The sequence below is a fragment of the Physella acuta genome, unplaced genomic scaffold (genome assembly GCF_028476545.2).
Source record: "Physella acuta isolate Inbredline_101_S28 unplaced genomic scaffold, ASM2847654v3 ptg000171l, whole genome shotgun sequence".
NCBI lineage: Eukaryota > Metazoa > Mollusca > Gastropoda > Physidae > Physella > Physella acuta.
Window position 1 is genome coordinate 313,587 of NW_026731690.1, and position 72,089 is coordinate 385,675.

A 72,089-nucleotide genomic window follows, 5' to 3' on the forward strand; every position below is an offset into this window, starting at 1 on the left:
AATTCTAAATATGTACAAACACAAAATCGAACACAAGCATACACTTACACACTAAGAAACATACAGATGACCACAAATACACACATTGAGAAACATTCACAAGTACGCACAAACACACACGACAAAACAAAGACAGAACTACACCGTATTTCTAAATGAATAAAAAAAATAAAGGTATTGTTTCCAACACAGGAGGACATCTCTGGTACCATCACAGTAACCTTCAGGGCTGATGAAGTGCAGGTATTTACAAACTGGCCAACATTAAAGCGGCAGTTGATTTAGATTGTTGACAAACACGAAACGATATCTAAACTGGTGTTAAATGATGTATACATAACCTACCATTTTATAAATGCTTATCAGTAAACATATCAAGTATTTAAGACACATGTATTATTCTCTATACCCCCTCACGAAATATGTACACTACGCCCGTAGAGAAGTGAAGAGGAGATCTCAGGTACCATCACCATCACCATCAAGTCGCTAGAAGAATGGAGCACCAAATCCTTCCTTCCCGCGTCGTTCTCTGTAAGAAATTAACTCAGAAATATATATATATATATAAATATATATATATATATATATATATATATATATATATATATATATATATATATATATATATATATATCTATATATATATATATATATATATATATATATATATATATATATATATATATGTGTGTGTGTGTGTGTGTGTGTATTTTATTGCATATATAAATCGCATATATATTTATATTACAAGTTACCGTATACCGTATACCGTATACCGTATACATTTAAGCCTTCATACAGTTGCCGCTGGTCACCACATATATATTATATCAATATTTTTTTATTCCTCCCGCAGAAGAGAGATGGACAGGACATTAGTGGTAGCATCACCATCAACATCAGATCTCAAGAAGAGCAGGTAAAAAAACTATTTAAAATACTAGTGACATTTACAATGCGTTAAAAACATCTATTATGACCTTTTAGTATAAATCAGATAAAAAAAACAAATGGTAGCTGCAGTGAGGTTAATGTAATTAGTAATAAAACAGATAGTATTAGTTACCTCACAACTTAAAGACAGTTACAAGTACTATGGACGTTTCGACCCAAGGTCTTCGTCAGCACACAACAATGTGATTACAGATTAGACAAATAAAGACAAACAGTAACACATTTTTTGACTTAGCTCGACAGTGAAAACACGTCTTGTCTGCTAGCCACGATATCCAAAAGAAAAGACGCGTGAGAAGGACGCTTGGACACCGTATAGGGGTGGGGTTGGGGGGCGTGGTGTATGCGGGAGGGGGGGGGGTTGTTAGGTGAAAGATATATGTTCATTCAAGCCATCGGATGCCCGTGTACCAAATTTAAGTATTAGTCGCGTTTCAGTGCTAAGGCGATTTTTAAAATTGTGGCAAAACCGAACGGCGGTTACACAAAAGTCCTTTTTTAAGTCATGCCCACTCTTGTTGAAGTGTTTGGCCACAGGAAGACCGTCCTTAACACAACCAACGTTGGGACGACTGTATATTACAAACCAACCGATTCACATTCATATCTGCTTTACTCTTCGTCACACCCCCCGGCCTGCAAAAATTCTATACCATTCTCACAATTATTAAGACTGCGACGTATTTGTCAAGATGATGACGACTTTTGGATCAAGGCCCATGAGCTACTACAGTTCTTCCGACTCCGGTCATACCCGGAGCATATACTCCAGTCAGCACTACACCGCATAACAACTGTTGACCACCAAGCCTCCCTTCAACAATTTCCAAAACAAAAGTCAGATAGAACTAAACTCATCTTACCCTACCATCCTCATTCAGTTTTGGCTAAAAATATCATTATAAAAAATTATTCTATCCTCAAGTCAGACCCCCATTTAGGCCATTTATTTCAACAGAATCCTTTGGTTGTGTATAGAAGGGAACGCAACCTTAGAGACCTTTTAGTTCGCAGCCGCCTGCCACCCACTACCAACACCGGTTTTGGCACCACTCCTTGTCCCCGTAAATGCAATACCTGTCATTTCACCCTTCAGGTTGAATCACTGCAGCTGCCGAAGGGAACCCTCAAAATTAAAAATCACTTCAACTGTGAGTCCCGCAACGTAGTTTACGTCATCCAGTGCAGGCGTTGCAACATCTTTTATATCGGACAAACGGGGAAAAGATTGTCTGACAGGGTCAGCCAACACCTGCGATCAATCAACAATGAAGACGGTCTTCCTGTGGCCAAACACTTCAACAAGAGTGGGCATGACTTAAAAAAGGACTTTTGTGTAACCGCCGTTCGGTTTTGCCACAATTTTAAAAATCGCCTTAGCACTGAAACGCGACTAATACTTAAATTTGGTACACGGGCACCCGATGGCTTGAATGAACAGATATCTTTCACCTAACAACCCCCCCCCCCTCCCGAATACACCACGCCCCCCAACCCCACCCCTATACGGTGTCCAAGCGTCCTTCTCACGCGTCTTTTCTCTTGGATATCGTGGCTAGCAGACAAGACGTGTTTTCACTGTCGAGCTAAGTCAAAAAATGTGTTACTGTTTGTCTTTATTTGTCTAATCTGTAATCACATTGTTGTGTGCTGACGAAGACCTTGGGTCGAAACGTCCATAGTACTTGTAACTGTCTTTAACTTGTGAGGTAACTAATACTATCTGTTTTATTACTAGTATAAATCAGGGGTCTCCAAACTTTTCAGCCCGAGGGCCGCATTAACTATTAAATATCAGTTCGGGGGCCAGATTTTTTTCCAGGCGTCTGTTTGGGAAGGTGGAGCCCCCCCCCCCCCCCCAGAAAAAAGTCTCGCCCCCCATCCCAGAAGAACGTCTAGCGCCCCTCCCCCTCTACTAAATATAATTTATATAGAAATATATAAAAATTTCAAGTGTCCCCCATCGTCCCGTCTTGGAGAAAAAAGTCTGAAAGAAACACTGTCGGGGCCCGACAAAACACTCGAGGTCCAAGTTTGTTCTCAAAGTGTTCTTCACATATTCCATTCTTGAAAATGTTTGTTCACACCGGTATGTTGTTCCAAACTTTAAAAGGTACTTTGATGCTAGTTTAATATTAGGAAAGTCTTTCTTGAGCAAAAACTTATAAAAACCCACCCGCCCTTCTTTGAACTTGTCTCTAAGGAGGTCATTTGCTTGCAACTCTATGATCTCCAGCTATAGTTCAACTGGGCACATTTGCTTCAAATGTATTTTGATACATTCTCACTTCTTCTGCCTTTGAATCCAAGCCAGAAAACCTCTACTGAAACTGAAGCTGGAGGTCTGTGTTGATCTCGCATGGAAATAACGTGGTGAACTCAGCTGTTGCTTTAGCCATGAAGACCTTGTATTGCTGAAAGTGCGTCAAGTTGATGGCTTGTACTACTTCCAAAAACATGACAAGTTTTGGATCTAAGGGCTTTAAATCGGTGTAGGCCTATATATCAGAAACTAGATTTCGTTCTCCTGTAGTCTTTTAGACTAGTTATGTCTGCAGCATAGGCCAATTTCTATACCCACTCTTCATCAGACATTAATGCCTGTAACTTGCCTTTACTTTCCAGGACGTCGCCTATTTCCTTTCTTAACTAAAATACTCGGCTCCGAACTTTTCTCACAACTTAGCCATCTTACTATTGTGTAATATAGTAAATCTTGCGATTCCTTGTTTGTATCTTTCAACATGTCTCTGAACTATCTATGGTTGAGCCCATGTGACTTTATGGAATTCACCATCTTCACCAATTTCTGCATCACGGCGGGCAAAAGTATTTGCAGCCAAAGCTGCATTTTCAAATTGTTTTGAATTTCCTGGTAAAAGTTCCTCAGCCACCTCTAACAAACGTTAATTTTTCCGTGAACATAAAGATCCCCGCGGGCCGGAAGAGAGGACCTCGCGGGCCGTAGTTTGGAGACCCCTGATATAAATGATGCATTTTCGACAACAACGTATAACGTTTTAAATAGAATCAGGGTAGTACGGGGTACAGCAAAACAACACCCTCAACCACACTAACTGTAATCGATAAGTTTATACATATAAAATCTATTCCGATTCAAACACATTTCCTTGTTTCAAGCTTTATCTTAGTTCACAGTGTGCATTAGTGGATTTGGGTCAAATCGTGTAACTCCATTTGACCCACTTCCAATGCAGCGATTTCGTTTAAACTTTCCAGATATTACATGTTAAATCTGTCATAAAAATTAATCAATTTAGAAACTAAGGGGAGATAACGAGATTGAATGCTAGCGATCGTTTGATAGCTGGCAGTCAAGTGTAAACTGGTTTTGTTCGCTTTAAAATATTAACTAGACAAATTATATATCTTGGTTTAGCATGCATTATTCTAGACGAGTTTTTTTACATTTAAGTAAACGGTTACGATACAGATACATCGATATGATTTTTTTTTAAAATTGCTACAATATATAACATCAATTTTAATTAAATTTTTGAATAAATGTCAAACAGAAAAGAGATAACATGGAAGATATCTCTGGTACAGTCACCATCACCATCAAGTCAGAAGAAGCGTGGACCGACTACATTGGACCAGCGCTCCAAATCGCTCAGGCTGCTGCGTCTTTAATTGGCAAGAGAGAAATTTCTGAAGAAGCATGGCTTGAATTTATTGGATCAGCCCTTCAATTCGCAACTGCTAATGCTCCATTACTTGGGAAAAAAGATCTTACTGAAGAAGGATGGACCGATTTTATTGGCCAAGCTCTCCAAATTGCAACCAGTGTTGCGCCTTTTCTGCTTGGCAAGAAAGAACTAACGCAAGAAGCATGGACCGACTACATAGGACCAGCCCTTCAAGTTGCTCAAGTTATTGCACCTCTTCTTATTCAAAATCAAAAGCGCAGATACATAGACGACATCTTTATACCACCCCTTGTAACTGGTCGATATATTGGACCACTTCTCATTGGAAAGAAAGAGCTCTCACAAGAAGCCTGGACTGACTACATTACAACAGCCCTCGAAGTTGCTCAAATTGTGACCCCACTGATTGGTAAGAAAGAACTATCCCAAGAAGGATGGACTGATATCCTTGGAACGGTTCTTCAAGTTACAGGCATTGTTGGACCTCTTCTGACTGGCAATAAAAAAGAACTAACCCAAGAAGCATGGTCTAACTACATTGGAACTGCTCTCCAAATTGCTCAAATTGTAACCCCACTCATTGGCAAAAAAGACCTTACCCAGGATGCATGGTTTGATAACCTTCAAATTGCTACAATTATTTCTTAAAAGGAACTTAATATCTCAACACATAACTCTGCTCTCTACTCAAGATACTTACACGTTAAATCTTAACTTGTGTGTCATAAATAACTTTTTTCAAACTCTTATTTAGAAAAGGCAGAAGTTTTAGTTTTTAAAACGGTTTGAACCATGTCAAAAATGTGCATGATATGTACAAAATAATAATGGCTTTTAAAGTAATAAACTAAAAAGAAAAACACAATCTTTATTTTTATTAATCTGTCATTTGTTTTACTTTCTCTCTAAGAATATCTTAGGATTTATTGTAATGTATTGTGAAAAAGGGTAGAAAAAAAGTAAAAGCTCAAGCTAAAGTTTTTAATTCTAAACAAAGTTAATAAATTGAACGGCTAATAGCCTTTTCATACTGTTTTAACTGCATCCTAACTTGATTGCGTAACTGTAAAGTAAATAGATTTAAAAAACAGTGACCTGCAAAAACAGCTTTCCAACTTTATCCAAGATGGGGAGGGGGGGGAGCTTTTTTTGACGAATAATATCGGAAGGATTTACACTGGAACCGTGAGATAAATAGTTTAACACTTAGAATAGAAACCAATTGTATTAAACGTATTACGTAACAGTAAAAAAAAAGAAAAAAAAAGTTATGGTGGGGCGCATTTAGTTAGTAGATAAATCGTTTAACACTTAGAATAGAAACCGATCGCATTAACAAGTACGATTTCACTTGCAGGTTTTGTTAACAAATAACACAACTACTTCTTATTAGTTAAAAGTTTCAATTTTCCCAACTTCAACTTTTACTTCATTGCATTACATCTTACCTAGATCCACTGTATAAAAGATAACTAAACATCACGATTCTCCTATCGCTATCTGATCAGTAAAATAGCATATGGTCGGAGCGGGTGCGTGGGTGGAGGGCGATATTCATTGGCTAAGAAAAATAGAACACAGCTTTCTATATATATAAAATTAAATTAATATAAATGTTTACTAGAAAATAACAAGTATGTTGCACAGAATAGATCAGAATTGTATTGGTTGTTTCATAATAAGCCCAAATTCTGCAATTTTCATATTGTTAAGGTCGGAAGACATTCTAAGCGAGGTAAAACTGGTACAACACGACGACTGCTAAACTCTTTTGATTTTCTGCTCTTATTCGTTTTGGCTTCCTAAGGAGCTTAGGCGTAGGCAACATTTCGTCAGCTAACTTAATTTTTATGAAGATCAAACCCTAATAATCCAACCTCCACCAGTTCTATTTCAAACGATTTTCTTCACGACTTATTCGGTTTCCTTCTTTTCCTTTCTCTCCGTCGACTTTACACCAGCACCTGCTTAGGGATATTATTTACTGTCTTTCTGACTTTGTGCCCTAACCACCACTTTTTTTGTTGCTCTTATTTCATTCACTGTCTGTAACCAGCTAGCTCCGAGCCATACAGTAAAAGAGACTTCACCTTCAGCTATAGATCATGATTGACGATTTAAAAAAAAGAATTTGAATTGCAAGTTATTTTAGAAAGTTGAAAAGCATTTAATCGCTTTCTACTCTAATCTGAACGTCATTAAACCGGTTATTACAACTTTTTCAACCAGTACAATTTGTTCTGCATTTGTTGTTGACTGTGTGCGAGAAGGCAGCGCAAATCTTTAAAATAAAAGACTTCGAGCTGTTGTGTCAGTTGGTTTAAAGTTTGTTTCCTTGTTTTTAGCTTGTTTCATTATACAATCAACAGTCAACTAAAGAGGCCCATCCTATTGGACACTGGTAAAATTATATAATTTCTAAAATAAATATATAATTCGTTTGGGGGGAGGGGGCAGTAAACTTTATTTGGGGGCCCTCTGAAGAGATGGGTGAAAGAAAATTTGAAAGCGACCTTTGTCAAGGCTGAGATTAAAGGCGATGTTTAAGGGTACGATCTACGACCATATTTAATATAAATGTGCTGTAACTGCGTTTGTATCAAGTTCACCATATATAGACACAAAACAGAATGGCTAAATTGAACTAATTACTCTTTATTTTTTAGATGAAAAATATTAGATTAAAAATTTTAGATTAAAATATTTTATCTCTAATTTCTAGCCAAAAAATTGCCATTTTTTTCTTTTTCTCTTTGTCGTCTGATCCTTGAACTGAGTGACGTCTGGTGTGAACATTACCATACGAAACACTGAGATCGTGACACAAACATTTCCATCACGTCACGCAGCCAATGACAGAACATAAGTGGAACATACATAACTTTTTGACGCTTCTATGCACAAGTCAAGAAAGCTGACTAGCCAACATGACATTTAAATACGCGACGTTAAGACAAACGGTCAACATGGCATTAAGACAACTGGACATCTTGACTTTAAGACATAATTATGGATAACGTTTAATTAAGACAGATGGGCAATGTGACACTTAAAAATTAAATTGACAACATGACATTAACAGGTGGTCAACCTGACATCAGTAAGACAGATGGAAAACGTTTTATTAAAACAGATGGACGTATGTGGAACTTAAGACAGATAGACGTCAATACAATAATAGATTCAGAATGGCTAGACAGATCAGATATTACCAATCGATGAGTTAAAAATCTACATAGATCTCCACGACACACTTGAAGACAGGCACTCTTCACAAGAACTAAATGTATGTTTAAGAAACGTTTAGTAGTAGAATGATGTTACCGAATTGTAAAAGTTGCATAATGTTTTATACATTTGTTTCGAATATGTGGGTAAATATTTTAATGGATAATAAAAGGTCATTTATAAATGATACAAAGCCAGACCCCCCACTCTATGTTAGATTTATTTTTTGAGTTTTCTTTTTACTTTATGAGATAAATTTATTTTGAATAGAGAAGATTTAGTATGAATAGTATGACTTTTATTACAGCGTTAGTTAAAAATTAATTATTACTGTCTTTATTACGTGTTTCTATGACCACAGTGTTTTTTTTTTATTTGGTGGATGATGTGTTTGTAGGGTAATGTAAACCTTAATGTCCATCATTATGAGTGAGACGTAATACATTAATTTTTAATTATTGTATACGTAGCAAATCAATGCGCATAAAAAATGTAACATAATAAAAATATTTGTTTATTTTTTATTTATTCTTTAATACAAAAATTGCATGAAGAAACAACATTAAATTTAGTAAAATGTTTTTAAAATGAGGTAAATCGTCTTAGAAATGTTCGTCGGCAGGAAGTAGCCCCTGCAGGTTTAAGTGCTGATAGGTGCTCATATCTTACAGCTTGTTCTTTCTTCTGATCTTGTACTACTGGTCAGAAACTATGAATTGATGGTGCGACCCATGTTTAGCAATCGCCAACTATCTGCAAATCCGATTTTGAAATAAAAAGTACAGTATGGCTAGTACTGCAGTGCACACAAGTCTGTCACATCGAATCCTTACATAGCTTGAGGGAGTCTGTACCGCACCGTCTGTATATTTTTCATTTTTGTATCAAACCTAATCCTGAGTATACATCTAGGGTAAGTTTTGTAATTTTCATTTTTGTAAAGTCACGAGGGGTCGGCATGGTAGAGCTTACGATGGCTAGGCCAAAAGTCTCGGATTAGAATCATGGTTCGAGCCTTTTGAAGGTTCTTGAATCCAAGTTCCGAGTACATGATTCACGTTAGGGAAAACAAGGTGGCTAGGCATAGTGCTGACCACAGTATCCCTTCATATGCCGAGTTTGAATATATATTTTTGAAAATGGTTTATTCTTTAGCTCAGGCTTTCATCTAATATAACGTATTAGGCCTTCCTGATAATATTTAAAATTTAAAGATGTTTAATTTTTTTCTCAATTTTTTTTCTCGTTTCGTAAAAATCCTTTTAGATGTAGATATCATTTTGAAATTTAACTTTAAGTTATTATAACGGCACTGTATCATTTAATATGTAATAAAATTGTTCTGCTTAGGTACGTACTATTGCAGGTGTTATTTGAACTAATTGGTGCTCTATCAACAGATCAAGGCCAAAACTTATCTTACGTCTTTTGGCTGCCTCAGCGATAGTCATATCAGCGTTGATTGGCGTTGTTGCAATCGGGCGAAAGAAAGGTATTACATTTTAAAATTTGTTTATGTAATGTTGAGTTACACGTGATTTTAAAATATATTTTTAAAATTATATAAGTTGTTTTATTAAAAATAATGAAAGACTAACTCAATTTTTTGAATGCATTTAACAAGTTTTATTTATAATACAATAGGGTATTTGAAAATAAAATTTGTAAAAAAAAAAACATCTGCCGCACATTTACAGCAATGTACAAGGGGAACATAGTCTTGTCAATAGACAGGAGAGCGCTGGGATAGAGGTTGATCAAATGACTGCTGAGAGTCAATATGAGATAATCGGAAACACACAGCTGAACTACGTTGAGGCGAAAACCTGCAGAGCACAGCTTCAACCTGAATCATCAGGTATATTAATTTCCGTACCACGGTCTGAACAATCGGTTGGTGACGTACAAAACAACGATGCAAGCATCACCAACATGGATTACTTATATGAGCATACAACAAGCCATACCAATACCGAACCACAATATGAGCATATTATTATGTATGACGCACCAGAGATGAAATCAGATGTTCACTTGTACGGTCCTTTCAAATCTGTTTAATTCCAGTTATCCTATAACCTGTTCCAGAAAAACTGGTTTCAGAGAAACACTACGGCTTTCGCGCTAATTTAAGCGACCTAACAATAAAAAGTTAATTACATGATACGTGAATAAAAATATCCTTACAAAACTTAGCAGTAACAGTAAAAACTTTAATTTACCTTTCAGTTTAAATTATCGTTTAGACACTTCAGTTCTTAACAAATGTTTTGATCAGGGAAATGTGATATTGATGTATTCTTTTAATGTTTAACTTCTTAATTTCTATTATTTTTAATTAAGTACGTTTTATTGAGTATAGATTCATGCATTATTTTAGTTTATAGATATATATTGGATTTATTTCAAATGCATTATGGCTTCTTTGCTTTATATATTGTTACAATACGAAAAAGTCTTATTTTGAAAATGAAAAAAAAAACAACTCATGTACATAGCAGAATCTGTCCCAACAGCCGATCTGATCTGCCTATAAATTTATGTTTGCGAGCACGACTGTCATGAACGACAACTCGATGTTTACAAATGTACTTCGCAAAAAATGGACAGGAAATCGTGGGTTGCGGCCCTTCTAGCTGCTCCAGTTCTATAGGTTACAAAGGGGAGCTAACCATGATAAACAACTCGTTGAAACTGGTTATGAAAATAATGAACACGAGCCGACCCGCGGCGTATCATACGCCGCTATTTAGTTTTTTTATTTTCTACTTTTCAATAATTCATTATTTATGAATTCGACTGTACTAATGCTGCCACTGAAAGTATTTGCTTTAAAACACTATCAGTAAGTCGTTAAGGACGATACCCCCCCCCCCTCATTTGCCCCAACCCCTACCCTACCGTGAAAGCAGCCTCCACTTAGTTACCTCCCCTAAGTTTAAAATCGTTTCAAACTAAATTATCTGCTCCTAATAGCCGTCACTAAACCCGGCTCTACGATTGTAAACATGTGGGGGTGGGGGTGGAAGGGATATGCTTAGAGAGGAAGGGAGGGGGCTGCTAGGCGCGCTTACAGCTTGGTGTTTTCTAGGGTATCCAAGAAGAGAATTATATTTATAGCTGGGACAAAATGGCATCGAAAACTGGACCTGTCACATGTAATCAGTGGCGTCGCTAGGTCGGGAGTCACCCGGTGCGGCAGTTCTTGGTGTCACCCCCCAAAGGTTTCCGAACAAGGAAATATGGCGCAGGACAGGATTAAACGACATTGTCTCAGAAGTTAGAACGAGGAGATGGAGATGGCTGGGCCATGTCCTACGCATGAGCAAAAAAAGACTCCCCAACATGGCGCTGAAGTGGAACCCACCCGGAAAGAGAAGTAGAGGAAGACCACTGGGAACATGGAGGAGGGAGATGGAAGAAGAAGTACAGGCTACTGGCAAAACCTGGCATGAACTAAAGAGGCTCGCCCAGGACAGGGTGGAATGGCGGAGATTTGTTGTTGCCCTATACTCCACAGGGAGTGATGAGGATTAAGTAAGTAAGTAATATATATATATATATAAGAAAATACAGCAGTACTAAAACACACACATTCAAACAAAAAGAAAAAAAAAAAGTCGCCAACCCCTCACCTCCCCCCCAACAAACAAATATATATATATATATATATATATATATATATATATATATATATATATATATATATATGATTAAAATCAGAACAACCACAAAGAAAGAAAAGATGAAATCGGTTTATGAAAACCAAGTGCTACCATTAAATATTTTTTTTTTGTCTTCTTATTTGTTTGCCTTTAAAATTGTTTGAGATATGACTTTAATATGTAAAAAAAGTCAGAGGCTTACTGTGTAAATTGCGACCCACACATACATTTATTTTATAATGTTTTTTACATTTACAATTTGCAATAGGTCGGGACTTTTGAAAACATGGTTCATCATGTCACCCCACTACCATTTTCACATGCCGGTTCAACAAGGGATTAACACAGTTATAATAACAGCCACTCTGGTTATATCTTAGGGGAAATCAAAAGAATAAACGTACACGCAGTGAAGTGTTGACGAAACGGTTTAGTAAACAAGGCATTGATGCCCTGTCAACCGTTAACATGCGCGTCATACAATCACGTAACACACTAACAGGTCATGAATAATAAGTATCAACGTTACGGAAAAAACATGATCATAAAATTGTCAAAAACATTCTTGTTATTCTAAAGTACCACTATATTTAAAAAATAAATAAATAGATAAATAAATAAATAAATAAATAAATAAATAAATAAATAAATTAAATAAATAAATAAATAAATAAATAAATAAATAAATAAATAAATAAATAAATAAATAAATAAATAAATAAATAAATAAATAAATAAATAAATAAATAAATAAATAAATAAATAAATAAATAAATAAATAAATAAATAAATAAATAAATAAATAAATAAATAAATATATATGTATATATATATATATATATATATATATATATATATATATATATATATATATATATATATATACATACATATATGTATGAGTGTACATTTCTGTGCGTTTGTGACCCTATAATAATCATTAAATAAGTTATTTTGTATTTATTTATTCAACTACAATAAAAATAGAGGGAAAACATTGTTTTTTTATCATAAATATAAACACCTAAATGTAAGTTTTGAGAATGAATAAACAAAACACCTAGTATTTAATATGTAGATTAGTTCTATCCAATGTAAAAGCTATACATCTAACATGTTTATACTCAACCTTTTTACTTTCTCGTATATACGAAGTATAGAGAAAGTATTGTAATCGTGCAAAAAAAAGTCGAGATTTTTACAAATCTCGACGTTTTACACCTCACTGATACGGAAAAACATAATTTTGCAATCTTGTCCGTATGTCTGTGTGTCTGTGTGTGTGTCTGTCTGTCTGTCTGTCCGTGTGTAAACACGATTACTTGAGAACCGTTACAGCTAGGTTGATGAAATTTCATATATAAGTATTTTATCAAAATCGTAGATCCGTATCAACTTTTGAGCGATTTCCGATAACCGGAAGTGGCACTTTTCCTACTTTGAATGATTTTTCAAAAGCCTATAACTTGAGTACTATTTCAGATAGATAAATGAAATTTCACATGTAAGTAAAAGATCTAATTCTCTACCTTCTGTTAAATTTTGAGTAATTTCCGTTGTCCGGAAGTAGTAATTTACGCTACTTCCGATTTCTCAAAAAACTAATGTAAATTTTTAAAGTACTAATAATATTGCGCACTATTATGCGCTTTTTTATTTGGCGTTCACTTGGTGTGCAATTAATTTGTCTACGAGATTTTATTCTATTTTTAAAACTTTAAGAATTTAAAATGGATTAAAAATCACGTCTATAGCCCGAGTTCCCATCCCCTGTTATTTTATATAAGAATATTCGAGAAAGTTTAGGGGAGATCACTCCCGGTTTATTAAACAATGAAATTCAGTTTTAATTTGATACTCATTTTCTTTGACGATTTGACCTGCTCAGCTAAATATCGAAAAGAATAAAAAGTAAAACTCCTTTAAATTTTGTTACTTCTACTATTCTACCAATCTTGTTCTTAGTTTTTCCTTTAGATCATAGTCTAAGAAATTTCCTCTGGTAACAACAATGTTATCCTCCAAAACAACTCTCGACAGTTCGGCTGGCAGACGGTGAAGTAACTGATCTTCAACAAGAACGACAATCCTTTTAGGGTTGGCAGACGTCAAAGCAGATGTGGCTGCTCTACACATGAACAAGAACCAACGGTCACGTGATAAAAACGTTTCGTTGACAACCAGAAGAACGCGCCAACTTCTGTCTATAGCCTGCACAGTGGCTGAGGCCAGGTCAGTTGAAGGTGAGAGGTCACGGTCACGAATAAAAGTCGTTAACCTCAGTGTGTCCTCGATAAACTGTCTGAGGTCATGACAAGCGAACTGATAATCTCTATCAGCATAACCAATGAAGACACCAATCTCGTAGTTGGAAGGTTTCTTTAGAAAGGTTTCACTAAATAAATTAAGCAGTCCAGAAATGATGTACGTTTTATTTTTGGTAACAAATACACACAGCAAAAACCCAATGAACATTAAACATAACATTATAATAGAAAACCAAAGAAAAGACTCTCCCGTATATTTGCGCCAATATGCTCCAAGATCTGTTATGGATTCTGTATATCTAGAAGCCCCGTCAGTGTCATTACAAGAATAGTTTCTATCCAGATCCATATTTACAATTGTCAGCTTCATCCACAGGAGGAATTGGATGTCATGGCAGCCACAAGATAAAACGTTCCCTTCTAAATACAAATTAAACCCCTTGTTGTCTGTTGCCAGCTTGTCTAAACTGTATCTCACGTCAGCTGTAAGAGTAATCAGGTTATTGAACCTCAGATCTAAAACCCTCAAGCTTGGGGTGTATTGTAGGTTAAACGGGAATTGTCGAAATCTATTCCCTGCAAGAAACAATTCTCTTAGATTTCTATTATACAAAAACGTCTTTGAGCTCATTGACTTAAAAGAGTTGAACGACAGTTCAAGCTGGTGAAGGTTTGTTAGTTTTTGAAACAGCCTGTCTCCGAAGTTTGACATCAAGTCATTTGGTATCTGATTTCTAGACAAGTCCAACGTTTCTAGACCTGGCATCTTGTCAAAAAATGAATAGCTTAAAACGCTAATACCGTTACCAGCTAATATAAATATTTTTAAATTATCCAAACCTTTCACTGTGCTTGTATAGATCTCTCCAGAAGATTCGGAAATATCTAAAAAACGTACATTGTTAGCTCCCACAAAAGTTACTGGAAGTTCAAAAGAAAGCGACGAGAACAATCTTTTAAAATCTAAATAACGTAGCGAGCTTGACATGTAGACAATGATACCCTTCTCAACGAACTTAGTACCTCGTTGTGAGAGCATACTACTCCCAACACTGTAAGAGTTTTTACTCCTTGTGCTTTTACCACTTTTACATTGATCAATATTTTCAATTTCCATAAGTGATTTGGTTTTTGGTTCAAATGTATTGTAAAATTCGATCATGATGGTCTCTATAAGTTTCATGTTAAGGATAGGCACCACGGATAAAATTTTTTTTTTTATTTAACACATTTCTGGATGTTTAATAAGTTCATATAATTATAGTTGTTAAACTATAGACAAAAATAATATATAGCCGTCAATAGCAGTACTGGTTGCCATGGAAACAGCGAAAAGGTGTGAAAACTAACACCTTTTCAAATCGCTAAGGCTTTGTTCCCATAAGAGATTTTAAAAAACGGATGAAAGATTTAGATTTCTCAAACCAAACTATACATTTCTACGTTTACTCATTGCGATAGCTTGTACTCAATTTTTTATACAAATTTTTACGTAAATTTATGTACAAAAATTAGGGGGTGGTGTTACAAAAATATCAATATTTCCTTAAGTATTGTAGTAAACTTAATGTACAAACGTAGTTTTGTAGATGGTATAATGCTGAACGCACGTGGAATGTTTTATTCTTGTATGACAAAGGGTTCCAAAGCCTTAGCGATTTGAATGTCGAATTTTGAGTAAAAATGCAAAGTTGAGAAAACGTGAAAAGAAGAGCGGGAAAAGGCGCGGTGCGTTTTCTCTTATAGAAAACAGAAAAAAACGTCTTGTTATATGTGGAAGAACCATTTGTCTAATAAAATACGCTTTGATTTATGTTGTAAGCTTTAGATAGATTTTTTCTATGTAAGCAGAAAATATGTATACAACAGGTAATGAGTGTATGAATATTAAGTATTACACATCCTATCAATCTAGCGGTATTCTCAGAACAGCTATCATCAAACCAGATAAAGTTTTGTTTGTTAGCCGGTCTTCTCACTTCAAAACAATGTCTTTCTCTACTCAAATTGTAGCTTACACAAGTTTATTTCCTTATGATAATAGCCTACAACACAACACTGGGTACAACGCTTGAGGCTAGACACGCCCCTCCACCCCATCCCACCGCTGGATAGTGCGTGAGGAACCGATGAGCCATAGATTACCAATGTTCATTCAACCGTGAATAACACATCTGTGTAGATAGGGTCAAGTACAGGGCCTAAGTGAATGCTTCCCAGCTATCCTATCTACTACTATCTAGTATTTACATTCGTTGCTAGCACACCCTATACGGAGAGATGGGCATACACATTAACACATGTGTCGTATACAGTCCGGTGTAAAGCCTGATGAACGCGTTCAAGCCTATCACAGCATGCCGTAACAAGATTATAAACCGGCCGTTGGTTGAATGGCGAGAAGGGAATGAAGGGGGTAAAGGGGATGGACAGTACATTCTTCAAACTGATAGTCATGTCCATGACGCATTGTTTCAGCTTAGTATAATTTTAAAGCGTACGCAACAGTGTTTAATATTGTTCCAGTGATAATCAACAGTACATTTCTAGGCAAAGTTTCAATTATTAAACTTAATGTTGTTGTATAACTTTAAAACAACAAATAGAAGAGTATACGCAAATGAGGTAAACAAACGAGACAGGCGATTGTTTTGTTTATCTAGAAACAAGATGGCTGCCTAGCACACGTGGTTAGTTGCAGCCAATCGTGAATTATTTTGATTTTCTGTACTATAATATGATTGGTCAAGCGTATCAATGAACCTCTTCCCATTCATACATTTTACGCGCATGCCCTTATATGGAGTTTAATATAAAAATTTACTTTGTAGAAAACAACTTCTATCCTAATTATTTTTAGAACAAAAGAAAAGGTCACTACACCAGCGGGTACACGAGTGCTTGGCCCTTAGATTGCTGTAAAGTTTATGGTGCCTCGCGGGCAATAAATGATGTAATACCCGCTCGAAGATAGCCGCTGTCCGCGTAGTAGTGTGAAAACTTGCCGGGGGGTACCATGTTTCACATCGCAATAAACGGATAACCGTAAGCTGTAGAAGTCCGAAATGTTCGGGTTAGATAGATAAAAGGTATTAGTATCGAATTAAGAAATAAAAATTTTGGGTAGCAAAATTAACATTTTATCGAAAACATGGGTATCTTGTTCCCTTAAGTAATTGATATAGAATCGGTTTGGTACCATAGATTTGGTTTTCATTCAAATTAATACTTTTCAAGCATCGACCCCATACTGGGCTTGATAAGGCGCCTTCCATAATTACAAAAATTAAACATTTTTGTATAGAAACATGTGCCACGCATATTTTAGTTAAATATTTTGTAGACTTGCGTGTAAGGATGGCATCTCCCGTGAGTAGAGTGTTGTAAGAATCACCTCGAACCAAGCGGACAGATATCAGAGTAATCTTATCCATCGTTATATTAACCAAGTCTTTTAACATAAAAAGTACAATTTTTAGCTGCACGACAACATTTGTAAAACTAAGACTATTTAGATAGTTTAAACCAAAGAAAGGGGATTCATCGATCAGTAATTGGAAAGTTATGTCAATTATTTCCAAATTTTTAATCTGATTTATGTTTTTGAAACTTGAGTTAGTAATTCGGTTTAAATACCGACTTATAATTAAGGTTGAAAATGATGTCAAATTTTTCGACTCTTCACCAAAGTATAAATCACCACCAAAACAACTAATGCTCAATGTGTCTAATTTCAGCAAACTTGAGAATATATCATTTGGACAAAAAGGCAGGTTAAAATAACCATCTTGTTCCAATGACATCACGGAAAGGCTTTTTAGAGGGGCGAATGTTTCTTTAGAAAATGTGTGTATAATTAGTGGATTAAAATTTAAATTTAGATATTCTAATTTCCCCAGGCCGGAAAAAGTAAGACTTTTAATTTTGTTGTGAGACAAGTCGAGCCGACGTAGGTAACGTAGGTTCTCAAAGATCGAAGGTACAGAGGTCAAAACGTTGTTGCCTAATAATATGGTAGTCGTATTATTGGGAAACCAGGAAAGGTCAAGACTGCGAATATTACGACCTTGACAGTCTACCACCGCGCCAGATGGTTGGTTCTGGATCGAACATGGCGACTGACTTGTGTCACTTCCGGCTGACTGAGTCACGTGGCTTGAAGTGGTCGTGTTGTTTTGTGATAGACCCATGCATGTATAGGCAAGAAGCCAAATCAGAGACAATGTCTTTTGTAGCTGTAGGTAGGTCTGAGCCGGTGGCATTTGTGTTTGTAACATTCAGTGAACCAAGCCAGATCTGAGACGAGATCTTATGTAGCTTTGAGGTGTCTCAACTTGCAACCTTCGTGTGTAACATTCAGTGAACCTAGTCAATGTATTATGTAGCTGTAGATATATATCAGCTCTAGAGATACGTGTGTTCAACATTCAGTGATGCAGAACTGGCCTGAAAATTTAAAAAAAATGTATTGTGGCTCGGATTAATTTTCATTACGGATGTGTAATATTCAAAGCTCTAAACATTATAAAAATGGAGATAACAGCATATTATTATTTGAAATTGCATCCAATATTATACAGTTGTATGATAGTATGAATAAATTAAATAATAAAGAAGGACTAACTAATTTTTAAATACTTTGTGCTAGAATAACAATTTGCCAAAGTCATACGTTTTATTATATTTATAAAACTGTACACACATATTTTCAAGCTTTTTTATACACTGATTTTAGATATAAAACGATTATTTATGATAAATACAATAATAAACTGCTATTTACCTATCCCCCTAAGAACAAAACTTAGTATTTTTTCTCAAGAAATTGTCCCCATCTGATCATTTTGGCCAAGACTCATAGCAGTAAATAAAACATTCTGAAGTTAATATAAAACAACAATAAACTCAAATGCCTATGTAACATGTGAAACCTAAAAGTAAAATAGAATTCTTCAACTTTGAATATTTAATTCCAGGAATAGAAAAAGGTAATCAACACGACTTACCTTGTTTCTTGTACACTCAGCAACGATTCAATTCTTCTCTACGACTGGCGTTCTTTTATCTCGCAACGTTGCAGCTTTTATAGTGACTGAACATTTAGGTCATACATAATGCAGAGAGGGGGTAAGATGGGGGTTGGAGGATATGGGAATTCAGACTTGACACCAATTAATACAATCGTTCCAGGGTTTTTCCTGTTCTTATTTCGATAACCCTACCTTAAGCTCCCCCCTCCCCCTTCCATTAAAGGTTTCGACGGTAAAAAAAGTAAAGTTACTTCCTGAATATTATATATATATATATATATATATATATATATATATATATATATATATATATATATATATATATATATATATATATATATATATATATATATATACCTTCCTCAGTGGGGAAAACATGTTAAAGTCGCCCACTGTGCCTTTGTGCTCTAAGGGGCTGACCCTGACAGACAAAAGATATTTTTATTGCTTAAGAAGACCAAACGTTTGTGGACGCAGCCAAGCGTTGCCACACGTTTTGTTTACACTGTTTGTGATGAACAACGTCTATAGGGTAGACTACACATGTAACAATGACTAGCTTTACGATGGCTCGGTCTTAAAATCTAACAACAGTGAAGTCGACAAGGATAGTGTACAGGATGTCTGTCAGAATGCCATATTGAATAACAGAATAGTATGCCTTATCAAAATGCCGTATCGAAAGCAATACATCCTTAAAATAGGTTTAATAAAAATAGGTTACATACTTGTACATAAAATGCAATTTCTGCCGAAGTTTACCTATTCTTCCCGTCTTGTCATTTAGATAATGCAATATTCAATATTATAATTTCTATGATAAGAATATTATATTATGTTTTGTTTATTATTGTTTCGTACCTTTTATTACATACTAGAGTACCCGTCATCCGTTGGATAACTGTGGTTTTCGGGGGTCATCCATAAAAAAAAAACATCACGTCTGTCACTCAGAGGCATAGCGACCCTTCCCGGCGCCCGGGGACAAACTTTTCAATTTGAACCCACCCCCCCCCCCCCCCGCAAGATTTCGATTTGCAACCCCCCCCCCCAAACTTTGATGTGCACCCCCCTCAAGTTTTGATTTGAACCCCCCCCCCCCACCCAAACTTTCGATTTGCACCCCCCTCAACCTTTCAATTTATTTTTCCAACCCATTTTGGCGCCCCCTAAGGTCGGCGCCCGGGGACATATGCCCCCCCCCCCCTCCTCGTTACGCTACTGCAGTGTCACTTATCGTCACAAAAAACAGACCCACACATTCAAAAATATGTTTTTTATCTTTTAAAAACACCGAAAACACCGATTTCGGACTATCCCTTCATATACTGACGTCACAGGTGACCTACTCAACTCTACTTCACCTGCCCAGTGTCCTGCCAAGTCTCAGACAACATGTTTTTATCGTTTAAAAAACGATTCCAGCCGAGCATGTATCTGACCACACTATCCTTTCATATGCTTATGACAAAGAAACAGATGAACTCTACTTCACCTGCCCTGTATCTTGCAAAGTTCAGATAGGCAACTTTATCATTCACTTCTAAAAAAAAATTGAAAAAACAATATCATTGACATATTGGTCTAGAACCCGTGCCACCCGAATGAGAGCCGACTACACTGCCAACTTAGCTATTTACTCGTGACGTCACACGTGAATTTTTATACTATACTTTGAGTCTCCTTATGCAACTTCAGTTACGCGCATAGATTCTTGATCTAGATCTAAGTCTAGTAGTACTAACTTTCAAATTAAATTTTATCTTAAATTAGCCAAACAAAGATTTATATAAAATAATTAAGGCCTGAAATAGATTCTAGATGTAGAATTTACATTAAGTCTAGATCTAGAATTTACATTGAGTCTAGTGACCTACATCTATGCTAGATCTAGATCTAGATAACTATAGATCTAGATCTAGGCTAGATTCATAACTTTCCTTCGACAGCTGATCTTTAGATCTAGAGAAATTTATCGTAAAACTAAATGAAAAAGACAGTTGAAAATTGATATTAGTGTTGGAACGTAATAAATACATCAAACGGACGTATTGTTTAAGTTATAGCCGGCAGAAAATTAGCTTTGTAACGCGTTAAACTTTTGAATGGGCCACAAAGTCTATGATGGAGTCCGCCATTTTTATTGTACCAAAAAGTAAACACATCAAGGGACGTCACTATCCCCACAAAGTTTAGTTAATGTTTTAACATTTTAAAAAAATATGGTTAATTTACCTATGAATAAATTAATAAATTAATTAACGTCTTTAAATAAATTTGTGATTAACAGTCTGTCTGCATTAAAAAATTATTCTCTACCTACATACTATTTCACAGCTCTGCACGATGAGTGTAACCATGTACAATAGTCAATCAGCCAAACAAACAAACAAACAAAAAAACAAACAAATAAATATTCAAGCATGTAAACAACTTTGAGTTTTAGTAGTATATAGATAGGCCTATATATTTCGTAGTGATTGCCATTGAAAATGTAGTGTCTGTGTGGGTGTAGTTTATAAGCTGTGTTTTTACATCCCGACGTTACTATGAACGATACCTTGTGATCAGACCTGTCGTCAAAGACTTTACATACTTGAAATGTTTAAAAGTAAACCTGGTGGCGTCTTAATTAAACTTGGTGGCGTCTATTGTTGTGTTCTAAGTACAACGAGTTAAGTAATGTTACATCATGGCAGCTTGTAGTCTACATTACTGAGTGATAGCCGTCAAGGCTAAGAATTGTTTAAAATGTTATTGTAAAAAATCTATTGCTGATTGCTGAACTGGGAAGTGTTGAAAACCGCACCCACAATCTACTTCAGCAGACGGGGTTTAACCGCGTCTCAAGAAAGAAAATGGGGAGTATGTAAGAGAATTGTTTCTACATACTTTATGTCTTAAGGGGTTGACGATATACACTCCCATGAATTAGCCAGAAGATCAAAAAGTAAAAGATATGACAGGTTTTAGTAAACATTTCAGTTACGGATACAAGTTAAACATCAGAAGATTCATCATTAACAGAGGAATAAGGAAGCGGATGAGAAAATTAAAGACTATGTAACTACTTTGAGCAAACTGCCGAAACTTGCAATTTTTTGCGAATAAATATCAAACTCATTGTCGAGAGCTCGAACACTGTCAAGAATAATTGAAAATGATACTTGAAGTTGTAATTGGCGCAGACTCAATTGACGCTAAAAACCTGTGTAGAAATGTGTTGAATTGTGGAGGCTACGGAAAGAGATTTCAGAATACTGTGTGCTGGAAGTTTTCTCGAAAAACAATAGCCCGAATGCCGTAATGGCCCTAATGTATGCAGCATCAACTCAAGATAATTTGTGAATGTCATCCTCGTATAGAACATCCAGAATTAATGCGACTAAGAACAAACTGAGAATGTATAATGAAAGCACGCTTTCGCTATTTCGAAAGGCGACACTATTTGTTAAAATACCCAGTTACCAACAAAAGTTACAGGTTTGTTTTCGTCATTGTCAATTTATATTGTGTGGCAACCATAACAGGGATTAGTAAAGTTGAACACATGAGTCTTTTTTTCCTGTAATCCACGGCTAATTTACATTGATGTTATTAACACCTTGCAAGCAACAAATAATGGAAGTCAAAGTTCTGAATTTCATAAGACACCACATTGCTTTGCTCTTAAGAAAATACATGTTCGATTACCAATAAACCAAACATTTAGGTAATTTGAAATAAAAACTTTTTTAATGAATTTTTTAAAAATAAAATTGTACATTTAGTAAAACACATGGCCAAGCAAAGACCTTATTTTTAAATTCAGTGAATAAATTTAAACAACAAATATGTTTTTACGGTTTTTGAAGATTGATATTTAGTAACAGAAAATACAAAAAAACATCAAACACATCCATTTTTAAGTAAAGACCGACAAAAAAAAACAGTTGTTTTTTACAACCATATTTTCTAATAACATCGTAAACTTAATGATTTTTAAAATATTTGCTTTTGCCTTTCAACCAATTGCGAGACTTTTATCGCTTCTGTCTATAGCGGACACCCAATGCCCGAGGTCAAATTAGATTTTTATTGTTGTTATAACTATACATTCATACATACAGAAATATACACACATACATGTGAGGAGAGCTCACCTTTTTCTGTGACATTAGCATATGAAAGTATAATATGGTCAGACACATACAAAGCTGAAGTCTTTCTTTTTAAAAGACAAAAACATGTTGTCTGAGGTGTGAAGTCTTATTGAATGTGGGGTCTTGCTTTTTGTGACAGTGGGGATGGGAGAGGAAAAATAAAAATGGTCAAACAAACGTGAAGTTTTTTATGCAGTGGGGAAGGGAGGGTAAAAATCGTCAAACAAACGTGACGGCAATTATGGATGTCTCCCGAAACCTACAGTTATCAAAGAATAACGTTAGTCTTCTTTTATTTACAATTAAAATGGCTGGACACAATACACTAAACACATCAGAACGTACAGGCCTAAAACATAGGGTATCTCTTCAGTAGCCTGCAGTAGTGTTTGTATCTCAGTTGCCTGCAGTAGTGCTTGTATCTCTTTCAGTTGCCTGCAATAGTGTTTGTATCTCAGTTGCCTGCAGTAGTGTTTGTATCTCAGTTGCTTGTAGTAGTGTTTGTATCTCTTTCAGTTGCCTCGGTAGTGTTTGTATCTCAGTTGCCTGCAGTAGTGTTTGTATCTCAGTTGCCTGCAGGAGTGTTTGTGTCTCTTTCAGTTGCCTGCAGTAGTGTTTGTATCTCAGTTGCTTGCAGGAGTGTTTGTATCTCTTTCAGTTGCCTGCAGTAGTGTTTATATCTCTTTCAATTGCCTGCAGTAGTGTTTGTATCTAAGTTGCCTGCAGTAGTGTTTGTATCTCTTTCAGTTGCCTGCAGTAGTGTCTGTATCTCTTTCAATTGCCTGCAGTAGTGTTTCTATCTAAGTTGCCTGCAGTAGTGTTTGTATCTAAGTTGCCTGCAGTAGTGTTTGTATCTCAGTTGCTTGCAGTAGTGTTTGTATCTCTTTCAGTTGCCTGCAGTAGTGTTTATATCTCTTTCAATTGCCTGCAGTAGTGTTTGCATCTAAGTTGCCTGCAGTAGTGTTTGTATCTCTTTCAGTTGCCTGCAGTAGTGTTTGTATCTCTTTCAATTGCCTGCAGTAGTGTTTCTATCTAAGTTGCCTGCAGTAGTGTTTGTATCTAAGTTGCCTGCAGTAGTGTTTGTATCTCAGTTGCTTGCAGTAGTGTTTGTATCTCTTTCAGTTGCCTGCAGTAGTGTTTGTATCTCTTTCAATTGCCTGCAGTAGTGTTTGTATCTGAGTTGCCTGCAGTAGTGTTTGTATCTATGTTGCCTGCAGTAGTGTTTGTATCTCTTTCAGTTGCCTGCAGTAGTGTTTGTGGTGTAGTAATTGGGCTGAAAAATGTTAAATTTTAATGTATAAAGTTTTAAATATTTTTGATAAGATTGCACATTTGTTTCGAAATTAATTTTTCTGTCGTCTTGTTAACCGATCTTCTTCCTTCTTTGTTTCTTGTTGGAATTTTGCCCCACTTACCCCCATCCCCCAAAACAAAAATAATTTTTTTCTTCGGTGTGCCTGTATAGCCTCAGTATAGCCATAGTACACCCAAGAATGCAGGTTTTATGTTTCGGCGTTTCTCTACTTGATAGGTAGGTGTCTCCAGCAAATAAGCAGTGTCTGACTAAGGTCAGATTACAGAATTGCCTATGTACAATCATGTATTTAACCGTATAACCCTATTTCCTAAGTGACATGTTTTATAAATTTAGATCTTAATAAAAAAAATGCACAATTCAAACAAACAAAAAATCTCAAGTTATCGTGTTTTCAGACACACAGACACACAGACACACCTACACACAGACATACAGACACGATTTTGCAAAAATATGTTTTTCCTACTCAGGGAGGCGTAAAACGTCGAGATTTGTAAAAATCTCCTATACTTCGTTTATACGAAAAAGTAAAAAAGCATAATTCAAACAAAAATGAACTAAGTTGTTTCTGTGATGTCGTATTTAAACTTAAAGATGTATTCAAAATATATTTTAGATAATATAACAGCTGTTCTGTTTAAAATAGTAAATGGCAGTCTCTTTGATTAATATATTTATTGGCAGATATTGAAAATATAGCCTTATTAACAATAAATAATTCGCAAATAACTTTATATCATCAGTTTTATTGGAATTGATCATTATTATTATTATTATATTAAATTAAATTTTATTTGTTTCGTGAATCACTGCAAGCTCTAAAATACTCGTTGTTTGTTTTTAGTATACACTAGTATTCGACGATCTATAACTGGACCTGTTATGTGGCCACTTACAGGCGTTTCTTATGTAGTGGATAATGTCAGTGAGTCTAATAATTTCAAGTTCAAACCTACAGTCGCATATAAATACAACACACAAATGCAAACCAAAAAAAAACAGCACCAGAAAAAAAATCAAGCAATAAACAAATATCAACTATTAAAATCAGAAAAATAACAATTTTGAATGAAATGATAGCAGGCATCAATGATCTATGAAAACAAGTTTAAAAAAACCATTGTTATCTTTAAAAATTTGTTCGTCTTGTTGTTTGAATTATAAATTGTTTAATATCTCACTTCAAGTTGTGAATATTGTCAGAGAGAACTATCACATTTACACCTCACATATCCATAGATTTAAAGTAATTCACAATTATAAAAAACGGCCTCGTCCCCTTACAGTTAGAAAAATGTTGAGACGCTTCTTACCAGTCTTTATCCTTTAACAACAATTATTTTTGCGACAAAATATCGATGTAGAAAGATATTTTTTAAATTAGTTAAGCCAATTTTTAAAAATTCAACCGTGTTTTCAAAATGTTTCTAGTCCGTTGGGTGCCGCCCAATAAGTCATACACTTTCAGTATTAAATTTACGGAAAAACCAAGGTGATAAAAGTACTTGTTAACGTCAAAATATTCTTGTTATTTTAAAGTATCAGTGTATGTTTAATAAATAATATATATATATATAAATATATATATATATATATATATATATATATATATATATATATATATATATATATGTGTGTGTGTGTGTCTGTGTATAGGTGTGAATATCAGAAAGATAATATTCATAATTAATTATTTTTTAGTTGGTACAATGGATTTCAGTTTTAATTTGATCCTCATTTTCTTGAAAGATTTGAGCTGCCGAGCCAAAGATCGAATAGAAATTTACAGCAAATATTATTTAAACTTGTGTTAAGTGGTTCCACTCTACCAATCTTGTTCTTAGTTTTTCCTTTAGATCATAGTCTAAGAAATTTCCTCGGGTGACAACAATGTTTTCCTCCAAAACAACTCTCGACAGTTCGGCTGGCAGACGGTGACGTAACTGGTCCTCAACAAGAACGACAATCCTTTTAGGGTTAGCAGACGTCAAAGCAGATGTGGCTGCTCTACACATGAACAAGAACCAACGTTCACGTGACAAAAACGTTTCGTTGACAACCAGAAGAACGCGCCAACTTCTGTCTATGGCCTGCACAGTGGCAGAGGCCAGGTCAGTTGAAGGTGAGAGGTCACGGTCACGAATAAAGGTCGTTAACCCCAGCGTGTCCTCGATAAACTGCCTGAGGTCATGACAAGCAAACTGGTAATCTCTATCAGCATAACCAATGAAGACACCAATCTCGTAGTTGGAAGGTTTCTTTAGAAAAGTTTCACTAAACAAATTAAGCAGTCCAGAAATGATGTACGTTTTGTACTTGGTAACAAAAAAACACAGCAAAAACCCAATGAACATTAAACAGAACATTATAATAGAAAACCAAAGAAAAGACTCTCCCGTACATTTGCGCCAATATGCTCCAAGATCTGTTATGGATTCTGTATGTCTAGAAACCCCGTCAGTGTCAATACAAGAATAGTTTCTATCCAGATCCATATTTACAATTGTCAGCTTCATCCACAGGAGGAATTGGATGTCATGGCATCCACAAGATAAAACGTTCCCTTCTAAATACAAATTAAACCCCTTGTTGTCTGTTGCCAGCTTGTCTAAACTGTATCTCACGTCAGCTGTAAGAGTAATCAGGTCATTGAACCTCAGATCTAAAACCCTCAAGTTTGGGGTGTATTGTAGGTTAAACGGGAATTGTCGAAATCTATTCCCTGCAAGAAACAATTCTCTTAGATTTCTATTATACAAAAACGTCTTTGAGCTCATTGACTTAAAAGAGTTGAACGACAGTTCAAGCTGGTGAAGGTTTGTTAGATTTTGAAACAGCCTGTCTCCGAAGTTTGACATCAAGTCATTTGGTATCTGATTTCTAGACAAGTCCAACGTTTCTAGACCTGGCATCTTGTCAAAAAATGAATAGCTTAAAACGCTAATACCGTTACCAGCTAATATAAATATTTTTAAATTATCCAAACCTTTCACTGTGCTTGTATAAATCTCTCCAGAAGATTCGGAAATATCTAAAAAACATACATTGTTAGCTCCCACAAAAGTTACTGGAAGTTCAAAAGAAAGCGACGAGAACAATCTTTTAAAATCTAAATAACGTAGCGAGCTTGACATGTAGACAATGATACCCTTCTCAACGAACTTAGTACCTCGTTGTGAGAGCATACTACTCCCAACACTGTAAGAGTTTTTACTCCTTGTGCTTTTACCACTTTTACATTGATCAATATTTACAATTTCCATAAGTGATTTGGTTTTTGGTTCAAATGTATTGTAAAATTCGATCATGATGGTCTCTATAAGTTTCATGTTAAGTAATTGATATAGAATCGGTTTGGTACCATAGATTTGGTTTTCATTCAAATTAATACTTTTCAAGCATCGACCCCATACTGGGCTTGATAAGGCGCCTTCCATAATTACAAAAATTAAACATTTTTGTATAGAAACATGTGCCACGCATATTTTAGTTAAATATTTTGTAGACTTGCGTGTAAGGATGGCATCTCCCGTGAGTAGAGTGTTGTAAGAATCACCTCGAACCAAGCGGACAGATATCAGAGTAATCTTATCCATCGTTATATTAACCAAGTCTTTTAACATAAAAAGTACAATTTTTAGCTGCACGACAACATTTGTAAAACTAAGACTATTTAGATAGTTTAAACCAAAGAAAGGGGATTCATCGATCAGTAATTGGAAAGTTATGTCAATTATTTCCAAATTTTTAATCTGATTTATGTTTTTGAAACTTGAGTTAGTAATTCGGTTTAAATACCGACTTATAATTAAGGTTGAAAAGGATGTCAAATTTTTCGACTCTTCACCAAAGTATAAATCACCACCAAAACAACTAATGCTCAATGTGTCTAATTTCAGCAAACTTGAGAATATATCATTTGGACAAAAAGGCAGGTTAAAATAACCATCTTGTTCCAATGACATCACGGAAAGGCTTTTTAGAGGGGCGAATGTTTCTTTAGAAAATGTGTGTATAATTAGTGGATTAAAATTTAAATTTAGATATTCTAATTTCCCCAGGCCGGAAAAAGTAAGACTTTTAATTTTGTTGTGAGACAAGTCGAGCCGACGTAGGTAACGTAGGTTCTCAAAGATCGAAGGTACAGAGGTCAAAACGTTGTTGCCTAATAATATGGTAGTCGTATTATTGGGAAACCAGGAAAGGTCAAGACTGCGAATATTACGACCTTGACAGTCTACCACCGCGCCAGATGGTTGGTTCTGGATCGAACATGGCGACTGACTTGTGTCACTTCCGGCTGACTGAGTCACGTGGCTTGAAGTGGTCGTGTTGTTTTGTGATAGACCCATGCATGTATAGGCAAGAAGCCAAATCAGAGACAATGTCTTTTGTAGCTGTAGGTAGGTCTGAGCCGGTGGCATTTGTGTTTGTAACATTCAGTGAACCAAGCCAGATCTGAGACGAGATCTTATGTAGCTTTGAGGTGTCTCAACTTGCAACCTTCGTGTGTAACATTCAGTGAACCTAGTCAATGTATTATGTAGCTGTAGATATATATCAGCTCTAGAGATACGTGTGTTCAACATTCAGTGATGCAGAACTGGCCTGAAAATTTAAAAAAAATGTATTGTGGCTCGGATTAATTTTCATTACGGATGTGTAATATTCAAAGCTCTAAACATTATAAAAATGGAGATAACAGCATATTATTATTTGAAATTGCATCCAATATTATACAGTTGTATGATAGTATGAATAAATTAAATAATAAAGAAGGACTAACTAATTTTTAAATACTTTGTGCTAGAATAACAATTTGCCAAAGTCATACGTTTTATTATATTTATAAAACTGTACACACATATTTTCAAGCTTTTTTATACACTGATTTTAGATATAAAACGATTATTTATGATAAATACAATAATAAACTGCTATTTACCTATCCCCCTAAGAACAAAACTTAGTATTTTTTCTCAAGAAATTGTCCCCATCTGATCATTTTGGCCAAGACTCATAGCAGTAAATAAAACATTCTGAAGTTAATATAAAACAACAATAAACTCAAATGCCTATGTAACATGTGAAACCTAAAAGTAAAATAGAATTCTTCAACTTTGAATATTTAATTCCAGGAATAGAAAAAGGTAATCAACACGACTTACCTTGTTTCTTGTACACTCAGCAACGATTCAATTCTGCTCTACGACTGGCGTTCTTTTATCTCGCAACGTTGCAGCTTTTATAGTGACTGAACATTTAGGTCATACATAATGCAGAGAGGGGGTAAGATGGGGGTTGGAGGATATGGGAATTCAGACTTGACACCAATTAATACAATCGTTCCAGGAGGTTTTTCCTGTTCTTATTTCGATAACCCTACCTTAAGCTCCCCCCTCCCCCTTCCATTAAAGGTTTCGACGGTAAAAAAAGTAAAGTTACTTCCTGAATATTATATATATATATATATATATATATATATATATATATATATATATATATATATATATATATATATATATATATATATACCTTCCTCAGTGGGGAAAACATGTTAAAGTCGCCCACTGTGCCTTTGTGCTCTAAGGGGCTGACCCTGACAGACAAAAGATATTTTTATTGCTTAAGAAGACCAAACGTTTGTGGACGCAGCCAAGCGTTGCCACACGTTTTGTTTACACTGTTTGTGATGAACAACGTCTATAGGGTAGACTACACATGTAACAATGACTAGCTTTACGATGGCTCGGTATTAAAATCTAACAACAGTGAAGTCGACAAGGATAGTGTACAGGATGTCTGTCAGAATGCCATATTGAATAACAGAATAGTATGCCTTATCAAAATGCCGTATCGAAAGCAATACATCCTTAAAATAGGTTTAATAAAAATAGGTTACATACTTGTACATACAATGCAATTTCTGCCGAAGTTTACCTATTCTTCCCGTCTTGTCATTTAGATAATGCAATATTCAATATTATAATTTCTATGATAAGAAAATTATTATATTATGTTTTGTTTATTATTGTTTCGTACCTTTTATTACATACTAGAGTACCCGTCATCCGTTGGATAACTGTGGTTTTCGGGGGTCATCCATAAAAAAAAAACATCACGTCTGTCACTCAGAGGCATAGCGACCCTTCCCGGCGCCCGGGGACAAACTTTTCAATTTGAACCCACCCCCCCCCGCAAGATTTCGATTTGCAACCCCCCCCCCCAAACTTTGATGTGCACCCCCCTCAAGTTTTGATTTGAACCCCCCCCCCACCCAAACTTTCGATTTGCACCCCCCTCAACCTTTCAATTTATTTTTCCAACCCATTTTGGCGCCCCCTAAGGTCGGCGCCCGGGGACATATGCCCCCCCCCCCCTCCTCGTTACGCTACTGCAGTGTCACTTATCGTCACAAAAAACAGACCCCACATTCAAAAATATGTTTTTTATCTTTTAAAAACACCGAAAACACCGATTTCGGACTATCCCTTCATATACTGACGTCACAGGTGACCTACTCAACTCTACTTCACCTGCCCAGTGTCCTGCCAAGTCTCAGACAACATGTTTTTATCGTTTAAAAAACGATTCCAGCCGAGCATGTATCTGACCACACTATCCTTTCATATGCTTATGACAAAGAAACAGATGAACTCTACTTCATCTGCCCTGTATCTTGCAAAGTTCAGATAGGCAACTTTATCATTCACTTCTAAAAAAAAATTGAAAAAACAATATCATTGACATATTGGTCTAGAACCCGTGCCACCCGAATGAGAGCCGACTACACTGCCAACTTAGCTATTTACTCGTGACGTCACACGTGAATTTTTATACTATACTTTGAGTCTCCTTATGCAACTTCAGTTACGCGCATAGATTCTTGATCTAGATCTAAGTCTAGTAGTACTAACTTTCAAATTAAATTTTATCTTAAATTAGCCAAACAAAGATTTATATAAAATAATTAAGGCCTGAAATAGATTCTAGATGTAGAATTTACATTAAGTCTAGATCTAGAATTTACATTGAGTCTAGTGACCTACATCTATGCTAGATCTAGATCTAGATAACTATAGATCTAGATCTAGGCTAGATTCATAACTTTCCTTCGACAGCTGATCTTTAGATCTAGAGAAATTTATCGTAAAACTAAATGAAAAAGACAGTTGAAAATTGATATTAGTGTTGGAACGTAATAAATACATCAAACGGACGTATTGTTTAAGTTATAGCCGGCAGAAAATTAGCTTTGTAACGCGTTAAACTTTTGAATGGGCCACAAAGTCTATGATGGAGTCCGCCATTTTTATTGTACCAAAAAGTAAACACATCAAGGGACGTCACTATCCCCACAAAGTTTAGTTAATGTTTTAACATTTTAAAAAAATATGGTTAATTTACCTATGAATAAATTAATAAATTAATTAACGTCTTTAAATAAATTTGTGATTAACAGTCTGTCTGCATTAAAAAATTATTCTCTACCTACATACTATTTCACAGCTCTGCACGATGAGTGTAACCATGTACAATAGTCAATCAGCCAAACAAACAAACAAACAAAAAAACAAACAAATAAATATTCAAGCATGTAAACAACTTTGAGTTTTAGTAGTATATAGATAGGCCTATATATTTCGTAGTGATTGCCATTGAAAATGTAGTGTCTGTGTGGGTGTAGTTTATAAGCTGTGTTTTTACATCCCGACGTTACTATGAACGATACCTTGTGATCAGACCTGTCGTCAAAGACTTTACATACTTGAAATGTTTAAAAGTAAACCTGGTGGCGTCTTAATTAAACTTGGTGGCGTCTATTGTTGTGTTCTAAGTACAACGAGTTAAGTAATGTTACATCATGGCAGCTTGTAGTCTACATTACTGAGTGATAGCCGTCAAGGCTAAGTATTGTTTAAAATGTTATTGTAAAAAATCTATTGCTGATTGCTGAACTGGGAAGTGTTGAAAACCGCACCCACAATCTACTTCAGCAGACGGGGTTTAACCGCGTCTCAAGGAAGAAAATGGGGAGTATGTAAGAGAATTGTTACTACATACTTTATGTCTTAAGGGGTTGACGATATACACTCCCATGAATTAGCCAGAAGATCAAAAAGTAAAAGATATGACAGGTTTTAGTAAACATTTCAGTTACGGATACAAGTTAAACATCAGAAGATTCATCATTAACAGAGGAATAAGGAAGCGGATGAGAAAATTAAAGACTATGTAACTACTTTGAGCAAACTGCCGAAACTTGCAATTTTTTGCGAATAAATATCAAACTCATTGTCGAGAGCTCGAACACTGTCAAGAATAATTGAAAATTGTGGTAGATTATGAATACAACGGAGACAGAAGCCATGAGCATGTAAACAGCTTTTATTTGTTAACCGGACGGAAGTGACGAGAGACAACTATTTATATACATGTAAGAGACATCACTCAAGATAACAATATAAATATAATACTAATACAGAAGAGTGAGTTCCCTTGACCTCACAATTATCTCAATCTATTACATCCCTTTACCCTTAGAACACAATAACACATCTCTCAATAGAACAATTGATAGTATCCTAAAATCACCAATTATATTGTAACATGAACACTATGGTAGATTACATCCTTACAAACAATGCACAATATGCTACAACATAATCAAGATACAAAACAATGATGTCAAAGTCCTTTTGACCTTTAAAATCATAGGTCTAACTTATTTGGGACTTTGATTGTCCTGTTTGACCTTCTCAGTGGCTTTTGATTTGGTGACTCAATATTCTGACCATTTGGATTCTCTATCTCAGGAGGTCTAGGATTTAAATCATTAACTCCAGAATTTACATTTTCTGACTCCAGACAACTTGGTTCACTCATATCAACAGAACTTGGTTGTGGAACAAACTGAGTTGGTGTGAACTGTTCAGATTTGGTGGGATTGGCAGATTCACACTTATTATCTGCACAAGTTATTTTTAACTTTATAAGGCACAGGTCCTGTACATTGAACAATTTGACCTGGTATCCATTTTTCCTTTCTCCCATAATTTCTTAGATACACATTCTTATTAACAGCAAATTCTCTTTCAATGGATGATTTGTCATGATTTAATGGAACTATTTTTGAATTGGCATCTGGAAGTATTATGCTGTTATTCAGATCCTTGACTGACATAGATTTCTTTGATTGATCAATTTCCTCAGGTAATCTGATAGTGCTTTTCCTGGTAACCAAAAATACTGTTTAAAAGTACTATTCTGGACCATATCACTTTGCAACTGTGATCCAGTATTTGAAGTGGGTGTATTAAATGGCAAAAATCCTTTTTCTTTTCTTTTGATGTTACCCTTTTAGTTTCTGTAAGTGCTAATGATGTTAGCAAGGTTGTTTGATGATCACATTCCTTCTTACTAATGTATTCTCTTTAAAACATTTGAAATTGCCATATCACCATAATCATTTATTAAGTTACAAATACTTTGTTTAGGCAACTCTGACTGATAATGGACTGTATCTTCTCCATCTTTTATATTATCTTCACAAAGGTTTTTATTTCTTATTTAATATGGCCTTAAGTCATCATTCACAGACTCTTCAGGCCAACCATTCTTACAGTACTCATATACTTTTATTAAGCACTCATCTTTTTGTGTTTCTCTTTTAATATCATTCACCTTTATATTGGAGTTATCCATGATAGTGAAGAGAACAAATACATCTTCTGGTACATAGCTCAGGCTTTGGTTTTTTAAAGGTAATCTGCTAAGACTATCTGCACTATTCTCAGATCCAGGTTTGTATTTCAATTCATAATTGTATGCAGTTAGTGTGATAGCCCATCTTTGAATTCTTGGTGAGGCATGCTCAGGTAGGGTTTTGTTTTCTCCAAATAAACCTAGCAATGGTTTATGATCTGTAAAGATGGTGAATTTCCTACCAAACAGAAACTTATGAAATTTCTTAACACCAAAAATGATGCCTAAGCCTTCCCTATCTAACTGAGAATAATTTTTCTCAGCCTGGTTCAAAGATCTACTGGCAAAAGCAATGGGTCTGTCACCCTTCTCATCCATGTGGGACAATACTGCTCCTACACCATCTGGTGAAGCATCACATGTTAATATAAGTCTTTTCCCTGGGTCATAGTGAGTTAGTAAGGTGTCAGAAGACAAAGCCTCTTTTGCTGTATTAAAAGCAGCTTCTTGTTGTTTACCCCAGTGCCAAGTTGCATTTTTCTGTAGCAGCTTGTACAGTGGTGATAGTTTACCAGAGAGATTCCCTATGAACTTTGCATAGTAATTTATCAAGCCCAAAAAAGCTCTTAGTTGTTGGGTATTTTCAGGTTTGGGTGCTTCTTTAATGGCTTTTGTTTTCTCAGGTTGAGGTCTGATGCCTTGTTTGCTCAATATATAACCAAGAAAACTAATTTCTGTCAGCATGAATTGACATTTATCTTTGTTTATCTTTAAACCTTTTTCACCAACTATTTTTAATACTTTATCAAGTGTTTTAAGATGTTCAGTGTCATTCTTACCAGTTATGTACACATTGTCAAAGTACACACAAACATTTGGAATATCCTTAAAAATACTGTCCATGACAGCTTGGAAAATTCCAGGGCTAGATGATATGCCAAAACATAGTCTTTCATATTGGTAGAGTCCTTTATGTGTGTTTATTGTCGTATAGACTTTTGAATCTGGATGCAGTTCTAGTTGAGTGTAAGCATGACTAAAGTCTAATTCAGTGAATTTGTCTCCTCCTGCCAAATTCAAAGAAATTTCCTCAATGTTAGGAATAGGGTACCTATTTAGCTCTATTTGCTTATTCAGTGTAGTTTTATAATCTCCACAAATTCTTATAGAACCATCCTTCTTTAACACTGGCACAATGGGCGTTGCCCAATCGGAATAGTCTACCTTCTTTATAATGCCATTAGATTCCAATTTACTTAGCTCATTTTCAATTTTATTCCTCATTGCATAAGGTGGAACTCTAGCTTTGCAGTATCTTGGATTTGTGTCTTTAATGCTTATCTTCACTGTTCTATCATTTAGTAAACCTGAATTGCCAAAAACACTTTTATTTTCAGATATTACTTTATCTATTGAAGTAAGACTAGATTCTTTTCCATTGTTCAATGAACAAATACTCTCCCAATTTAACTTAAGATTACTTAACCAGTTCCTACCTAGTAATGGTGGTCCATTTCCTTCAACCACAAGAAGAGGAAGTTTAACACTTTGACCATTATAACTTACATGAACCATACACTCTCCTATTACCGGAACATTGTCACCAGTGTATGTTGTTAGACACTTGTGACATGGCTGTAGAGGCACTGATCCTCCTGTGACAGCGTCAAAGTCTTTCTTTGTGATGACTGTTAGAGATGCTCCGGTGTCAAGTTGGAAGCTGATGCTCTTACCGTTGATATTAACTAGTACACTGATGGGAGCATGACTTATTGATTTCACAGAGAACAGGTTGAAATCCGGCTGCGAATCAGTTTGAGCATTTTCACTGGTAGAGTGGTTCATTGGTTGGGTTAGGTAGTCTTGGTGAGAGTTAACATAGTGCTGCTTTTGGTTGCGGTACTGTCTTGACTGGCTAGATTTAGCAACAGACGAAGACTTTGCAAAGCAGGCCTTGGCAATGTGACCTTGCTTACCGCACTTATAACAAGTTGCTAACTTGAACTTGCACCGATGAGATGCATGGGGACCTTTGCATCGATGACATTTTTGATAATTATTACTAGATTTAGATCTAGGATTTGAACGAGCAGGCTGTTTAGCATAAGTTGGAATGCTCTGATGGGGTTGATGTTTATTGACTAACCTGCTGTTTACTGCATGGATCTCTGAAGGTGCTAAAGATCTCGCCGCATCTGATGACTGCTGGAATGAAGTTGCAAGTTGTATTGCTTTTTCTAATGTGAGATCTGACTCGAGCAGCAACTTTCTTTGAATATCAGGGCTGTTTACACCTGTCACAAACTTTTCACATAGTCTGTCAGACAGCGTATTGCCGAATTCACAAAATTTACTTAAATGACGTAAAGCAGCAACATATTCTGATATTGACTCGTTTGGTTGACGAGTCCTACTGTCAAATCTAGCTCGACATAGAAACTTTGATGGGGTAGGCGCATGGTGGTCTGTTAGCAATTTGCTCAGCTCGTTAAAGCTCTTGGTAGTTAGACTAGCTGGTGCGCATAAGTCTTTTAGTAGCCTAAATTGTTGAGGCCCTATGACTGTTAACAAAACAGCTCTCTTTTTGGCTTCTATCGTCACGTCGTTTGCTTCAAGGTAAAAGCTTAACCTATCTAGGTAATCTTGAATGATTTCATCATTCGCATCAAATTCTTTTATTTGGCCATACAGCGCCATTATTCTAGAAATACTTAGCTAATAAGCTCTAGCAAACCTCTTTTTTGCGTAAGTAGGTGCTCTTTCTAGTCGATTTTTATCCTCGTCGCCAAAATGTGGTAGATTATGAATACAACGGAGACAGAAGCCATGAGCATGTAAACAGCTTTTATTTGTTAACCGGACGGAAGTGACGAGAGACAACTATTTATATACATGTAAGAGACATCACTCAAGATAACAATATAAATATAATACTAATACAGAAGGGTGAGTTCCCTTGACCTCACAATTATCTCAATCTATTACAAAAATAATACTAGAAGTTGTAATTGGCGCAGACTCAGTTGACGCCTAAAACCTGTGTAGAAATGTGTTGAATTGTGGAGGCTACGGAAAGAGATTTCAGAATACTGTGTGCTGGAAGTTTTCTCGAAAAACAATAGCCCGAATGCCGTAATGGCCCTAATGTATGCAGCATCAACTCAAGATAATTTGTGAATGTCATCCTCGTATAGAACATCCAGAATTAATGCGACTAAGAACAAACTGAGAATGTATAATGAAAGCACGCTTTCGCTATTTCGAAAGGCGACACTATTTGTTAAAATACCCAGTTACCAACAAAAGTTACAGGTTTGTTTTCGTCATTGTCAATTTATATTGTGTGGCAACCATAACAGGGATTAGTAAAGTTGAACACATGAGTCTTTTTTTCCTGTAATCCACGGCTAATTTACATTGATGTTATTAACACCTTGCAAGCAACAAATAATGGAAGTCAAAGTTCTGAATTTCATAAGACACCACATTGCTTTGCTCTTAAGAAAATACATGTTCGATTACCAATAAACCAAACATTCAGGTAATTTGAAATAAAAACTTTTTTTATGAATTTGAAAGAAGGTACAGAATTAGATCTTTTACTTACATGTGAAATTTTATTTATCTATCTGAAATAATACTCTAGTTATAGGCTTTTAAAAATTTAAAGCAGAAAAAGTACCACTTCTGTTTATTGGAAATCGCTCAAAAGTTGATACGGATCTACGATTTTGATAAAATACTTATATATGAAATTTCATCAACCTAGCTTTAACGGTACTCAAGTAATCGTGTTTACACACGGACACAACCACAAAAGGTAATCAACACGACTTACTTTGTTTCTTGTACACTCTGCAACGATTCAGTTCTTCTCTACGACTGGCGTTCTGTTATCTCGCACCGTTGCAGCTTTTATAGTGACTGAACATTTAGGTCATACATAATGCAGAGAGGGGGTAAGATGGGGGTGGGGGGGATTGGGAATTCAGACTTGACACCAATTAATGCAATCGTTGCAGGAGGTTTTTTCCCGTTCTTATTTTGATAACCCTACCTTAACAATTTGTTTTTCAAATTAAAAATTAATACAGTAAAGAAGTTATGTATAGGTTAAACACTACAAGTTTAGATGGGTTCTCAAACTCTTGTCTTGAAGGGTGGTATTTAAGACAGATGACAAGCAGTTTGGGAAGCCACACCCCCCCCCCCCCCATTGAAGGTTTTGACGGTAAAAAAGAAAAGTTACGTCCTGAATATTATCTATATCTATCTATCTATCTATCTATCTATCTATCTATCTATATATATATATATATATATATATATATATATATATATATATATATATATATATATATATATATATATTTAACTTCCTCAGTGGGGATAACATGTGGTCTAAGGGGCTGACCCTGACAGACAAAATATATTATTATTGCGTAACAAGACCAAACGTTGGTGGACGCAGCCAAGCGTTGCCACACGTTTTGTTTACACTGTTTGAGATGAACAAAGTCTATAGGGTAGACTACATATGTAACAATGACTAGCTTTACGATGGTTCGGTCTTAAAATCTGGCAACAAGTAATTCGAAAGCAATATATCCTTATAATAATTTGAATAAAAATAGGTTACATGCTTGTCCATAAAATGCAATTTCTGACGAGGTTTACCTATTTGTCCCGTCTTGTCATTTAGATAAAGCAATATTCAATATTATAATTTCTATGTTAAGAAACTGGCTATTACATTATGTTTTGTTTATTATTGTTACGTACCTTTTATTACATATAGGCCTATATATTTCGTAGTGATGTCGAATTGAAAATGTAGTCTCTGTGTTGGCCTAGTTTATAAGCTGTGTTTTTACATCCCGCCTATGAGACTTTACATACTTGAAATGTGTAAGTAAACTTGGTGTAGTCTATTGTTGTGTTCCAAGTACAATGAGTTAAGTAATGTAACATGGTGTCAGCTTGTAGTCTACATCACTGAGTGATAGCCGTCAAGGCAAAGTATTGTTTAAAATTTTATTGTAAATATCAATTTCGATGTGTGGAACTGAGAAGTGACGAATTTGTAAAAGCATTGTTTTAACACACTTTATGTCTTAAGGGGTTGACGATATACACTCCCAGAAAATCACAAAGTAAAAGCTATTAAACATTTATAGCTACGACGGATACAAGTGAACAGTGTTCCAGACATTTTCTGATGTGGGGGGGGGGGGGCGGACACTGTCAAAAGTATGTATTTTCTATATAAATACCATTTCGTTCGTGGGGGCGGTAGGCTTTCTTCGAAGAGATCCCTGGAAGAAACTCTGCAAGTTAAACACTAAAAGATTCATTAGAGGAATCAGGAAGCGAATATGAAAATTGAAGACTGTAACTAGGTTGCGCACGTTACCGAAACTTTTTTTTGTTTTGCAAATATGTATCAGACTCATTGTTGAGAGCTCGAATAATGCCAAGAATAATTGAAAATAATACTAGAAGTCGTAATTGGCACGGACTCAGTTGACGCTAAAAATACTGTGTAAAAATGTGTAGGATTGTGAAGGTAATGGAAAGATAGTTCAGAATACTGGGAGCTGGAATTTTTCTCGAAATACACTTGCCCGAATGTTGTTTGCCCAAATGCAGGTTTTTAAAGGATGGACACTAGTCCGAATGCGCGAAGCATCAGCTCGGTAGAATTCTTGAATGTCATATATACTCGTATAGAACATCCAGACATCACATAGTGTTGCTACTAAGAACAAACTGAGAATGTATAATGAAAGCACACCCAGTTACCAACTAAAGGTACAGTTTTGTCTTCGTGATTGTGAATTAATATTGTCTGGCAAAAATAACAGGGATTAGTACAGTTAAAAACATTATTTTTTCCCCGTAATCCACGACAAATTTACATTAACGGTATATACACCTTGCAAGGAGCGAATAACGGATAAAGTCAAAGTTCTGAATTTCATAAGACACTACATTGCTTGGCTTTACAGAAAATACGGGTTCGGAACGCTGGTGTTCCGAAGCAAGCACTGCACTTGGGTTTCCCAGTCCGGGAAACTCACCTCCCCTCCTCCAGTGGGTGGAAGGCCGGTGAACACACTCAGCTTGTTGTGTGCTGGAGCACACACCTCCACCGTCACGGCCGCTGCGCATCTGCCTGCATCGCCGCCATCTTCGCCTTAAGTTCGTCCAGCTGCTGGGACAACTTCTCGAACGTCGGATCGCTGCTCTCCATTCCTACCTCTCAAAGTCAAGCCCCCCGTTGGGCGCCAAAATGTAACCCTCACTCAGTGGGGATGCTTTTACCCACTGAGTTGTTGTGGTTAAGACGGGCTGACCCTGAGATTAAGAACACACGGACTCCGACAGTTGTTGTCAAGTACTCCTTTATTCACAGCATCGAGCCATGACGGCGATGCAACACAGTAGTACAAAACAAACTAGCCAAGAAGAAAAAACTGTAGCCCTTCATTAGGTCTACATCTTGGTCACCGTGTCCACAGACAGCAGCCTTGTGTGTGACTGACACGGCTAGGCAAGAAACTACCCACAGTCCCATGTCACATGACATGGGACAGAGGTAACATCGCTCACAAAAGCATGAAAAAAACAACTACGTCCACAGGGCCACAGCCCCACAAGCAACTCAATGAATTAAAACTTCATATTTGTATCCCCCTTGGCTGGTAACCAACCATATGTGTTACACAGAAAAGACTAAAATAATCAAACACATCTATTTTTAGTAAAGACAGACAAAAAAAACAGTTATTTTTTACAACCATATTTTTTAATAACATCTTAAAATTTATTATTTTTAAAATATTTGCTTTTGCGTTTCGATCAATTGCGAGACTTTTATCGCTGCTATCTATAGCGAACACGCAATTCCCGAGGTAAAATTAGATTCTGATTGCTGCATTTTTGCTGTTAACACAATACATTCACACATGCACAAATATACACACATATACACATGTGAGGGGAGCTCACTTGTTTCTGTGACATCAGCATATGAAGGAATAATGTGGTCAGATACATACTCAGCAATAATCGGTGTTTTAAAAAGACAAAAACGTGTCTGAATCGTGAAGTCTTTTCGAATGTGGGGTCTTACTTTTGTGACGATTTGTGACAGTGAGAATGGGAGGGGAACGATAAAATGGTCAAATAAACGTGAAGTCTTTTATGCAGTGGGGAAGGAAAGATAAAAATTGTCTAACAAACGTGACGACAATTATGGATGACCCCAGAAACCTAGTCTTACTTTATTTAAAATAAAATGTCTGGTCATCCTCTACGAAACACATTAGAAGGTACAGGCCTAAAACATAAGGTATCTTTTTCAGATGCCTGCAGTAGTGTTTGTATTTCTTTCAGATGCCTGCAGTAGTGTTTGTAACTCTCTTTCAGTTTCCTGTAGTAGTGTTTGTCATGTCATTTGTGGTGTAGTAATTGGGCTGAAAATAGTTAAAGTATATTGTATAAAGATTGCGCATTTGTTTCGAAATTGTTCTGTCTTCTGGTTAACCTATCTTATTTCTTCTTCTTTTCTTTTTAAAAATCTCCCCCCCTCCATTCGCCTATCCCCGAAACAAAAAATAAGTATTGTTTGACGACTAGTAATGCTTCTTGTGACACGTAGACTTCAAATGAGATTTTTTTTTAAATTCTTCTGGGTGTGCTTTTATAGCCTCAGTACCAGTAGCGTACGCAGGGGGGGAGCAGGGGGAGCGGCCGCTCCCCCTCTGGCCATTTTTAGCATAGTGGCGCCTTTTTGGAAACTTTTTAAACTCAAAGTTTTAAACATTGATATTTGTTAAAAAAATTTCTTTGGTCGGCACATTTGAAACCTAAATCTCTGTGAATAATTGTTCTTGCAATTACGAGTAAAAGGTGTATGTGCAATAGAGTGATCTAACCCATACCTTCTTATTATGTAAAGAATTATCTTTAAAGAACACTAAAAGTCAGTAGCTAATTAAAAAGTGCGTGATCTGAAATGTTAGACCGATATTTTAGTTATATACTAGAATACCCGTCATCCGTTGGATAACTGTGGGTTTCGGGGGTCATCCATAAAAAAACATCACGTCTGTCACTCAGAGGCATAGCGACCCTTCCCGGCGCCCGGGGACAAACTTTTCGATTTTAACCCCCCCCCCAAGATTTCGATTTTCAACCCCCCCCCCCTCAAACTTTTGATGTGCACCCCCCCCCACTCAAACTTTCGATTTGAACCCCCCTCAACCTTTCAATTTATTTTTCCAAACCATTTTGGCGCCCCAACATATGTCCCCCCCCCTTCCCCCCTCCACCTCCCCCCGCCTCCCCTTCCCCCCCCCCCCGCCTCCCCTCCCGCCCCCCCCCCGCCTCCCCCCCCCCCCCGCCCCCCCCCCCTCCTCGCTACGCTACTGCAGTGTCACTTATCGTCACAAAAAACAGACCCCACATTCAAAAATATGTTTCTTATCTTTTAAAAACACCGAAAACACCGATTTCGGACTATCCCTTCATATACTGACGTCACATGGGACCTACTCAACTCTACTTCACCTGCCCAGTGTCCCGCCAAGTCTCAGACAACATGTTTTTATCGTTTAAAAAACGATTCCAGCCGAGCATGTCTTTGACCACACTATCCTTTCATATGCTTAGGACAAAGAAACAGATGAACTCTACTTCACCTGCCCTGTATCCTGCCAAGTTCAGATAGGCAACTTTATCATTCACATCTAAAAAAAAAAAATTGAAAAAAAATATCATTGACATATTGGTCTAGAACCTGTGCCACCCACATGAGAGCGGGCTACGCTACCAACTTAGCTATTTACTCGTGACGTCACAAATGAATTTTTATACTATACTTTTGAGTCTGCGCGCATAGATCTAGATCTAACCCTAGTAGTAGTAACTTTCAAATTAAATTTAATCTTAAATTAGCCAAACAAAGATTTATATAAAATAATTAAGGCCTGAAATAGATTCTAGATGTATTAAGGCCTGAAATAGATTCTAGATGTAGAATTTACATTAAGTCTAGATCTAGAATTTACAATGAGTCTAGTAGTGACCTAGATCTAGATCTAGGCTAGATCTAGGCTAGATTCATAACTTTTCTTCGACAGCTGATCTTTAGATCTAGAGAAATTTATCGTAAAACTAAATGAAAAAGACAGTTGAAAATTGATATAAGTGTTGGAACGTAATAAATACAGCAAACGGACGTATTGTTTAAGTTATAGCCGGCAGAAAATTAGCTTTGTAACGCGTTAAACTTTTGAATGGGCCACAAAGTCTGTGATGGAGTCCGCCATTTTTATTGTACGAAAAAGTAAACACATCAAGGGACGTCACTATCCCCACAAAGTTTATTCAAAGTATTAACATTTTTAAAAAAATACGGTTAATTTACCTATGAATAAATCAATAAATTAATTAACGTCTTTAAATAAATTTGTGATCAACAGTCTGTCTGCATTAAAAAAATATTCTCTACCTGCATACTATTTTACAGCTTTCCAGATAGAGTCGAACATATCACAATATTCGATCAGGCAAACAAACAAACAAACAAATAAATATTCAAACATGTAAACAAACTTGACTTTTAGTAGTATATAGATAGGCTGTTATTCCGAATCTTTTACTTCTAAATTTAAAAGCTGGGTTTTATACCAACTCTGATTTTAAAAACTTGCATTATGCTGAAAAAGTTTAGCATTTATGATGACAATATATTTAATTCTGATTGTAGATAAAATATTTTTGTAAAAACGAATAGTGTTAAACTACTTTATTAGATTCTTAAGTAGTTATTGATTTGTTTTGATATTTATAATAAAATATGTAGACATATACATATTTATATTAAGAAATTGATTATTTCCCCTTTTCGCTAGTCTTAATAGATGTCCCAGGAATTATTATGCATTTTTTTTACAAGGATTACGAAACAGATTATGCCGTTTATTGTTTTTGGTTCTAGTATGATTATATATATATATATATATATATATATATATATATATATATATATATATATATATATATATATATATATATATATATATATATATATATATATATATATATATTTCTTTAGTATGAAACCATTTTTTTTGTTTCATCGGCGTACATTGTGTTTTTTTTTATTTCTTCAGAGTGCTAATTTAAATTTATTTTACATCATATGGAAGAAATATCATACAGCTGATATATATATATATATATATATATATATATATATATATATATATATATATATATATATGTATATATATATATATATATATATATATATATATATATATATATATATATATATATATATATATATATATATATATATTTGCTATTTCCGCTCCCCCTATACCGAAAACCTGGATACGCCTCTGCTCAGTACATCCAGGAATGCAGGTTTTATATTTCGGAGTTTCTCTACTTGATAGGTAACTGTCTCCATTTAATAAGCAGCTTCTAACGAAGTTCAGATTACGGATTAGCCAAAGTTTACTAGAGTATTTAACCATATAGCCCCATTTTTCTAACTTTAATATTTTATAAATTTAGATCTTAGTAAAAAACGTTTTATGCTTGGTAACAAAAAAACACAACAAAAACTCAATGAACATTAAACAGAACATTATAATAGAAAAACTATCCCGTACATTGACGTTAATATGCTACAAAACTTGTTATCTAAATACTACTAAAACTCAAGTTTGTTTATATGTTTGAATATTTTTTTGTTTGTTTGTTTGTTTTTTTTTTGTTTGTCCGATTGGCTACAGGAGAGAATCTGCACTATGTGTAGAGCGGTAAAATAGTAATTAGGTAGAGAATTTTTTTTATTTTCAGACAGACTGTTAATCACAAATTTATTTAAAGAAGTTAATTAATTTATTGATTTATTCATTGGTAGATTAACCACATTAATTATACAAGTTTAAAAAATATCCATTTGTTTGTATTTCCCCTCTCTGGCTCGAAGAGCATAAAGTTCTATTAATGTGTTGCTAACGGCACCTTGATACATTCGAAAATGATAAGCATTATGGATACGCATGCTGTTTACAAACTATTTTTAGCTACTCTGGCATGTGGGATGTGGTAGGAGTTAGCAACATCGTAGGGGGGGGGCGGACGGAGTGGAAGGCTTCTTATCACTTTTTAGTGAAATTCAGTAATTCACGCAAGCAGAATGTTAAACAATTCACTCTTCCTACCCGTCCCATTACATACCACAGTTTGAGTTTTCCACAATAGAACCCACCCCCAAGAAAAAACATGTTGCATCGCCTACACTGGATGAGATAAACTACGTTACGGGACTAACAGTTTAATTGGTTTTTTTTGTTCTGAGGGTTCCCTTAGGCAGCTGGAGTGATTTAACCTGAAGGGTGAAATGACAGATTTTGCTTTTGCGGGAACAATAAGTAGTGCCAAACCTGGTGGTGATAGTGGGTGGCAGGTGGCTGCGAACTAAAAGGTCTCGGAGATTGCGTTTCCTTCTAAACACCATAAACGGATTCTGTTGAAATAAATGGACTAAATAGGAGCCTGACTTAAGGATAGAATAACTTTTTATAATGAAATTTTTAGCCAAAATCGAATGAGGATGGTAGGTTAAGATGAGTTTATTTCTGATTTTTGTAACTGGTTGTCAACAGTTCTTATGCGGTGTGTTGCTGACTGGAGTATATGCTTGATTTCAACTTTCAAAACACGATTTAGAACATTTCCTAGTGACAGCCTGCGTACAGTGGCGGAACTACCGCAATGCGTTGGGGGGGGGGGGGGTGGAGGGGGTGTGGAGTGGGGGGGGGGGGGCTCGCACCAATTAGAGGCCTACAGCCGACCATAATTCATTTTTATATTTAAAAAAAAAATAATTTTCTTGCATTTTTCACTTGATGGTTGTTTTGTAAAAAGATTACTGTAGCTAAGATTTAATTATTTTTATTCTATAGACATCTTCTCACGCTCTTGCATATTCTTTTTCCCTTTGTTTTTTTACCACTGTGAAGGTCGAGTCCTCTTTCTCCTACAATCAAAAACACGCTGTTGTCGGCAAAATTCTTTTGAAAAAAAAATCAAAGTCCATTGCGTGGGAGGCCGCTACACATTAAAACGACTTTTGCTTCTTTATAGCGTTGGAAAGGGGCTTACAATCCATTGGGATTTTACAATGTAAAATGTAAGTTTTTTGTATTGGTAGAACTATTATTCTGTACTATCCTCTATTCTACAAATAATTATGAAGAATATAATAATAATTTCGGTTATATGTACGTTTCGTTTACTAATTTTTGTTTTACAAAATACAAAATCCTAAATGTGTATACTTTAAATTCTCTACATCGAATGTAAGGCTTTATGAAAAGTAGTTGAGACCATCTTAGCTTCGGTACTGATGGATAGAAGCACATCGACGCTTTGTTGACCCTTTTAAGTTCTTTTTTTCTGACCCCCCCCCCCTTTAGCTCTTAGCCTTACAAGTAGCGAACTTCCTAGCTGTACATTCACCACTTCTCACATTTTATCAGACACTAGTCAGCGCATATTAATTTAATATAAGGTAAGACTATTTTTTTATATTATTAGTATTTTAATCTATTGGAGAATTACAATTAATTAATCACTAAATAAATGACGTGTTTTTTTATAGTTTCGCCATTGGCACCTTAATAATGGTTTTGTAAATAACAAAGAGATTTTCGACAGTAGTGATGTTATACAGTAGCTAAGACATGCTGTTGCCTAAAAATATATATATATACATAAGCTGAAGTTTGTAAAATAAGCAAACATTCAAAATACTTCAATGACTTATTTACTTTTTAAAAAAAGTCAAATAGAGGTACTCATGAGCTCCTTCTGATAGATTTGTACTAAACAAATTATAAAGCAATTACTTCTCTTAATTAATTATTTTTTTTAAAAAGTACTTACTAAAGAATAACATTGTATAAAAAGAAAATGTATTTAAAATGAATATTATAAATTAAAAAAAAAACAACATAAAAATTAACATAACACGAAACACCATTACTTATTCAAAGCTTTCATGTTTTATATTGTTTTGACAGACTTGAGTATTACAGGTCTTATTGCAGAGATAAATAAAACAGATGTTAAAAACAGACTAATGAGCTCACACACATGACATGTTGATGTATTTTGCTTTAATTGAAAAAGAAACATTTTTCTCCATTAGGCCAGAAATGAACACCCTATGTTCGTATTTTGTGTTTGTTTATATATATGTATATATATATATATATATATATATATATATATATATATATATATATATATATATATATATATATATATATATATATTTCTTTACGTGGGGACCATGTGAGACACCACCAAGACGTAAGCTCAGCAGACCATATCACTATCACACCCAACCCCACCTGTCTGGTGAGCTGCTTAAAGTCGTAAAGACAGCTATTAGGGGTAGATAAGTTTTTAAACGATTTGAAATTAAAAGGAGGTAATAACATATTCTGCTTGCTATTTTCTTCATTGTCGTCTGTAAACTGTTGTAACAGACAGCTGCTTTTATGGAGGCGGGGAAGGGGGAAGGGGGGGGGGAGGAGTCTAAAGTGAGGGTGGAGATAATCGCCCTTTACTAGCTACTGATAGTGTTTTAAAGCAAAATATTTGTAGTCACAACATTGGTAGTGTCGAATTCACAAATTTTGAATTACAGAGAAATAGGAATTAAACAAAATAGCGGCGTAGATTACGTCGCAGGTCAGCTCGTTTAATATAATTTAAGCCTTTATTAGCAATGGAGTCGTAAGAGTCTTGATGGCGAGAGCATACCGTTGAATCATGCAGTGGATTCCCTTTTGTTAGAGAACTAAATCTTCTACTGTTTTCTAAAACCCCTATTTTGACCCAAACATAGATGCTGCACCATCCGTACAAAGTCCAAAGCCACTTTTCCCATTTTAATAATCTAGTTTCAAAAAACTAATTTATTTTCTCCATATCTTCACAAAATAGCAACTGAAGAGACTGAAGAGTATTTTAATACTTTTTTTATCATCTATGAAATAGATTGGTGTTCTTATTATAATACAACGGACTAAGAAGCCATCTTATGCACATGCCTTGTTTATTCTGAATCTAATACCGGAAACACATGACATGCAAGGGACATCACTCAAAACATTATAAGACTAATACAAGAAGAGTGAGTTCCCTTGAATTCACAAAGCTCAATATATTACAATCTAGACTCTATAAAACCCACTCGCCCTTCTTTGAACGTGTCTCTAGTGGCCCCCAGCTGCAGTTCATCTGGGCAACTGATCACATTTGCTTCAAATTGTTTTTTGAAGCAGTCTCACTTCTTCCTTTGAATCCAAGTCAGAAAATCACTACTGAAACTGCATCTGGTAGTCTTTGATGATCTCGCACGTAAATGACGTGAGGAACTAAATGTCTTCTTCAGCCGTGAACTGTTTTAATACAATTAGTTGTTTCTATAAGTGCTAACGTGTATCGACTCACCAATATAGTGTAAATTCTTCCGATTTTAGTCTCGAAATAGCGCCCCCCCCCCCCACCATCTAGGAAAAGCTGAAAAGCGGTTTTGCCGGTCACTGCTTCTTAAGAGTATATTTTTACGGTTAATTTTGAAGGTTGAAAACTGTTAAACCAGTATTATATAAAAGCTTGTAGTCATTACATTTCTTAAATTTGACTGTTTATAATTCAAAACTGCAGCATAAAATCAGCTTTAAAAAAATGTCCACCCCTTTTAGCGCCCCCCTAGGGTTGGCGCTCAGGGCGGCCGCCCCCCCCCCCCCCAGCTACGCCTCTGACTGTCCTATGCCAAGAGCCCAAGACCGTTGGATTCACAGCTTGCGGGTTTGTTTGTTTTTACTAAGTGACTACTCGGACAAAACCCTCGGATTGATTTACAAAGATCCCTGCGCGGGTTCGTTTTCATTAAATGGTAGTGGGATAAAACCCGTGATTTTGAACTAATCTTTAATTTTAGTAATCGGAAATAGAATCTGTCCCCGGGCGCCGACCTTAGGGGGCGCCAAATTGAAAGTTTGAGGGGGGGAGGGGTGCAAATAAAAAGTTCGAGGGGGGGGGTGCAAATCGAAATTTTGAGGTGGGGGGTGCAAATGAAAAGTTGGAGGGGGGGGGGGGGGTGGGGGTGAAAATCGAAATTTTGAGAGGGGGGGGGTGCAAATGAAAAGTTCGAGGGGGGTGCAAATCGAAAGTTTGTCCCCGGGCGCCGGGAAGGGTCGCTACGCCTCTGCTTTGAATCTTTGACCGGGTAGGGATTTTTCTCCCGCTGATGATCACATGCTATTTAATTGGACCTAGATCTAATGCTTATTTATAATCTTTTTTTACCTTTTCTAATTAAAACACACATTTATAAAAAAAATTAAGTAGTAAAGTAGATCTAGAATCTAGATTTAATCTTAGCCTAGTGTTTTCTAAATGTTTTTGTGTGTTTCGGTTTTAGGTTAAAATAAAATACGCCCAACCAGAAGTGAACGTGAAGCGGCGAATTTTACCCACATTTTTAATTAAGTCTGGGTAAGCTATCGTTTTATGTTCGTAAAATTGACCAATGCTAGAGTCTAAATCTAGATCTAGTAAAAGAAGTACTCATAGTAATGTGCCAGAAAGGTCACCCATATGGCTTTATTGTCTAGGCCGTTTTGTTTGGTTCTTCTACTTTTGATTTCAATGTTTAATCATTAATGGAGGCGAGCGAGTTGACGAGATTCCTTCCATAATGTAAATTTTAATGTTGTTGACAAAATCATGGAATAAAAATGTGCTTTTTAGATTTAGACCGTAAAAAAAATAAAAAATATAAACTTAAGCCTAAAATTAATTTAGAAATTTTATATTTTTAGAATAAATGCTATAAAAGTTGCAAATCCAGAGAACTTGAAATTATGAAAATAATTTGTTGAGCTTAAGGCTACATTTCTATTTTTTATTTTCATCAAGCCTAAGTTATAACAAAACTTTGCAGAAATCTATTTTTAGATCTAACTCAAAATTACAAAAATAATGAATCTAAACAAAATATGCACAGAAAGTCAACAAAGAATCAAAGCTTCATCAATATAAAATATAATTCTGTAATTTAAAATTGTTTTAAAGTCAGATACGTGTGGATGTTGCTGGATTTACAAATCAATTCAATAGAGAGCAATGGCGTCATTAACAACACAAGTACACTTCTGGTTTCAACCTCTGTCTTTCCCTGTAGTCATAAAATGGCTTAAGCCTTATACTAAAACTTATACTTTAAAAAATAATTATTAAAAAAATACTTTGCTATTGAATATCATGTTGAAAATTGAAACACATATAGGAGAATGGTGATTATGGGCGGAGGGCTTTTTATTTGCCTAAAAAGTCAGTAACTTTAAATGATACAAAGCTTTAAACTTACCAAAAGTTTGGCTCAAAAATCCATAATTTATTCTAAACAATATCTCAAAAGAAAAACACTGTTATGTACTAAATCTGTTTGGTTTTCAGAAGAAAAAAAACGTCAATATTCTAGAAGCTTAGTGATTTCTTACGGAAAAAAAAATTTTTATCCTCACCTGCGGCCGCACTGTTACATTAATATATATCTATGTCGGTATGGGGAGAACACTCTCATTTTTGGTGCCTCAAAATCAAGGTAATCCAAGTCCCTAATGTTTATATTATCCTCGTTTAGAAAGCACTTTCCAAAATGGCTTCAATATCCTATCCCATCTATAGGCCTAGTACTGGGTGGTTAAAAACGAGAATTTCATAGTTATCGCTGACATGCAGTAACCAGAAGTGACCTGTATATTTATAAATGATAGCCTAATGTTAAATTTAAATGTACTTGTGACTTAATTACATTCCTTGTCTTACCCGAGGCATTCGAGGGAAACTCAATCCTAATTAGCTTGTGTTTCGAGCTCAATAATTTAAAAAGGCGAATAGTGCCTGACCGAAATTGAAATTACCTATGTTTCAACCTCTTATTGATTGAAATGTAATACATTTACTTACTAACTGTATAGGCTAAGTGTGTTTAACTTTGGCCTAACACCACACTTAGGACGGCATCATGGACGCCATTATTAAATAATATTTGTTGAAGCATAAACAAAGATAGGGTAGGGGTTTGGGTATAGTTTAGCTGTGTTTGTTTTAATAAAAACATAGAGCTAAGCAAATACTTGATACGAACATGTATGTATAATTCTGTTTTAATGCCTTTTTTTAAGATTATGCAACACACTTAGATGTATTGTAACAGTAGACTAAATTTAATTCATCATCATAGACATAGATATAAAAATTTACTTTTTGTCACTGTGATACAAATTTTGGGATTGAAACACGCCAGAGTGTAACATGAATTTGAGTTTGAGTAGGACTAGTCTAGAAGTCTAGACAACATTATAATTCAAAAACATAAAATGCATGCAAATTGCATGACATTACTGGCATTCATTCATTAGATCTACACCCTACATGCATGTAAATTTATATTTAAAAAAAAGCCAAACAAGCTGACTGGAATATTATGCTTAATATGTGAATTATGTCCTATACTGTATTCCACACCACATTGTTGTCCATTCAATATAATATACACCACTAACCTATTTACATTGTCATCGGTAAGTTGTTTGGCTAAAGTTTACAGTAGTTGACTGGAATATGTGAATTGTGTCCTATACTACTTGACATTGCCTCAGTTTGTTGTCCATTATATACACCACTGACATATTACATTGTAAGAATTAAGTTGTCTTATTAAAGCCATGAGGAGTTCTAGTAATACGGGTCTATGTGGACGCCCACATGCAGAATTAAACCACACAATACTTACATTTGATAATTTTAAACATAAATTTAAAAAAATGCATATAAAATGTTGAAACATTAAATCGTCAGTTTTCGTGGTAAATGTATCAGAAATGTAGCTGTATACCGCCCACTTAAGAACAAAAGCCATTTTTTTTTTTACAAACAGGAGGGTATGAGGCATTGACCGCGACAATTTTGGAAAACAATTTGTCACTAAACCATAGCAGGCCTACATTATTATTTTCTGACAAAGCCTAAGACGATACAGATCTAGTCCTTTTTTGTTCAAGTAAAAAAAAAACTCAAAATAACCAATTTTTAATGATATATTTAGATAACAGCGTGTGCAAATGTGGTCGCTCGGCCAGGTGTGTAGGGCTAACGGTCAGTGCTAACACACAAAAGCAGGGGATGTGGTTTGTTATGGAAACACATGCAATGTAAAGTTGAGTAAAAGTAATATAATGACTTCATGTTGATTAGCCAAATTTACCCGAGCCCATAAAATTGTTGATAGCTAGCCAGTCACAAGTGTCAGTAAAAAGTTCGGTCTATGGCAACTTCAATTTTTAAAAAATCTATGATTGTCTGCAATCTCTGACTTTTTATGAAAAACATTGGTAAAAAAGCCTTTAAAATTGAGAGGCAGGGTACACGAGAAATTACTTTTTCAATAAAGAACAATTTAAGATATTCTTAGCACATTCACCCGGTAAGTTTACACGCTGTAGACTTACGGACATCTTGGAAAAGTTTAACTCCCAATTATTCAATTATTATTTAGGCCTAGTAATAGATGTTACAGAAAAACCTATATAAAATTATCAGTTAATTAATGTACACATTGAATGTAAATGAAATAATCATTTTGCAGCATGTTTACTAAATTTGTGTGGATATCCACAATAGGGGGGGGGGAGTGGTTTGTTTGAAGTAGACGCGTGTGGACAGGGGGTCTAAAATTCCAAATTTTTTTGGACGGATAACCCCTAAGTAATTAAATTCAATAATAAGGAGGATTTTCAAATTATCTGCCACCCCTATACATTTTTTTAAAGTTGTCTATTAATCTTGGTAAGTTTTAGCTATCTACATTTATTTCTAAGACACATTAATATGCTTCTACAAAAGGTTATTGAAAAATCTTATTTTTAATGACACCAACCTTTAAATTTACCTTCCTTCTCCAAAGCAAATTTAAAATGCTTTTTCTGGCATATTTAGTCCTGCCACCTATAGCTTGTTTGTATAACATGAAAAACCCACATTTTTGCTGAGCAATACTAATATTTGTGTGTCAAATATATAAGACTAGCGTCCCGTCTCCGCACGTTGCCGCGGGAATACAAGAAAGTCCGACGAAATATATAAGGGTTTCATCCATGCGTTACCAACCCTATATTCTTAGACTAGTGACCTTGTTTATCTAAAAGTGAGTTATTTAAATATAAACATTGCCTGTGCTTGGATCATATCTATCGGGACACAGTTTTACCTACACTACCGCATAAAACCTCAAGTGTACATTAATAACTCACAGAAATAATGAGGTGGAACACACTACGGTGACCGCCCATGTGTCAGGGACGTAAAGTGGTAGGGTGGCACTCTCAGTGTTGCTGCCCCCCCCCCCCCCCCCGATTACACTACTGCGTTCGGCCCCTGGCTCCTTAAAAAGTAACAGACACCATCGTGCAAATAGCATCCTTTTAACAATGATGCATATTGCGTCATTTGCTAAAGTGACACAAACGAACAGGAGTTTTTCTTTAACACGTAAAAAAATTATTTGACGTGTTTTAAACAACAGTGTGACTGATGCAATATGTTAGGGTTACTAATGCTCGATCTCAATTTCTGATTGGACTGTCTAAAAATAGATGCTAATTGCTTCATTCACAAAGTGACAAAACTGTTTGGATTTTTTTACAGATAAAAAGAAACATCCCAGTTAATAATCTAACCTTGGTTAAGTTTTCTGATTATTAAAATAAAACGTATTTCATGGCCCTCAGCGACCCTTTGGGTGCTGAAACAGAAATTTTTATTTGCAGCCAAATCGCACCCTACCAGGGCGCAGGAGGACACGCCTGATTCAATCTAGTGAGGGTTTGTAACGCCCCATTCCATCAATTGTCTATCACACTGTTTGGACCGAACGTAGTCGCAATAGGGCTAGTCGCAATAGGGCTCACCGGAAAGACCAGGGCGCCAAATCGCATCCTGCCGGGGGGCCGCCCATGTAAAATCCAACCCCCCTCCCCGCCACCACAGAAACCTTCTCAGGAGTAGCAATTCCCCAAAGTCTCATGCCTATCGGTTGAATGGTGTCAAACCAGAATCGACTTTTATTTTTATATATACCGTATATAGAGAAAAATCGCACTATCCAGTGGCGCCGCCCTTGCAAAATTAAAGAAAACATATTTTTTTACAGACATCTCACCTGAGGTGTTCTTAACTCCCAAAGTTTAATGGCGATTGGATGAACGATTTCAAACCACAATCGACTTTTATTTTTATATACCTTATATTAAAAAAAATTGCACCCTCCCGTGACGCCGCCCTGGCGAAATTAAAAAATATTTTTCTACAGAACCCTTCCCTGGAGTGTTCTAATCAACTCCCTAAAGTTTGGTGGTGATCGCATGAACGGTGTAAAATTGCAATCGACTTTTATTTTTATATATCGTATATAGAGAAAAAACAAATCCCAACCTGGCGGGCGCCACCCCTGAAAATTTGATTTTTTTTTTTTTCGCACAACCCTCCCCAGAAATATTCTTTGCAACTTTCCAAAGTTTCATGGCGATAGTGTGAACAGTGTCACTGCAATCCTCTTTTATTATTTTTATATACCACATGTAGAGAAAAATTGCACCCTGCCTTGGCGCCGCCCTTGCGAAATTAAAAATGATTTTTTGTACACAGCGCTTCCCCAGAGTGTTCAGCTCCTCAAAGTCTCACATACATTGCTTTTCATATATAGAGATAATTGAATAATAAACCAAAATCAATGTCCAAATATATCAATATAGGTTAGAAATTAACTTTAAACAGCCTTTAAGCAAGATTTGCTATATAAACAGCGGCCATGTGTATATTAAAGTGGTTTCCCCTGAATCTCTAGCTAAAATGTTATAAAAAAAACGTTTTAATACAATTGTTTATCATCAGGCACACCATGAATGAAAGTTTGAAACATTTTGTAATTTTCTAAACATTAATCCCTCTAAAAAATGTGAAATAATTAAAAAAATGTGATGAGTCACTCTAACTGGCCCTAACCTTTAGTGAAAGTAGCTCTGTATATTTTTGTGTTAAAATGAGATTAAAATCAAATTATTTCTATTCTTTTAATATTAACCAGGGTATGATTAAGCAACAGTTCAGAGTCTTAGCTTTATATACATGACAACGTCCTGAGGTGAGGTCAACCTCCCGCCCCCCCCCCCCCCCCCCCCCCCCCCCCTCAAATCCCATTTTATTATAATCTTGTGAAAAATAAATGTGTTGCGCCCCAAAATTCAATTATTTGGCTAGATTTATTATTTATCATATCGCCTCATAATAAAAACTAAGTGCATTGCACTTTCCTCTTTGATGAACTTTTTTAACATTTTTTAAAGTGAAAATATGAATTGTTAGGATTGCAGTTTTTGTAACATAGTATACTTACCTTCTGTCAATTTAAAAAGTTTGGCATGTTAATTGTGTACAAATAATGTCATAAAATACAAAATATAACTTAACTATTTTATTTTCTACCATTATCCACCACCTCTAGGCATATACAATAGTCAACATTAGTTTATTTTTTAAAATTGTTTTGTGATTTTGTTAATTTCAAGCTATTTAAATTCATTTCTAAGATATTTTAATATGCTTCTGTGAAGTTTTATTGAAAAAACTTTGTTTTAATCACCACTTTAACATTCTAAAAATTTAATCCTCAGTTCATTTATAAGAAGCAGCATGGGAGAGGCAACTGCTGATTTAGATTTACAGTCTGATGAGTTTAAAGAATTTTCAAATTCTGAAGATGTGAAGCCACTTCTATCTACAGTATTTTCATCTTCTTCTGACATAAAAACAGAATTATCATTTTTAACTTTCCGTGATATCAAACCAAACATGACATTTATAACTTCACAGGATGATAAAACCGTTGTTACGCCAGATTTTTCATCTTCTACAGACACAAAGTCAGAATGTACAACATTTTCCTCTTTTGATGATGTAAAACACCATATGACATTTCTAACATCTCAAGATAAAACAACAGGATTTTTAATTTTTAAAGATGTGGAACCTGCTGTATCAGCAGTATGTACAAGATCTGAAGATATAAAACCAGAATTAGAAACTTTATCAACCAACACAGAATTAGAAATTTTATCAACTACTGAAGATATAAAACCAGAATTAGAAACTTTATCAACCAACACAGAATTAGAAATTTTATCAACTACTGAAGATACAAATCCAGAATTACAAAATATATCAACTAGTGAAGATCTAAAACGAGAATTAGAAACTTTATCAACTAGCGAAGATATATTCCCAGAATTAGAAACTTTATCAACCAACAAAGATTTGAAACCAGATTTATGGACAAAATTTTTAGATTCTGAGGACAAACAACAAAATGGACTTGAAGAAAAGCTAAAACTCTCTGAAGATGAAACATATCTCTCTGTTGATCCTCATGATCATCATGAACAGTTTTTTCAAAGATCTAACTTGAATAAACAAGCTCAAACAGGGGAAAGGCTAATCGAATGTGAAGCTTTCAATAAAAGGTTCTCAGATAGTTCTAGGTTAAGTAAACACAAAAGAGTTCATTCTGGAGTTAAGCCATATGAATGTGATGTTTGTCATCAAAAGTTTTCAGACAGTTCTGCTTTAAGCAAACATAAACTTGTTCATTCAGTAGTTAAGCCTTATGAATGTGATGTTTGTCATAAAAAGTTTTCTCAAAGTTCTAATGTTATTAGACACAAAAGAGTTCATTCAGGAGATAAACCGTATGAATGTGATGTTTGTCATCAAAAGTTTTCAGACAGTTCTGCTTTAAGCAAACATAAACTTGTTCATTCAGTAGTTAAGCCATATGAATGTGATGTTTGTCATCAAAAGTTTTCTCAAAGTTCTAATGTTATTAGACACAAAAGAGTTCATTCAGGAGATAAACCGTATGAATGTGATGTTTGTCATCAAAAGTTTTCAGACAGTTCTGCTTTAAGCAAACATAAACTTGTTCATTCAGTAGTTAAGCCATATGAATGTGATGTTTGTCATCAAAAGTTTTCTCAAAGCTCTCATGTTATTAGACACAAAAGAGTTCATTCAGGAGATAAACCGTATGAATGTGATGTTTGTCATCAAAAGTTTTCAGACAGTTCTGCTTTAAGCAAACATAAACTTGTTCATTCAGTAGTTAAGCCTTATGAATGTGATGTTTGTCATAAAAAGTTTTCTCAAAGTTCTAATGTTATTAGACACAAAAGAGTTCATTCAGGAGATAAACCGTATGAATGTGATGTTTGTCATCAAAAGTTTTCAGACAGTTCTGCTTTAAGCAAACATAAACTTGTTCATTCAGTAGTTAAGCCATATGAATGTGATGTTTGTCATCAAAAGTTTTCTCAAAGCTCTCATGTTATTAGACACAAAAGAGTTCATTCAGGAGATAAACCGTATGAATGTGATGTTTGTCATCAAAAGTTTTCAGACAGTTCTGCTTTAAGCAAACATAAACTTGTTCATTCAGTAGTTAAGCCTTATGAATGTGATGTTTGTCATAAAAAGTTTTCTCAAAGTTCTAATGTTATTAGACACAAAAGAGTTCATTCAGGAGATAAACCGTATGAATGTGATGTTTGTCATCAAAAGTTTTCAGACAGTTCTGCTTTAAGCAAACATAAACTTGTTCATTCAGTAGTTAAGCCATATGAATGTGATGTTTGTCATCAAAAGTTTTCTCAAAGTTCTAATGTTATTAGACACAAAAGAGTTCATTCAGGAGATAAACCGTATGAATGTGATGTTTGTCATCAAAAGTTTTCAGACAGTTCTACTTTAAGCAAACATAAACTTGTTCATTCAGTAGTTAAGCCATATGAATGTGATGTTTGTCATCAAAAGTTTTCTCAAAGCTCTCATGTTATTAGACACAAAAGAGTTCATTCAGGAGATAAACCGTATGAATGTGATGTTTGTCATCAAAAGTTTTCAGACAGTTCTGCTTTAAGCAAACATAAACTTGTTCATTCAGTAGTTAAGCCTTATGAATGTGATGTTTGTCATAAAAAGTTTTCTCACAGTTCTAATGTTATTAGACACAAAAGAGTTCATTCAGGAGATAAACCGTATGAATGTGATGTTTGTCATCAAAAGTTTTCTCAAAGCTCTCATGTTATTAGACACAAAAGAGTTCATTCAGGAGATAAACCGTATGAATGTGATGTTTGTCATCAAAAGTTTTCAGACAGTTCTGCTTTAAGCAAACATAAACTTGTTCATTCAGTAGTTAAGCCTTATGAATGTGATGTTTGTCATAAAAAGTTTTCTCAAAGTTCTAGTGTTATTAGACACAAAAGAGTTCATTCAGGAGATAAACCGTATGAATTGTTATGATAGATTATAAATATCTATCATGGTGTCTCCACCTCTCCCCCCTTCTTGCTACCCCACAGGTAACGGTACACACCTGGACCTGAGTCCAGCGGTATCGTAAGGCTGACCGGGCCTCGACCTTAGACTGCGGTCACGAGGGCGGAGCCTAAGTCATGTGACCTGTAGGGTCGGGACGCTACAGTCCGGTCACTCTACCTTCTCCCCTCTTCGGAGGTACACGTTTATTTTGGTGCTTAGGCACTAGCCATTATTACATTATAATTATTTTGGTGCTACGGCACTTGTTCTCTACGGAGAAATTAAACGTACGTTTGGCAACGTGTGTAGAGGATTGTGTGGCTTCATTGGAAGGTAATTTACTCTTACTTTTATTAGCTGTACTGTTTTAATATTAATTAATAAGTATGAATTGAGTATAAAACAATGTATGAATGAAAAGCCTATTTTCTAGTAATGTTTATTGTAGGCCTTAGGTAAGGCTAATGTAAATGTATTATCTTGGTAACAATTGTAAACTTGTATGTGTCTGAATGAATGTTAGGAAGTTGTCACATGTATTTTACAGCCGGCTAGCTTGGGGCTGAAACTTAGACGCTACAGAGGTCGGTGTGTGAGCAAGCGTGACCACGCCGCCCTGAAGACCAGTCGCCCATTCCGGGCTACTCCAAGTTGTATTAGTACTACTATACCAATAATTAATGTATTAAAAGTTAAATGTTCTTGGAACTGAATTAATTACTTTATCATAATTTGAAACATTTTCACTGAGCCAAATATCGGCAGTCAGTCAATAATAATAACCTAACATTAATAAAAGCAATATTAACTATTAAGGGACCTCTTGTCCAACGAGACAAACCCTAGACTAAACAGGTCATTCTGTAGCTGCGGCTATAACTATTTATGTGCGGTATGACTTGCTAGAGCATATTTGCCACATGAATGTGATGTTTGTCATCAAAAGTTTTCAGACAGTTCTGCTTTAAGCAAACATAAACTTGTTCATTCAGTAGTTAAGCCTTATGAATGTGATGTTTGTCATAAAAAGTTTTCTCAAAGTTCTAATGTTAGTAGACACAAAAGAGTTCATTCAGGATGTAAACCATATGAATGTGATGTTTGTCACAAAAAGTTTGCTATCAATTCTGATTTATCAAAGCACAAAAGAGTTCATTCAGGAGATAAACCATATTAATGTGATGTTTGTCATAAAAAGTTTTCAAACAGTTCTGCATTAAGCAAACACAAAAATATTCATATCGTAGCTAAGCCTTATGAATTTGATCTTTGTCATAAAAAGTTTTCAGGCAGTTATAATTTTAATAAACACAAGAGAGTTCATTCTTGAGATAACCCACATGAATGTGATGTTTGTCATAAAAAGTTTTGAGACAGTTCTTCTCTAAGTAAACACAAAAATATTCATTTAGTAGTGAAGCCATATGAATGTAATCTCTGTCATAAAAGGTTTTCAGACAGTTCTAATTTTAATAGACACAAATGATTTCATTCAGGAAATAATTCGTATGAATGTGATGTTTGGCATAAAAAATTTTTATACAGTTCTGCTCTCAACAGACACAAAAAAATTTCTTTAGTAGTTAAACCTTATGAATGTGATGTTTGTCATAAAAGTTTTTCAGACAGTTATAATTTAAATACACACAAGAAAATTCATACAGGAATTTAGCCATATGAATGTGATGTTTGTTTTAAAAAGGTTTTATCCAGTTCTAGTTTAAGTAGGCACAAACAAATTTATACTAGAGATAAATTTTATAATTCTGATGTTAGGCATGAAATCTTTACAGTGAAGAGTGTATAATAATATATTACATTAATTAAATTGTTGAAGCATCAATAGAATTGACATTCTAATCTTTACTTTTTACAATCTGTATATATTATTAATAGGATAATGTTTGAGTTCTACTTCTAGTAAATTACCAATTTTTTGACCATGCTTGTGGCTGAACATTTTTATTGTTGATCTTTGTTTTTGGTCTCAGCAAGTTAAGTGGGGTTTTTTACTAACACAACTATCAGTTTCTAATGCTTGAAACATAACACCACATACAAGTTATAAATTAAATTAAAAAAGACTAAACCTGCAATGGTTATGTTTGGACATTTTAGTATCATACTTTTAGTAAAGGTTTTGCTTTGTTGTATTTAATTTTGTTTTCTTTATTTTTAAAAACACTTTAATGAAAATGTTACTGTTGTAAACTGGTATAAGATCGTAACATGAAATTAAAATTGATAACTAAATCTATCAATTATTTTAGTGTTTTTATAACAGTGTCTGTATTGTAACATAATTGTAACATATAAGACCAATGTGTGTTGAATGCTGGGGTTTATTTGAGCCTCTTTTGATGATTTAATGCCTTAACATTCCGGAGAGTTGAGGTCAGTGTCACCCTACATTCACATGTTCATATGACTTAATTAAATATTAATTTGAAACAGTTGTTGAAAATATGCAGATGTATTAACAGAAAAATTATATATTTTTACTTTTCCAAGACCTCTACCACAGGAAGATGTTATTTGTTTCCTTAGCCTATAGGACCCCATCATTGTAAAAAAACAAAAACATTCGGGCCCCACTTAGGCCTTTATACATATAATAAAATGTTAAGCTTATATATAACTCACAAATCACACCGCAAAATATCACAAACAAAACCGGGAGTGATCTTCCCTAAACTTTCCCAAATATTCTTATATAAAAACAAGGGATGGCAACTTGGGATGTAGACATGATTTTTAATCCATTATAAATACTTAAACTTTTTTAAAAAGAATTGCACAAATGAACGCCAAATAAAATGTGTATAATAGTGCGAAATATTATTAATACTTTATAAATTCACATGCGTTTTTTTTGAGAAATTGTAAATAGCGAAAATTACTGCTTGCGGTCAACGAAAATTGCTCAAAATTAGACAGAAGGCAGAGAATTAGATCTATTACTAGCGTGTGAAATTTGATTTATCTATCTGAAATAGTACTCAAGTTATAAGCTTTTGAAAATAGAAAAAGTTTCACTTCCGGTTATCGGAAATCGCTCAAAAGTTGTTACGGATCTACGATTTTGATATAATACTTAAATGTGAAAATTCATCAACCTAGCTGTAAAGGTACTCAAGTGATCGTGTTTACACAAACACACGCGCGGACAGAATTGAATAATCCAGTTTTTCCGACTTCATAAAACACCAAAATTTTATTAAACCTGGATTTATAATTGTTGCACGATTAAAATAAGTCCTCTATATTCCGGATGTGATGAATGACTAAGGAGTAAAACGGTAAAAACTGTCAAAATTTCTTGTGATTTTTGTACCCGATTACAATACTTTCTCTATACTCTGTATACGAGAAAGTAAAAATGCAGTAAAAAGTAAAAAAAAAATAATTTAGTTTCGTGTAGCCTTACTTAAACTTAATGCTGGAAAGACAAGAAGTCCGGGTGCTCACTTATGTAAAATACATTCCCTTTTATAGGGAGGTCATTAAGAGGTTTACGTTCTGTAAGGTAATAAGTAAAGTACATATATTTCCATGACCTCTACATATGAAAAATAATGTCTGCAGCATTATGCCTAGCCACTTTTACTTTCCATAGAGCTGGGTGGACTCAGAGACATTCTACAGTCACTAGTCCGAACACGAGACCTTCGGGCTATCAGTCAAAGATCTGCTATTTGACCGCGCCATTTTGCTAGTCAGGTAGGTACAGGTCTGAAAAATATAAGCGGACTTTTGCAGTGGCTTAGCCAGAAACGTCACTTGGAGGGTAGGTTCAATATTTTCCCAGCATTATATATATATATATATATATATATATATATATATATATATATATATATATATATATATATATATATATATATATATATATATATATATATATATATATATATATATATATATATATGGAAAACAAGGGTCGCTCTATAAATACTATAATAAAAAAAAATTTCCATCTGGTACACGAATACATCAGATGTTTTTCAACACACGAGCTGGCCCCATTCAGTTTTCCAAGTGAGAAGCACGGACTCTAAATCTAGTCCAACACACCAAACTGACGCTGATTTGTATGAGGCTTTCATCAAAACGTTACCAACTGTGTGCTCTGTTTTCCATGTTAACAATGTCGGCAGTTCATTGGATCTTAGGGCGCGGGTTTCTCCACACTACCAACTAAACACGCCAAGGCATACTGTAAGTCCCTCGGCGACGGCGCTCAGGATGACACTGCCGCCGGTGGATTCAAGTAGTAACTTCATCTGCTTATGCAGAATCTTTAGGCGCTAAATCACATATTTCCGTTAGGCGTCCCCACTCCAATATGTAAAGAAATGTTAGGCCTATGACAGAAACCTTTGCGGGGCTGTACTCAACAGCTTCCCAAGTTTTCATGGCGATTGGGTGAATGATGCAGTAATGCATAATAGACAGAAAAATTGTTTTCACATGTAGAACTGTAGGCCTATGTGGCCAGCTCACGCGTCGGATAACCTTTTGATTTATGGGGGGGGGGGGGGGGGAAATCGAAAAATGACACATATTTAAACGACTAACAGAAAGCCAGACCCTCACACACCCCCACCTCAATGTCGTCATTTATAAATAGTAATTGACTATTAATAATGTTCAATTAATTCTAAACGTTCTAATTAATTTCTAAATAATTATATAAAAAATAATCTTACCTTCCCTGTTTTGTGAATTAAATGTGCCTAATACTATGCAAGTAAATTAATATCAGTTGACTAGTGCTGTGTCTAGTGTCTGACAAAATGTGCTGAAGTGGTGAATCGTACGGTTAGGAAGTAGTTTATAAACGATAATTTGATCTACTCTATACTTGCGAGGCTAAGAAAGAGGGATGGGATGGGGGTCGGCTCGGAAAAAAACTTGAAAGAGACAACAAAACGCTTATGTACGTCAGCGTCGCCCATTGTAAAACTTACTCAGGGGATGATTCAAAGTATAGGCCTTAAAAGTTTACTATGATATTTCTCGTAAAAGCAAGAACAAGTAAACGTATTTAAAACTGAAGTTTCTAGTATTATATTATTTTTTATTATTTGTAGGATACAAGATAGTACATGATACAAATTCAACCACCATCACAAACACATATTAACATTGAAAAATGTACAATGGATTTCGGGTCCCTAACAGGGGGGGGGTAGGCCGTTAAGGGGCCCACGGCTAATCATAATTATTATTTTTTTTTAATTTTGAGTTTAATTTTCGTGCATTTTTGCCTTGATATTTGGTTTGTAAAAGAAAAACACTGTAGCTGCGGTACGATTATCTTTATTTTACAGTCACTATACCACGCTCTTCCGCAAAAAATAAAATCCATCATACAAACTAGAGTGTAAAATATAGGCAACTCTACAAATTTGAATGACTTCTTTGACTCGTTGCGCCCCCCCCCCCTTTGATAGCTAAATAGAGGACACGTAACTGTTTGACCGATCCTCCAAAGTGTACTGTGACAGATGGGGCGGGGGATGGGGACCAAAAAGGGGGCTCATAATTGTCGTCAATTTTTTACATATTTTAAAAAGGTATTTATAGTTGTATTTTTTAACCATCGTCAAGGCCGAGTTCTATTTTCCTATAATCAAACACACGCTATCGCCGGCAAAATTATCACGAGAAGCCGCTAGATATGAAGTGGGTTTCATGATGCGCGGTTCTTCTTTGCGGCATTGGTTAGGGACCAGTGGCGGAACTAGAAAAAAAGGGCCACCCCGCAAATATATATATATATATATATATATATATATATATATATATATATATATATATATATATATATATATATATATATATATATATATATATATATGTATATGTATATATATATATATATATATATATATATATATATATATATATATATATATATATATATATATATATATATATATATATTGTTCATTAGTCTGTTTTGAAAATCTGTTTTATTTTATCTCTGCCATAAGACCGCTAATTCTAAAGTTGATCGAAACAATATAAACATGAAAGCTTTGTATAAGTAATGGTGTTTCGTGTTTTGTGTTATGTTTAGTTGTATGTTTTTTTTTGTATTTATATTATTCATTTTAAATACATTTTCTTTTTATACAATATTATTCTTTAGTAAGTCCTTTTTAAAAAACATAATACTTACTTTTTAAAATGTTTAGTACAAATCTATTAAAAGGAACTCTGAGTACCCCTATTTGACAATTTAAAAAAGGGAAATAAGTCATGGAAGTAGCTTGAATGTTTGCCTCTGTTTTACACTTCAGCTTATATGTATTTTTTTTACGCAAGATCATGTCTTAGCTACTGTATAACATCATTACTGTTTGAAAATCTCTTAGTTATTTACAAAATCACTATCAAGGTGCCAGTGGCGAAAATATAAAAATAAAGCCAATCCCGCTCCCCCCTTTCCCGGCGGAGGTCCCTAATGCAGCGAGACTGATGATTCAAGTAGTACACCTATCCCCCTGTGCGGACACCCAGTGAGGGTGTCTTTCTTCTTCTTCTTCGTTCTTAATTTTTAGTGTTGGGGGGGGGGGGAATAGAGCCTTATCTGCCAAAGGGTATGAACTCGAATTTGCTGACTCGTCCATGCTTCCATCACAATTAAGGATTACGTGCCATTGAGGCAATTAACTCCGATTTCAGCCTGCTTTTCTTTTTGGATTTGCTTCCATAGCCTTTGTCCGACCAAGAACAAACTACAAGGCAGCAGTTGTTTGATTTTGGAGTTGTCTCTCCTAGAAGAGTGGCTGTCCCCAGCGAACGAGCCTCATCTGCCCGAGAGTTCGAACTCGAGACTTTTCGGTTTAGCAACCATGAGCTTTACCGACTCGACCACACCGACAAACGGTGATTACGTGTACAGCTGTATGTGCCCAGCTCATAATTGATTTAAGGGACATCCATAAATGACTTCATGGTTTTTTGATGACCCACGAAAGACCAGACACGTCATTTATTAATTGATTAATTAATTATAAATCTCCAATTCATTCATGTACTAATAATATAATACATAGTCTTACCTTATATTAAATTAATATCCGCTGACTAGTGTCTGATAAATTGTGAGAAGTGAATGACTAAGGCTAAGAGCAGGGAGGGGGGGGGCAGAGAAAGGAACTTAAAAGGGACAACAAAGCGCTGATGTTCTTCTATACATCGGTACCGAAGTTGGGATAGTCTTAACTACTTTTCCTAAAGCCTTACATTTGAGGGAGAGAATTCAAATTATACACGTTTACGATTACGTATTTTGTAAAACAAAAATTAGTAAACGTACATAATAAAAGCGAAATTATTATTATAATCTTGATGATTATTTGTAGAATAGAGGATAGTACAGAATAATAGTTCTACCAATACAAAAACTTACATTTTACATTGTAAAATAACAATGGATTACGGGCCCCTTTCCAACGCTATAAAGAAGCAAAAGTCGTCGTAATAGCTAGCGGCCTCTCGAGCAATGGACTTTGATTTTTTTGTCAATTTTTTCCGACAACAGTGTGTGTTTGATTGTAGTGGAAAGGGCTCCCACTGAGGTTTATATAAAGAAATAATAACGATGATGTGAACAAAAAAATAAAACAATTACATTAAATTAATTTAATGTTTTACGACTAAGAAAATAGTTTCTACCTAAAAAAAAATTGCTATTCTAAATCATGGAGTGACCGTAGTTGTATTTAAGGGAACAAGATACCCATGTTTTCGATAAAATTGTAATTTTGCTCCCCAAAATTTTTATTTCTTAATTCGATACTAATACCTTTTATCTATCTAACCCGAACATTTCGGACTTCTACAGCTTACGGTTATCCGTTTATTGCAATGTGAAACATGGTACCCCCCGGCAAGTTTTCACACTACTACGCGGACAGCGGCTATCTTCGAACGGGTATTACATGTATTTATGGCCCGCGAGGCACCATAAACTTTACAGCAATCTAAGGGCCAAGCACTCGTGTACCCGCTGGTGTAGTGACCTTTTCTTTAGTTCTAAAAATAAGTGAGATAGAAGTTGTTTTCTACAAAGTAAAATTTTATATCAAACTCCATATAAGGGCATGCGCGTAAAAATTATGAATGGGAAGAGATTCATTGATACGCTTGACCAATCATATTATAGTACAGTAAATCAAAATAATTCACGATAGGCTGCAACTAACCACGTGTGCTAGGCAGCCATCTTGTTTCTAGATAAACAAAACAATCGCCTGTCTCGTTTGTTTACCTCATTTGCGTATACTCTTCTATTTGTTGCTTTTAAGTTATAGTACAACATTAAGTTTAGTAATTGAAACGTGGCCTAAAAATGCACTGTTGATTATCACTGGAACAATATTAAACACTGTTTCGTACGCTTTATACTAAGCTGAAACAATGCGTCATGGACATGACTATCAGTTTGAAGAATGTACTGTCCATCCCCTTTACCCCCTTCATTCCCTTCTCGCCATTCAACCAACGGCCGGTTTATAATCTAGTTACGGCGTGCTGTGATAGGCTTGAACGCGTTCATCAGGCTTTACACCGGACTGTATACGACACATGTGTTAATGTGTATGCCCATCTCTCCGTATAGGGTGTGGTAGCAACGAATGACCGAATGTAAATACTAGATAGGATAGCTGAGAAGCATTCACTTAGGCCCTGTACTTGACCCTATCTACACAGATGTGTTATTCGCGGTTGAATGAACATTGGTAATCTATGTCTCATCGGTTCTTCACGCACTATCCAGCGGTGGGGTGGGGTGGAGGGGGCGTGTCTAGCCTCAAGCGTTGTACCCAGTGTTGTGTTGTAGGCTATTATCATAAGGCAATAAACTTGTGTAAGCTACAATTTGAGTAGCGAAAGACATTATTTTGAAGTGAGAAGACCGGCTAACAAACAAAACTTGATCTGGTTTGAAGATAGCTGTTCTGAGAATACCGCTCGATTGATAGGATGTGTAATACTTAATAATCATACATTCATTACCTGTTGTATACATATTTTCTGCTTACATAGAAAAAATTTGTCTAAAACTTACAACATAAATCAAAGCGTATGTTATTAGAAAATGGTTCTTCCACATATAACAAGACGTTTTTTTCTGTTTTCTATAAGAGAAAACGCACCGTGCCTTTTCCCGCTCTTCTTTTCACGTTTTCTCAACTTTGCATTTTTACTCAAAATTCAACATTCAAATCGCTAAGGCTTTGGAACCCTTTGTCATACAAGAATAAAACATTCCATGTGCATTCAGTATGATACCATCTACAAAACTACGTTTGTACATTAAGTTTACTACAATACTTTAGGAAATATTGATATTTATGTAACACCACCCCCTAATTTTTGTACATAAATTTACGTAAAAATTTGTATTAAAAATTGAGTACAAGCTATCACAATAAGTAAACGTAGAAATGTATAGTTTGGTTTGAGAAATCTAAATCTTTCATCCGCTTTTTAAAATCTCTTATGGGAACAAAGCCTTAGCGATTTGAAAAGGTGTTAGTTTTCACACCTTTTCGCGGTTTCCATGGCAACCAGTACTGCTATTGACGGCTATATATTATTTTTGTCTATAGTTTAACAACTATAATTATATAAACTTATTAAACAACCAGAAATGTGTTAAATAAAAAACAATTTTTTATCCGTGGTGCCTATCCACATCGACAACACCTTAGATATAGGTCATCCACATGTGGGAGCTGTGCGGATCAAAGCAACACATTTTTAAAAATACAAGAGATGTAAGAGATTCATCGGCGGAAGCTTGGTTAAAATCCACCTTGGCACACAGAAGCATGGTATACATATAACATCAAATTTATTTCTCCACAAATCGTATTATTTCTGGAATGGAGTTCGTTCAATCCAATAAAAGCAATTTAAAGTTGATTTTTGAAGGCTATGGTTAGGTCAGGCAAAAAGATCTGGCGAACGGCGTTGTGTCATTTGAGCGTGCCAAAAGATGCAACAAGGCAGAATGCAAAGCAAAAAATTAAAGATTCATAGTGAACAGTTTGTTGGACGTTCTAATGAACATTCGCATGGACCAGATTAAGTTTTTATATCGCGGGGGGGGGGGGGGGGGGTTGTCCAGGGGATTTATGTCGGGGTGTTTTTGTCCAAGGGTTTTTAGTCCAGGTGTTTTTTTTACCGGACACCAGGGGAAAGAGGACTCTGCTTTCACAGTAGTTTAAAAACAAAGGGAAAAAGATTATACAAAAGTGTGGGATGGTGTCTATATAATAAAGATAATCAAACCGCAGCTACAGTAATCTTTTTACAACACAACCATCAAGTGAAAAAAGGCAAGAAAATATTTTTTTTAACTATAATTTTTTTTATTATGGTCGGCTGTGGGCCCCTAAATGACGTGCCCCCCCCCCCCCTCCCCGCATTACGGGGTCTAGCGGCACTGTAGTTTCGCCGCTGTCTGTGTGTGTGTGTCTGTGTGTCTGTCTTTTATGCATTACTACACCTTTCAACCGATCGCCATGAAACTTTGGGTAGTTGTTGAGAATACTCCTTAGGAGGTTTCTGCAAAAAAAAAAATATTTCAAATTCGCAGGGGTGGCGCACTGGAAGGGTTCGATTAGTTTTTTCTATGTATACGGTGCATAAAAATAAAAGTTGATTATAGTTTGGCGCCGTTCATCCGTTCGTTTTAAACTTTTGAAAGTTGTTAAGAATGCTCCATGTGTGATTCCTGTGAAAATCAATTTTGTTCTTTCGCAAGGGCGGCGCCAGTGGAGGTTTCGATTTTTCTCTTTATCTATAAATATAAAATGCAAAGTGTGTGTTTTTATGCATTACTACAACTTTCATCCGATCACCACGAAATTTTGGGAAGCTGTTGAGAAGAATCCTGGGAAGGTTCCTGTTAAAAAATTCAAATTCGCCGGAGTGGCGCCCCAACAGGGCTCGATTTAATTCTTTTCTGTATACAGTGAATCCGAAATAAAAGTCGATTGCGGTTTCACACCGTTCATCCGATCACCATAAAACTTTGGGGAATTATTTGGAACACTCCAGTTGAGGTTTCTGTATAGCAATTTTTTTTTAAAATTTAGCAAAGGCGGCGACCCGAGAGGTTGCTCTCTATATAAGGTATATAAATATAAAAGTCGATTGCTGTTTGACGCCGTTTATCCGATCGCCACGAAACTTTGGGAATTTTCGAGATACTCCTGGGGTGTTTTCTGCGAGAGAAAAAAATTCTGTACACGGTACATAAAAGTAAAAGTTGATTGCGGTTTGACACCATTCATCCGATCGCCCATACAGGGCGCGATTTGTTCTTTCAATACATACGGTATATTAAAAAAAAGTCGATTGTGGTTTGACACCATGCATCCGATCGCCAGCAAAATTTGCGGGCTGTTTAGAACACTCCATGTGAGGTTTCTGTAAAAATCATTTTTAGTTTTGCAGGCCTGCGCCCTGGGGGGATGCGATTCTTCTCTACATACGATATATTTTAAAAAATGAAAATGAAAGTCAGATGCGGATCGACGCTTTTTATTTAATATCATTAACCTGTAGTGTGTTCATGAATACTCCCGAGAAGTTTTTTGGGGGATTTAATTTCGCACGGGCGGCCCCCGGCAGGTTGCGTTTTGGCGCCCTGGTTTTTTCCGTGAGCGCTATGGCGACTACATTATTTCTAAACAGTGTGATAGACAATTGATAAGATGGGACGTTACAGTCGCTCACTAAATTGAATCAGGCGAACAGGCCGGTGCCATGGTAGGGTGCGATTTGGCTGCAAACACAAATTTCAGTTTCAATCCCAAAGGCTCACATTAGCCACTGAGGGCTCTGTAATACATTTTTTTTAAATCAGAAAATTACACAAGGTTAGATTATTAATTGTGTTTAATTTTGTCCGTAAAAATATCCAAACAGTTTCGTCACTTTGCGAATGATGCAATTAGCATCTATTTTTAGACGATCCAATCAGAAATTGAGATTAAGCTTCTAGTAATACACCATTAGTAACGCTAAAAAATTGCACTAGTCACACTGATGTTATAACACGTCAAAGTACTTTTGTGCGTGTTAAGGAAAAAAAACCTGTTGATTTGTATATCTTTAGCAATGACGCAATCGGCATCATTGTTTCTGGAGCTATGTGGCGCTCTGGGTTATCTTTTTAGCACATTGGCACTCTGTTATTTTTAAGGAGCCCTACGCAGCGCCTCTGCGGTAATGTTATCGGGGGGCTCCCGAGAGAACCTTTTACGTTCCTGATACATGGACAGTCACCGAAATGTGTTATTTTTTCGATGCGTGATTAACCTACATTCATGCGGTAGTGTAGGTAAACCCAATATTTATGATCCAATAGCAGGCATTGTTTACATTTCAATTACTCAGTTTTAGAAAACAAGGTCACGCGTCTAATAATATAGTAGGTATTAGTAACGCATTAATAAAACCATTCTTATATATTTCGTCAGACGTTCTCCTATCCCCGCTGCAATGCGCTGGGACGGATACGTTAGTTTATAAAAATACAGGATATTTGAAATATGAAATTTGTAAACAAAATACATCTATACATATATATATATATATATATATATATATATATATATATATATATATATATATATATATATATATATATATATGAGAAAATACAGCAGTATTAAAACACACAAATTCAAACAAAAGTAACAAAAATAGGCGCCAACCCCTCACCACTTCCCCCCCCCCCCAAACAAACAAATAAACAAACATATGTATATATATATATATATATATATATATATATATATATATATATATCTATATATATATATATATATATATATATATATATATATATATATATATATATATATATATATATGATTAAAATCAGAACATCCACAAAGTAGGATGAAAAGATGAAATCGGTCTATGAAAACCAAGTGCTACCTTTAAAAATTTTTTTGTCTTCTTAATTGTTTGTCTTTAAAATTGTTTGAGTTAAGACTTTAATATGTAAAAATAGTCAGAGGCTTACTGTGTAAATTACGACCAACGCATACATTTATTTTGTTAGGTAGTCCAAACTGAAATTAACTATTGATTGCAGACTTCTGGAATGAGTATGTCACGAAAGAACTTTTAATTGTAAGCTCTATTCCACAAATTTTATAAAAATATCTTAATAAATAAAAAATTTATGCGATTTTTAAAAAAGCAAAATTTGGTAAAAAACTGATTTTAAAAAAGTGCCATTTTTGAGAACCCATATTTTCTAAACTAGAAATGTAGAAATTGGTAAAATTACTGCAAAGTCTGTAGTATATATGCCCAATTTTTTTCAGTCATCTAAAATGAGTCTTTCTAAGGTAAACAAATAAATGAAAATGACAAAAATACGTTTTGGTCACTTTTATTTTCATTAAAAAATTTTTTTTTTGCTTTGGACATAGAATAACTCTAAAACTATTTTGTTGGTAACATTAACAAGAAAGAATGTGTTCATTATTTTAAAAAATCACATGAGTTAAAATATTATTT

At 35.2% G+C, this 72,089-nt stretch overlaps 5 protein-coding genes across 5 annotated transcripts in view; 2 read left to right on the forward strand and 3 right to left on the reverse strand.

Annotated features, from left to right (window-relative positions):
• LOC131936231 (uncharacterized) overlaps positions 1–5,485 on the forward strand; it is a 6,522-nt gene extending 1,037 nt beyond the window's left edge. Inside the window, exons 2-5 of the mRNA XM_059293142.1 lie at positions 193–243; positions 442–534; positions 860–922; positions 4,494–5,485. Coding sequence (XP_059149125.1) covers positions 193–243; positions 442–534; positions 860–922; positions 4,494–5,276 — 990 coding nt within the window. The 3' untranslated portion in view covers positions 5,277–5,485. The remainder of the gene's footprint in view (positions 1–192; positions 244–441; positions 535–859; positions 923–4,493) is intronic.
• A 7,977-nt stretch (positions 5,486–13,462) lies between these two features.
• On the reverse strand, positions 13,463–14,971 carry LOC131936193 (toll-like receptor 4). Its single transcript, XM_059293106.1, has one exon. It carries the CDS (start codon positions 14,969–14,971, stop codon positions 13,463–13,465), a length of 1,509 nt encoding a protein of 502 aa, XP_059149089.1.
• Positions 14,972–26,077: 11,106 nt separating this feature from the next.
• Positions 26,078–33,499, reverse strand: LOC131936194 (toll-like receptor 4). Its single transcript, XM_059293107.1, has 3 exons — positions 33,074–33,499; positions 31,153–31,190; positions 26,078–27,190 (listed from the first exon to the last, which is right to left on the reverse strand). The coding sequence occupies exons 1-3, from the start codon at positions 33,330–33,332 to the stop codon at positions 26,078–26,080; spliced, it is 1,410 nt and encodes a 469-aa protein (XP_059149090.1). The 5' UTR covers positions 33,333–33,499.
• Positions 33,500–49,556: 16,057 nt separating this feature from the next.
• On the forward strand, positions 49,557–60,734 carry LOC131936180 (zinc finger protein 271-like). The gene is made up of 2 exons (XM_059293093.1): positions 49,557–49,583; positions 55,823–60,734. Exon 2 carries the CDS (start codon positions 55,842–55,844, stop codon positions 58,503–58,505), a length of 2,664 nt encoding a protein of 887 aa, XP_059149076.1. The 5' UTR covers positions 49,557–49,583; positions 55,823–55,841; the 3' UTR covers positions 58,506–60,734.
• Positions 60,735–71,823: 11,089 nt separating this feature from the next.
• LOC131936195 (uncharacterized) overlaps positions 71,824–72,089 on the reverse strand; it is a 2,312-nt gene continuing 2,046 nt past the window's right edge. The window contains exon 2 of the mRNA XM_059293108.1: positions 71,824–71,828. Coding sequence (XP_059149091.1) covers positions 71,824–71,828 — 5 coding nt within the window. The remainder of the gene's footprint in view (positions 71,829–72,089) is intronic.

Bases quoted from the DNA above. Each gene is read 5' to 3' on its own strand.
- LOC131936193 (XM_059293106.1), bottom strand. From the start codon at position 14,971: ATGAAACTTATAGAGACCATCATGATCGAATTTTACAATACATTTGAA.
- LOC131936194 (XM_059293107.1), bottom strand. From the start codon at position 33,332: ATGGGAGAAAGGAAAAATGGATACCAGGTCAAATTGTTCAATGTACAG. The intron at 31,191-33,073 runs GTCAGAATATTG...TTTGAAAGTTAG, and splicing joins TGAGATAGAGAATCCAAATG to TACTACTAGACTTAGATCTA. The intron at 27,191-31,152 runs GTAACTGAAGTT...TTTTTTGACAAG, and splicing joins TAGATCAAGAATCTATGCGC to ATGCCAGGTCTAGAAACGTT.
- LOC131936180 (XM_059293093.1), top strand. From the start codon at position 55,842: ATGGGAGAGGCAACTGCTGATTTAGATTTACAGTCTGATGAGTTTAAA.